This window comes from Ursus maritimus, unplaced genomic scaffold, assembly GCF_017311325.1.
Source record: "Ursus maritimus isolate PB19 unplaced genomic scaffold, ASM1731132v1 scaffold_21, whole genome shotgun sequence".
Lineage (NCBI taxonomy): Eukaryota > Metazoa > Chordata > Mammalia > Carnivora > Ursidae > Ursus > Ursus maritimus.
In genome coordinates, this window is record NW_024424564.1 from 10,364,373 (window position 1) to 10,436,461 (window position 72,089).

Below are 72,089 nucleotides of genomic sequence, written 5' to 3' on the forward strand. Positions count from 1 at the left end.
TTTCTCTTTGTTCGTTTGTTTTGTTTCTTGAGTTCCACATGTGGCTGAAATCATGTGCTATTTGTCTTTATAAACTAAGGAAGATGTGAATGGTTTTTAGCAGCTTCTCTTGGGCTGCCTCTTCTTCCTGAAGTGGACCGTTTTCTGTCAGGCAAATGATGTAAAAAGAAAATCGGGGGCACCTGGGTGGCACAGTCCTTAGGCGTCTGCCTTCGGCTCAGGGCGTGATCCCGGCGTTCTGGGATCGAGCCCCACATCAGGCTCCTCCGCTGGGAGCCTGCTTCTTCCTCTCCCACTCCCCCTGCTGTGTTCCCTCTCTCGCTGGCTGTCTATCTCTGTCAAATATATAAATTAAAAAAAAAAATCTTAAAAAAAAAAAAGAAAATCGGAGACTGGTGTAGTGGTTACATTGCTGGGCTTGAAACCACCTCTGGTGGGTAAGTGGGGAGGAAGCCCTGATTTATAGCATTGGCTGATTTCTATGGTGTAAATTCTCCCACCATGGCCAATTTCAAACTACTACTGAAGATTTAACCACCTGCTCACAACATTTCTGAGTATTTAACAATTGGCCCAGAAGCCAGCTCCCACACACTAGTGGGTGTAGAATAATGGGGGAAAACTGAACAATTTCCCAACATTATCTAGATCGTCCATCATGTGATTCAAATTCGTTATAAACCCCCCAAACATCACTCTCTCCTTGGCCTCATGCTCTGACTTCCAAAGGCACCTCACTGCCACCAGTTCTCATCTCTCGCTCAATTTCCAAGGACGTGCTCTGCTATGGGTCTGGAGCATAACGAAGCCATGGATGGGACTAGCGGATGGAAGAGAAGTGAAGGCCATCTTTGGATGATGACTCTTTCCCTCTCACCTGCCATTGAGCAGGGGTAGTACTATGGGAGAGCTGCCCTCTGCTTGAGAGAGGCTGCTGTCCTTCGTGGGCCTCACAGGGCCGGGGAGGAATTGAAATATGAAATAGGGTTATAGGAAGCTTGGGTCTCAACCTGAGAGGAAGAAGAGTGGCTGACCCGTCATGCCTCTACTCACCCTACAAGAGAGACCCACACAGTCAGATCAGAGTGCAAGTTCGACATTAGCGGATACCCTCGGTTTGCTTTCAATCCTCGAGTTAAGCTAGAGGGGCAGGCTGTCTTCTCATGTGACCAGGCCTGGCGGAACACAACCCCAACGAGTCCAAAGACAGACACTGTTCCTTTGCCTGGAGCAGCCTTTGCACAGCTGACTCATCTTGGGAAAGTGAGTGATGATGGCAGTTTGACAAAAACTGGGCCCTGAGCACGCTAACATGACTAATATCATTTCACGTAAAAGTACCAAAAACATATTCCAAAACCAAATGTAAATGATTCTAGGATCAGTTTCCATTTTAGATTATTCGTTCCTTTGGTAAACTTCCAGAAGTCAGGATAACTATCTCTTGGATGTCAACAACTACGACAAAGGTAAATAATCCATCCTTGAGCATCCTGGGTAGCCAACCACACCCATGCTCTATGTAAGTGCAAACTTGTTCTGAATATTGACTCACTTTCATTCTGGTTGAATCCATTTGTACAGTAACTCAGCACCCATATACCCTTTACCCGACTAGAAAGGTAGACACTTCAAAAGTTAAAAAAGTAACTAATAAGTAAATCAACTAGAGAGAGAAGTGATCACAGGACTCAAAATTTTAGCATAAGCTCTCTAGAATAGACAGCACAGGTAGATTTTGAGTAAGAAGGCCTAGATTTAATTCACCAGCTATGAGATCTTGGTCCGGTCATTTAATCTAACAGCATTTTCCCATCTGTGAAATGAAGATCTTTATACATAAATCTCATAGTAACATTTCCTACCATGTACTAAGCATATTTATCATGTTCTTTATCCTTAACTCTTAAAATCAGCATTTAAGAGTTCTTAATACGAGGTTCAAAATCCCAAGAGATCCAGAGGTGATACCAGAAAGCACACCCAAAGCCTACCATATATGCATATGTGTACATTTTTATCTGGGTTCTCAACCAGGGACACATGAGAATCTCAGCATCTGGAGTGAAGATGGGTGAAAGAACAGAGGCATAGGTATGTGTATTTTGGAAAAACTTTCCATTGTGATTCTGTTTGCTCCCCAGTCTAGCTTGTGAGATACCAATTTTGACAAAAAGACCAAACCACCAGTTTAAAATATTGATTTGCATGTATACTCAAAGTAGAAATTACATTAAAGATGAATAAATATTGAATTACCTATTTTCCAGAGAAATGAAAGTGTATATCCACACAAAAACTGCAAATATTAATAGCAACTTTATTCATTGCAGTCCCACACTGCAAACAATCCAAAAGTCCACTGCTGGGTAAATGGACCAAAAGGGAACATAAACACCAGAACATAATAAGGAGGACTTCCAAAAACATGCTGAGTGAAAGCGATATAAAAGATGGTTCCATTTATATAAAATTGTTACAAACAATACTGACCGCAGATTAGCAATGGCTTTGGGATTAGGGGTGGAAGGAAGGATTGAACTGCAGAGGGAAATGAAATTTAGGATGATGGATCTGTAATAACAAATCTTGTAGGGCGGTTTCACAGATGTATATGTTCTTTCCAAACTCATTGAGCTGTAATTTTTTTTTATTGCAGTTTGTTGTACATGAAATTATGCTTTAACAAAATTGATTTAAAAATTAACAATGCCAGCGCCTAAACTCCAGCAAGTATCATGGCATATTTCTCGTGTAACTGAAACTATTTACCCACAAACTCAAATGCATGTCCTCTGAGCTGCTTTCAGTACAGAATACTGATCTCTCAACACTCTTCTCTCCCCAGGGCCACTGAGTAGTGCTTTTAAGAGGCTGTCAGCAGGATACTACAAAGCTAAATTGTCACCCAGAGACTGGGGATAACCTCAACCTCGTAAGAACCATTCCCTAATCTACCGAACATCCAATAGAGCAAGTTCATGTGGTGTGACTTACTCCAACAGGTGCACCCATATTTTACAGTCTGTAGCTTAGGGTAACATAGACTGTTATACACAATTCCCTGCAAGCTAGCTATAATTCCTTTCTTTACTGTAGATCAGTGGTCATTGAAAACTCTATGGTAACCAATTAAACTAACCAGCTTTTGAGGAAGAAGATAATGATACCTCTAAGCTTCTAGGGACACAGTAAGCTCCAAATTTATCTTACAGATAATATGCCTCAGTACATGTGTATGAAAGCCAAATGATTTTGTGTTCTAAACAGCAATTATACACTAATTTCTAACTTTGATTCCCACCTTTAGTGCCTTAATAACTTTTATAAACAATTTTAATGTCAGTGAGATGTAAGCAAATATTTGTATGCCCAGTTATTTATAACCCCGTAATATAAGATCTTTAACAACCTTACTGTGAATCAATGATTTGCAAAAGCACTTTTAACCAAATTAAGCACTTTAAAACAGACTTTTCATTTGTTTTCTAACCAACAGGTATGACTATTTTGTGTATTTGTCTTCAGTGTATTCTTATAAACATCACATGTTTATGAAATTCATATTTTCAGAAAATTCGATTTATGATTTGCAAGATGAAGTAAAGAGTAAGAAAACAGAATATGTCCTATGAGTAAAGAATAGTCAAAAATTATGTGTTAAATTTTTGAAAATAAATCTGCCTTGTAAATGCTGCATTTTCCCTATATTCATACAAAATTATTGTGGACTCCAGTTTTATTGAATTTGGACAGCTGCAAAAGAAGTAGAACATTTAGTTAACCTGTTTCTAAAAGATAATTATTTATTCCATGTAGCAACTTTCTGGAGAAGCCAAAAAACATGAAACACTTCAAACAAACAGAATTGAAATACTTGATCAATTTTTATTTCAAAATATCTACAAAGTTTTAACTCTCCATTATACAAATAATTTTTCAAAATTTAGACATTATTCAAATGTAAGCCAAAGTCCTTATACAAATAGAATACACACAAAGATCAAAAATACATATTCTCTCAGGAAACTTTGTTACATAAATAAGAAAAATATATACAGCTCATATTTTCAATTTAAAGTACAATTTTCTTAACACTGCAACCACGTATAGAAGGTACTAAAATAAAAAGAAATGCTACAGCAAAAGTTACAGGAACAACAAATTCATCTTATGACATCTACAAATCATAAAGATAAACAACACCAATCTTCAAGGAATATATACTTCACGCTTGGATCTTAATTTTTACTTCACTTTGTTCCTTTTTTAGAATATTCTGTGGATAGGTAAAATTCACAATTCTACCAGCTATCCTTGATATAAAACTTACAACATGTGAAGAAATCTACATCTTTGTACTTTGGGATAGGTGTCAAAAGAATTCTTTAAGTTGAATTTTTATGAACCTGTGTTAAAATTTTCCAAGTAAACTGAATTGGCTATTGAAAAGTCAACCAATTCTTTTTAAGTAGGAAATGTTGGGGAAAAAAATCCAAACACTTGAAAAGTCTCAACATAGTAAAGCAATAAAGAAAAATTATGCCAATTGTTTCTAGATTGTTAAGCAGCTCACTAGATACACATTTAATTATGTTTTGCCCCAGAAATTCTCCTTCCTTTTCTGAGCTCGTGCCAGAGTTTGAAAAGCCCGGAGACTAGAAGCTGCAGAGCGAGCAGAAATCTCAGATAATCTGTCCTCATCTGCAATGAAAAAATTATAATCAATGTAGAAAACATCTCTAATAAAAATACTGTTTTATAACATTAACAGAAAATTAAAAGCATCAAGCTTGGTAATGTCAATATTGACTGTCAGAAAAAAATTATTAAAATATATTAACATTTTCAGGATAGTTCACCATAATTTCCCAAGTTTACCATACTTAGAAATCAAACATTTTAATGCTAAATGAGCATTCTGTTTCCTGCCTGAAATCCCACAATGTCATTTTACCTAAACACATGGCCTGTGATTTCAGTATTACTTGGAAATAATTCATCATCATACTGTCTTGTCCTACTTTAAAAAGCACAGCTGTTCTAAAAAGCAAAAAGCTTTTGTGAGCATTTTTAAAACAAATGCTATACCTTAACATAGTGCTTACATCACATTTCCAGAATAATTTCACTTAATGTAGAAATAATGTTTGACTTCAACATGCTACCCTTCTTATTACAGAAATTCCTCATTCTCAGTAAGCAAATCTATTATAAGGTTGTTTGTAAACACTGTTCTTCCATTAAGAAGAAAACACAACTGGATTCAAAGTGTCCAGATGTTTGCATTTCAAAACATAATAACTTGATTTCTAGCTCAATGAATTCTGAAAGAAGTCCCAAGTTTGCTAAGAGGAGAGAAAATCTTCAATGTATATGAACTTATAATATATAAAGTATTAATTCAAATTTACTTTCAAATCCAAAATTTATAAATTCAGTAATTTCATACATTTTAGGATGAATTAAAATAATAATTTTGATTGTTCACATCAGGAATTCAAAATTCCTCCTGCCACTATTAGAAGCAAATGAATTTGTCAGAATGACTGCTACACAAGAAAAAAGTCCATTTTCCCTAATCATATTTTTTTTTTTGAGAACTGAAAATTGGCAATATATAGACATTTGAAAAAAGTGATAGATATGCTAGACCAAACTCCTGAACCCCCAGCTAGCCAGGATGGAAAAACAGGAGTATTGACCTCAGGTGTGAGGCTAGGCATAATCTCTCTTATCATCTGTTTGCCCTAAAAAAAATTCTTCAAAATGTTAGGTCCCAGTTTACTCATTTGTAAATGGGGATAATTTTACCCCCCTCACAGGGTTTCACAGATCTAATGAAATAATATCTGTGGAAGTGCTTGGTAAACTATACAGTGCTAATCCAATGTTGAGATCATAATACTATTATGATCTACCATATATTAAAACCTCACACTTTGATCATTTGTTAATTCACTACTGAAATACCTTCATCATTAAAGACTTCATGCTGAGGCAACTGGAAATTGTTCATCTTTGCTTTTCCCACTGAAAAAAAAAAAAGGCAGAAAAATTATCCTTCAAAGCCACCTAACAGTATATCTTATTTACAGGAGAATCTTAGTGAAAGTAGACTGTCAAAAATTTTATTATTTTATATTTTAATAGAAATTATTATTAACAGACCATTCGCTAATTTATAATGTGCTTAGCAAATATGTAAACAAACAATAGAAAATTTCTAGAATTCTTTACAGTGACAATATTGATCTATTTTAACTTTAAAGAAATGCAGTAGGCTTCTGTTTAAAGATGGTAGGTAGACTACACACATTTATAAGAATGACATAAGCCCATAGCACAGAGAAAATGAAAGACAACAAAACAGCAACAAAATTTTGGAAAATGGAAAGCAAACAGAAAAGCAGTGAGTGTGTCCTTGTCATACCTGAGCTGAATCCTAAGCCAGCAGAGGAAGGAAACCAAGAAGCAGCTAATTTGTTCTCCTCTCCTGGCTCTGGTTTAGGAGTACTAAGTACCCTTGAAAGTTGGAGTGAAGGTAAGACTGAACCAGGAAACTGGTTTACAGAACAGGCTGCCAAATCCTTCTTTAAATTTGCAGTTGACTCACTGCCCTTCCTCCCAAAAAAGGCATGGAGGTTCCATCTCCAAAGATTTACCAGAGCGATTCTCATTGAAGGACACAGGTTCAACTGAGGGCAAGGGTACCATCGTCAAAACAGGGGAATTCTATATAACATTTATCTCTTCAAAGAGATAGAACATGACATCCATAAAATAAGGACAAGATGCTGTATCGGGGAGCATACAGGGTTAAAAAATTCTTAGAAATTAAAAATATAGCAAAAAAATGTTTTAAAACTCAGAAGAAGAGGTAAAAAATAAAAATGAGTAACCCTTTCAAATTAAAATAAAAAGACAGAGATGGAAAATAGGAAAGGTAAGATAAGAAAATAAGATCATGTCCAACATCAGAATAACAAGGCATGCCAGGAGAGGAGGAAACAAAAAATGGAGGGGAAGGAATTACTGATTAAATAATTCGAGAAAGTGAGGAACCAAGTTCCCTGGCTGAAAAAGCCCACTGAGCACTAGCAAAACAGAGACCTGTGGTAAAAGCTCAGAGCACTGAGTATGAAGAGAAGGTCTCCAAAGATGCCAGGGGAAAAGAAGCCACACACAATGATAAAAAAAATGAGAACACAAGACTTTTCAACAGTAAAAGTGGAAGCTAGAAAAGAGCACAGCAATGCCTAATAAAATGAAAGAAAAATAACTTATGGCCTTGAATTCGCTATCCAGGCAGCATTTAGCAATATCTGAAGACATCTGTAGATGTCACACCTGGGAAAGGGGTGCTACTGGCATCCAGGGGGTTGCCTCTCTGTGTATAGGAAAGAACTTGAAAGAAGCCTCACACTTGGGGCGCCTGGGTGGCTCAGGTGGTGAAGCTGCTGCCTTCGGCTCAGGACATGATCTCGGGGTTCTGGAACTGAGCCCCACATTGGGCTCCCTGCTCAGTACAGAGTCTGCTTCTCTCCCTCCCTCTGCCCGGTCCCCATGGCTCTTACTCTCTCTCTCTCAAATAAATAAATAAAATCTTAAAAAAAAAAAAAGAAAGAAAGCAACCTCACAATTATACAAAAGTGAACTGGGGTTATAGCACAGTTAAGTGTTCCAGAGAGGAGATGAGACTTTCCCCGTTTAAAGAAATCTGTTACCTTAACTAAAATACTACGTAACATAATTTATTAACATATAGTACTTACTTAAGCCTTTGTACCCATCATACTTTCATTTTAAAAGACAAAAAATTAAAACCAAAATAATTACCATTATGCTGAAATTCTGGATCTCTCAGAGAGCCCTGAATTCGACGAGAGGGATGCCAGTAGGAAGCAGCACAGGGCGGAGAAGGAGACTGCCCAGGTGTGTTTGTTGGATATTCTGGAATTTTTGAAACTGGAAGAGTTACCTCAGCAAATTTGGGGATATTGGTTTCAGAATCTTCCCTCAAAGGCAGGGGATCGATTGTTTTTATACCAGCAGCTGGAGAAGTCAGGAGGCATATAGCACGACTTTCTTTCTAAGTGACCCCAAAGGAAAAAAAAAAAAAAGTGTCTATATATATATAAAAAATCAAACCTTTAAACACACAAAAAATAAAACCATAAAAGCAGTAGGAGAAATTATGGGGAAAATCTATGTAAATTCTGTGTGGGGAAGATTTTATAAGCCTAACAACCAAAACTGGTAAACATATTTAGTTATATAAAAATATGTAAACATTAAAACAATTTTAAATCACAAATTTGAGGAAAATATACAACATATATTGACAATGAACTATCATTGCTACATAAATATTTCTTTTAAAGTAGTAAAATATAAATTAAAAATGGAAAAATGATATATATAAGCGACTTATATAGACAAATTACAAACAGCAGAAACATCCTATCTCACTAGTAATCAAATAATTTCAAAATAAAAGCGCCAAGATACTAATTTTTCACTTAGCAAATTAAAAGATAAAAAATTTTTTGAAAGTCACACTATAATACCCAATGCTGACAAGGATATAAAAAAATTGGCACTCTCCTAGAGTGTTGTTGGGAGCACAATCTCTCTGGGGAGCTGCTGAAACAGCAAAGCCTTAAAATGTTGTGTTCTTTTATCACACAATAACACTTGCAGAGTATTTACACAAAAAGAGATAATATGAACAAAAAAGTAGTTAAAGGATGATTCCTTTACAGCATTTCTTCAAAACAAAAAAAGTAAGAAATAACAATAGGCATCTGGTTTTAAAAAACTGCTTTCAATAATAAACAGCTGGTATAACTACAGGTTGCCTATCATGTCACTATTAAGACTTAATTGTAAGTGATATTTAATGATATGTAAATATGTTCACAATTCATTGCCAAGTGAGAAAAAAATAGATTATGAAACCTTATCTAAAGCACAATAGACAAATACACTATATATCTAAAGAACTCAAGCATTCAATAATGGCTGCCCCTGAACAGTAGGGAGGACAGCATTTATTCTGTTTAGTTGGTCAGTATTTTCTATTTTCCACAGTGATAACATATCACTATCCTAAAAGTCCTTGTATAATTTTACTTATTAGGAGAATTCAAACGAGTAAAATCAAACACAGTTCCAAACTTTCCTAATTATTCCTTGTAAATGTGGCCTTTACTCATTGACTTTGGGTTTATTGACACAATATTCAAAACACTGCTTTCTGACCTTAGATATTGTTTTCTGCAATTAGAGAACCTACTGCTTTGAAGTGGAGAAGGCCTGAGGTCTTCTCTGACAAACATTTCTCTTTAAATCAAGATCTAAAATAAAATCACAAATCTTTCTCTTGCTTCCCTTTTTATAATTATAATTAGCACTTAGGAAAACTGTTCGATTTTTTTTTTCTTTTTCTACATATATACACAGAATTTGAGATCCGTCATACTGGTTTCACTACTGCTAAAAAGGCCTGAATGAAACTCTAGAATATTTGTAACATATGGGCTTCCCAAGTTTAATTTAATGGCCTTGGTGATCTGTTTTTGAGCCTAAAGCCTTCTCATTGGCCTCACCCCATCCCCACCCCCCATACAGCCCATTCTCCACTGAATAGCCAGAGTGATTTCATTACGTAAATCAGATCATGTTTGCTGTGTAGCTTTAAACCCCCCAGGGCTTCCCAGTGCCTCAGAATGACATCCCCCCTCCTTACCCAAACCCCCCTCCAAAGCTCATTTCCTACCCTCTCCTCACCCCAGTCACACTGGTCTTCTTACTCTTTAAAACTCTCACCGCTGCCCACTAGTACTTACTGCTCTCTGCTACTCTCTGCCTGGACACACCCCTCATGAGTCAGCTCTTAGCTAAAATGTCACCTCCTCAGAGGTGCCTGTCCTGATGGCCTAATGTAAAGTAACCTCACCCCCACCTTGGAGGGCCTTTGTGATTTTATTTGTGCTGAAATTATCTTTTTAAAAAATTATCTATTTCTCAAAATGAAAAGGTGAGCTCCATGATGGCAGGGATTCTGTCGTGATTACCAGTGAATCCCCAGATCCTAGAACGGTGCCTGACACATAGTAAGAGCACATTACATATCGAATTGAGTGAATGAAAGTGAAATTCCTGATGTCCCCCTCCAAAGGTGGTTTCTGTCCAGAGCTCTCTTACTCAGTACATGGCATCCCCATCAATCCTGTTGGGCAAGACAGAAACCTAAAAATCATTCATGGTCTCTCACTGCCCCCATGATGCAACCCAGCACCAAGCCTTGATTTTGTTCCCCTTACACAATTCTTCAGTTTCATCCACTTCAGTCCAGGCCCACCCTCCTTACAACACGTCCTACTTCGAATACCCCAATGACCTTCTAAGGGTAACCACAGTCTACTCTTGCTTTCCATGGCAACCAGAAAGGTCTTTAAAATATTTCAATGGCTTCCCATTGCTCTCAAGATAATGACAAAAATTTTCCATACTGCTATCTTTTCTAGACTCATCTTGACCTACTCCCTGCCACACACTATACTTGCCTGTGTTTTTTAGAACCCTATGGGGGCCCTTGGGTGGTATACAATTTGCTAAGCATTCGACTCCTGGTTCTGACTCAGGTCATAATCTCAGGGTCATGAGATCAAGCCCCACATCAGGCTCCTCCACTCAGTGTGGAGTCTGCTTAAGACTCTCTCTCTTCCTCTTCTCTGCCCCTCCCCACAGTTGCTTGCACACTGTCTCTCTCTGAAATAAATTAATTAAAAAAAAAAAGAACCCTATGTTCTTTCTCACCCCAGGATACTGACACATGCTATGCTTCTCTCCTCCACCCTTTTTACGCCGTCAACTCTTCCTCTTCCTCAATATCTCAACCCAATTAGTACTTCTTCTAAGAAGCATCCTTGACTTCCAAGAAGCTTCCAGACTTCCAATTTTGGACCACCACCTCCTACCTTTAAAACTAATCACCATGGGTACCCCGATTTCAATAAGTCTGCCAAGACCTTCCACTGATCCTGTCACCTCTGCACTGTGCCTTACCTTCCCAAGTCCTATTTTTCTGCCCTAACTAACTCGACCTCCATGGCCAATCATCACAGTCAATTCCCGGCATATACCTTAACTCCCTGACCCCCTTTCTCATTTCCTCTTACTCCTTGACAAAACATGAACCCCAGTTAAATCCAACTCTCTACTTATCCTGCACCTCCGCAGCCAAACATGGCTGGAGAAAAACACACAACTCATCATGACTGGTCTTACCTCAAATTTGTGACCACCAGCCAAAAATGAGCCCTTTATGTTGCCCTGCATTATCTCACAGTTCCCTGGCCCACTCCCTCTCCCACTCTCTGAAAAGACCATTTCATGCCTCCTTTTCTTTACTCAAACCTCCAACCTTTTCTTCCCCAGTCTCATTCTCATCAAGGATCTTTCTTCATGTGCCACCAAGAAACAATCCAAAGAGATTTTCCCAAGGCTCCCCACCACATCTCCCTATTTAATCAGCAATGCTCACATATTCTGCCTCCTCTGTAACAAAGAAGGAACTGTCAGAGTGCCTAAAATCAACCCTTCCATTCGCTCTTCCCCCAGATCCTATGCAACATCTCGAGGGGTGTGCGGCACTCAGTGCACAGGTGCAAAGGGGCTGGCTGGGGCTGCATCAGCTCTTTCTCTCTTTAAAAGTGTTCTTGTTGGGGCGCCTGGGTGGCTCACTCAGTTAAGCGTTTGCCTTTGGCTCAGGTCATGATCTCAGGGTCTTGGGATCAAGCCCCGTGTTGGGCTCCCTGATCAGCGGGGAATCTGCTTCTCCCTCTCCCTCTGCCCCTCCCCCATGCTCACACTCTGTCACTCTCAAATAAATAAATAATCTTTAAAACAAACAAACAAACTGTTCTTGTCAACATATAAATGTGCTGTTATTTCCTTCATCTTGACCTCACTCCCAACTACCACCTGTTACTCTGCTCCCCTTCATGGGAAAGACTCTTTTTTTTTTTTTTTTTAAAGATTTTTTATTTATTTATTTGACAGAGATAGAGACAGCCAGAGAGAGAGGGAACACAAGCAGGGGGAGTGGGAGAGGAAGAAGCAGGCTCCTAGCGGAGGAGCCTGATGTGGGGCTCGATCCCAGAATGCCGGGATCACGCCCTGAGCCGAAGGCAGACGCTTAACCGCTGTGCCACCCAGGCGTCCCCATGGGAAAGACTCTTAAAACAATTGTCTGTGATGACTGCCTCTGATTCCTCTCCTCTCATTTCTCTTGAACTCACTTGCATTTAGGCTTTGTCCCTCCCCACCACCAAAACTGCCCTTTGTCAAAGTCACCATCATCAGTTCTCATACCTTACTGATCCATCAGTAGCACTGACACTCCCTCCTTTCCTTAAAAAAGATTTTATTTATTTATTTGAGAGAGAGAGACAGAGATAGCGAGAGTGAGCATGAGCAGGGAGGAGAGGGAGAAGCAGGCTCCCCACCGAGCAGGGAGCCCGACGTGGGGCTAGATCCCAGGACCCCGGGATCATGACGTGAGCCAAAGGCAGACGTCCAACCAACTGAGCCACCCAGGCACCCCTGACACTCCCTCCTCCTTGACACCTGCAAGATACTACGGTCTCCTATTTCCCACCACCTCTCTGGCTATTTCTCATCAGCCTCTTTGCTGGTTACATCTCAACTTCCCAGTATCAGAAAACTGGGGCTGACACCTATCTACACATACCCTTCTCTATCTGTACCCACTCTCCTGATGATCTTCCCCAGTCTCAAGACCTCACATACCTGTATCACCTAGACAATAAACACTCAAATCTGTATCTACAGCCCAGCCTCTCCTCCCACACTCCAAACTCGGAAAGGCAACTGCCTGTTCGACATGTCTACTTGCACATCTGATAAGCTTCTCAAACGTAATATGTCCAAAATAGAACTCTTCGCTTTCCCTGACAAACCTTTTCCTGACACGGTCTTCCCCATCTCAGTTAAGTGGCAACTCCATCCTTACTGCACAGGCCAAAAATCTTGAGTTGTCCTTGACTCGTCTTTCTCCCATGCCATATCTTAGCCATCAGCAAATCTGGTCAGCTACACCTTCAATGCATATCCAGAATCGGACTTCATCGCACAACCTCCACTCCTACCAGTATGAACCAAACGACCATCACCTCTTGCCTGGATAGTGTAATTGACTCCTCCCTAGTTTCATGCCCCTGCTCTCACATCCCTGCTGTCTGTTCCCAATACAGCAGCCAGAATAACCATGGGAAAACCTAAGTCAATTTGTATCACTCCTCTGCCCCTCCAAAGGCTTCCCATTTCATTCAGAATAAAATTCAAAGTCTTTGCTATGACCTATAAGGCTCTATACAGTTTAGTTCCCCACTACGCTTCCAAACTCATTGCCCACACTCTCCCCCTCTTGCTCTCTGGCTGGTCCCCAAGGAATCGGGTACCTGATTACCTCAGGGACTTTGCACTTGCTGTTCTTTTTCCCCGGAATGCCTTCCTACGTATGCATATGCATCAATCTCTCACCCACTTCAGATTCTGCTCAAATGCCACCCTCTCAGTGAGAACTTCCCTGGTTACTTCCTATTTACCTCCCCTGCTTTATATTTCTCCTTAGTCCTCATCACTGTCTAAAATACTGTGTATTGCACCTAGTTATCTGTTTATTGTCTCCCTTCTCTACTAGAATAGAAGTTCAATCGGGGCCAGAATTTTTGCCTGCTTCTTTCACTGTGCTCTCCCTGTCTCTCTCTCAAATAAATAAATAAAATCTTAAAAAAAAAAGTGTATCAGCAGAAATAGAATGTTACTGTCAAAAAAAAACAATTCAATGCCTTCCCTTTACTGAAAGCAGGTTAATAGCATCATCTCCACACGACACACAGAACTTTCTAAAATCTGAACCTATTATTCATGTTACGTGTGACTAAAATAATCACTTCCTAAAGAGATGTTTTTCCCCAAAAAATATAAATATTTACCTTCCTAAAATCATTCTTTGCAGTTTCTAAGCCATCCTGAGAAGACACTCTTTTCCTCTGCTCTGGGACTAGAAGCCTCACTTTAGATGGAGACACTAAAACAGCACCGCCTGGAAAAATGCAGAAGACAACAAGTTTCAAACTAAATTCTCATACAGAAAAAGCAGGTAAAATAAGAACCACAGCATCTGCCCATTACCAACAGCTGGAGTGGTGAGATCGTGATGAGTCCTTTGGATTCCACCAAGTTCTCTCAGCTTTGGAGTAGGAAGCCGGCCTCCTTTTCCAGAAGATACGGATGAAGAATCCGACCTACAAGTCCAAACAATCTACTATGAAGCATTTCCTCCAGAAAATAAGATTAAAAATATTTTGTCATTACTGTGCAATAAGAAAATACACAGTTTATTAGATAAGGCCATTTTGTTTCTGAAAAAACAAATCCCCATGCAGTTAAGAGGTTAAGAGTGACTGAATATGGGAAAAGAGGGAAGATCACTGCAAGTCACCAACAATAGAGCAGAGAATTCTTCCATTAAATCAGGGCCTAAGTTTCCTATTAGGCACAAAACTCATGACAGAATGATAAGGAATTTGGATTATGAACAAAAGGCATCATTATCAGTGGTAGAGAACCACTGCCCAAAGCAATTAAGATATAAACCAACAAGAATTAGCTATTTGCAGAAATCACTTATTTTAATATTACAATACATTATCTTTCTTTTTTAGTAAAACATTTGATATTAAAGAATATCAGCTATTTTCCTCAAATCACAAAGAAAGCCATTCTTCCAGACACATTTACAAATCTGATAAATCATAATTAGCAGGACATACATGAAAATAACCCTAACGACTTCCTCCCCCCAGTGTTCAAGTGCTCAACTACCAATTATTGGTGACTCAAATACCTGAGTCAATCAAATTACAAATCATATAAAAATGCCTGCTTTGTGACATTAAAGGAACATCTGTTCTTTATTAGTCATAAAACCAAGAGTGTAAGCCACTGTACTTAGAGACAAAACAAAAAATATTAACCGTGTGCATAATGCTTCCGTATACTGATAAATTTAAAACTCTTACCCTTCTTTTATCTTGTCTGCCTTAGATTTTTCATGTAATTCCAACTTCTCCAGCTCTCCCGTATGAACCTGCTTGTCCTTTTCTGCTTTCTCCTCCTCTTCCTCGCCCTCCTCCTCCTCTCTCGGCTGTTTCTGCAAGCCTTCATCCGGGTTCTCTGCGTCCCATGCCAGGCGCCTTCTAACAGGTGTGGTGGGAGCATCTGACACACCCAATTTCTCTGTGGTATTTTTCTGGGGCTGCTCTTCCAAGACAGGCCTTTTTTCTTCCAGTGTTGTAGGAGGACATTTCTGCAAAGTCTTATGGCTTGTAGGATCTCTGCATGACAGAAATAGTTTCAAACTTGAGTTTGAGGTTTCTAGTTTATACTCAATTTAATGAGTCTGTCATTCCCTTCCAGTGTTCACAACTGTTTCCCACAGATATTACTTTGCCCAGATACTGAAGAAAGAATTCTAATTAAGAGTTCATTTGACAGTATAATACACTAAAGTTACAATTAGGATTTTCTATTAAAATACTCTAAAATAAAATACATGTATCACCTCTTACTCCTACCTTCACACATGCATGCCTGTACCACTGTTGACAACACTCATGAGTGTCTCCTAGACTGGCATTTACACACATAAATGAGGACTCCACAGGGTCTAACTTGTTCACTTACTCAATTAGGGTTTATGCACAAACTCAAGTGTACTTGTGGATCAAGCAAACTGATTCAAATTGTACACTTTAGATAGATTAAACTTTTCCAGTTATTCCTAAAGAATGGATTTTGTGATGAATTTTCAAAATCAGATGTCATAATTAGAACTTAAAGTTCAATTTGGCTTATATGACTTTATTGACATATCACAACAATTAAAGACTATTTTATTTGCTACAAATCAATGTGCTGTTTCTCTTATAAAGCTATATAATGTTAAATTAAAACCTAAAGAGCAGAGAACTGTCCCACAGAATCAGGGCCTAAGTGTCATATTAACCACGGAAATCCATTAATGAGTGGTAACAGGATATACACTAGCTTATATTCTCTAAGTTGCCATGTTGTTGCTACCTTTTCTTCTTGTTACTTTTTAATGTTCTTTCCATCTATTGTATAATCATTCCTAGTTTACCCTTAAGAGATATCATAAAAATTACATATATATAGTATAAAGTCCAGTCTTCTAGATTTACACTACGTATTATTTACACACAGCCTTACTTTCACAGAGAATACACTAAAAATAATGAAATGTAATAAGTGGCTGATCGGAAGACAAATTTTGAGTGGTCATGTCAATTTCCTATATGATTCCATGATCTACCTAAGCTACAACATACATCTGTGCCATCCACAAAGAACATAGCTCACCTGGCAAGATCTAGAGCTCTGATGTTACTACTAATGGTTCCTTCTGAGCTCGTGGTGGAGGAGACATCCCAACAGCAGTTGTTGTCAGACAGAATCTGATTCAGATGGTCCCGAGAAAAATGTGTTCCTTGAACTCGTTTCCTATAAAACTCAGCCTTCTCTCGGAGTTCTTTAACCTACGCAGGAGAGTTGAGACATTGTGTGTTACTTTAAGTACTCCTTTGCAAATATCACCACGTAGCTTATCAAAGATGATACACAAATACAGCCAGAGAACAAGGAGAAAAGAAGGCAAAAAGAGCCAGACACTCATCAGACTATGTGCATTTTTAAGCAGAAATTAAAACAATCAAGCTAAAGCACAATACAGTTATTTTATTTCAGGCCAGCAGGCAGGAAGGAGAATTTGCAGCAGCTAAGAAAAATATTGACACCTACTTCGTATTTCGACTGAAATTACACAGGTACTCTATGCATTATTACAGTTTTTAAAAACTCAAAAGCAACCAACCTCCGCATACCACATGGCATTTAGAGAAGCCTAGGAGAGGAATACAGAAACATGCTTAATGACAGGTTAATGCCATAGTTGAATATTAATGGGTATCAATGAAATACCTGATTATTCTTCCTTCTAAATATATAACAAAGTTGTCAATCAATATTTGTAAATTATTTTTAGTAATATTTCATTCTCTGAGCAAGAGATCTTAATATTACCTTGAACACCAGCCACATTCTTGCATGGCTGGAGTGCTATCAACAACAGGTAACCTATTATTATTCCTACCTCCCCACCTCTGGAAGAGTAATGAGAGTAGGACATGCCAGAAACCCCTATCCTGGCTTTATTTCCTGGCTTCCACAATAGCTGCTACTACCAGAGAAGCCCCCAGTGAGAGAATCATGAGGCTTCCTTCTCCAAATTCCTCAACGTTCCCTTGGCATCAGCAAAACCTCAACTTTTAAGAAATGTATTAAATAAAAGAATAGCCCACAAAATAATAATTGTAATATATTCAGCAAAGTGACAATACAAAAAAAAAAAACGTTCTGATGAACTCTAAGGTAATTTGAATTCCCTAATATGCAAATAACATCTTTTCATATGGAGAGGCGCCTTTTATATGCTTTGAAACCCTTTCATCTTATGCCTCATACTGCCACCTGCTGGCTTCCCTCAATTCAATTCCACCACGTAAAAAAATTAAGTTGTAGCTTAAAATTCTGTTTAAAATCATCTTTATTTATTCTTCAAAAGCTCGATTTTTCCTATCATAAAGATGGAATAATAACATTAAAAGGATATGCTGATACTGTCTGCTAAGATTTTCTTTCACTTACAGGCAAAAAAGCAAATAATGAACTTGGCATTGCAAGCAACTAGAGAAACACATCCTCAGGTCCTTAAGGAGACACTCCTGAACGCAAAGGGATGAAAGTGTTACATCTGTAGGGAATTAGCCAAAGCAAAGGACAGCACCTGTGATGGTGGCATAAGAAACTATATAATCCCAGCAGGATCCTACTGTTCTAATGAACCAAACCTGAAACACTCCTGAAGGATAATTCAGGATATTTTCTTCACTGCCAAGAAAAATTGAGCCATGTTCATCTAACATTTCTGTTAATTTCTAAACCTTAATCCCTAAGAGTGGTTTTTGCATTTAACAGGTGGAACTGAGACATACAGTTTGAATCTACTGAACTACTAACCAGGGTGTTTTGCTGGTTTTGTTTTAAGTAGGTTCCACACACAATGTGGGGCTTGAACTCAGGACTCCAAGATCAAGAGTCGCATGCTCTACCAGCAGAGCCAGCCAGGCGCCCCCTCACCAGGGTGTTGTGAATGCACAAAGGCCTTGTTATAAAGGGCCTTGATATAAACCAGATTTTATTTCTATTAACTTCCCTCATGTTTCAAATGTTTCACAGCTGCTCCCTCACCTACACGGTAAAACCTTCAAGCTTTAGTACAGCTTCCTCCAGTTCTCAACGCCCTTCATGCATATCCCCATTAGTACTTATTTCATTCTACTGGAATTAATTGCTCTTGTTATTCTCTCCCATTAACCTATAAGCTCCACAATGTGAGGGAAAATGCAGCACATCCTGAGTGTGCTGAGTGTGGACTAAGTGCTAGGCCTGAGCTGGATGGCTGAGAGCCAGAGATAAGCAAGAAGGTCCCCACAGCACTCAATGTGCTCACAGTCCGATAGAGGAGGCAGACCTCCTCCTCTATGATAAATTATCATCATAATACTGGATGGTCTATGCCGTAATAAACAAAGGAGATATAAATTGAAGGAGTGGTTCAAAGGGGGTCCATCAGCCCTGTACTGTACGTAAGGTGGGGGGTGGGAAGGAGCAGCAGAGAAGGCTGTATTCCATCCAGGTGGGAGCACCTATTGTCTGATGAACGAGCGAATGGGTAAATATCCCCTCCATGTGCACAGTGATCTGGTTTTACTCGTCAACAATATTTTTTAAAAAGGAGATACTATGGAAATGCTGTAAAACTTTATTCAGTTCTATTTGTTATTTACCTTCAAAACTCAATGTTTGAAATTTAATAGCAATCTTTATTAATAATCTGAGTGCTAATGTTATAGTGGTTTACAAATACCTAATTTTAGATTTCTATGATCCTAAATTAGGATGAAAAAATAGAAAGTTGATATTTCCTAAAGCAAGTTTTTCTACTAAAAAAGAAAAAAACCTAATGGTATGAGCTCAATATCAAGAACAATCCCTACAGCCCACAAGCAGAGCCACTAAAAAGGGTAGGAACTCAATTAAACTCAATTAAAACAACACGCACATTCCTTTCCAAGTAACACCATCAGATTATAGGATATAAATGCTAAAAGTAGAATGTTTTCATTTCTAAATTTCTTTTCCCAAAATAAGAATTCAACTAAATTGTTTAAAATTTATATACAGAAAATTCAAATAAAAAAACTGAAAGATTAAAAAATAAAAATTTTTCCCCAAAGGTCATCCCCCTCAAAATGAATCATTTTACACCTAGCCATCCTTACAATGTCTGTCAAATTATAGCATGTCTCTCAAATGTGGAACTTTATCTTGAAATAAAGTCCTATTTGTGGAAGACACTTTAGGAAAAAGTATCTCAACTAATGTAGTTTGGTTGATTAGAAGATTACCTAATAAACAAGAAAAAAGAAATTTAACACAGGTTCAGTAGTTATTCTAAGGATGAGACTGAACAATTGCAACTGCTGGTTATTATTAAAAACCCTTTAAGTGAGCTTTTATAAAAAGCAATAGTGCCAGTGGTTCTATAATGGAGATAAGACATATGCAGCCACTGGACAAATAAAACAAACCACTCTAATGTTATATGAATAGGAGCTGGGTCTTAGATAAAATACCCAGGCACTAGACTATAAATAGATTCAAAAAGTGTAATATTTCAAACAACATAGGAGGAAATAAATATGACATATGGACCAGAAAACTATAACAGGACTAAAAAAGCTAATATTCTAATGATAAAGTCACTGATGTCCAAGTGCATTTGAAGAGTGTGAATAACATTCCTTCATGAAACGTTAGGAGAGGGAAAATGAGGGAGTACCTTATATTTAGATACCTCATAAGCAGCCAATAAGTAAATGTCTTCAAGTTAAAAATAAAACCTAAGATTTAACTAAAATATGGCCCATATTAAATATCTATGACCTGGTCAACTGAAACTGCTATCACCATCAGCGATAAAATTTAGCTAAAACTTCTTATTCTTTTCTAGTTCCAATTCACTTTTTGAATTATTTTGCCCACAGAGGTTAAGGCAAACAATAGCACTAATTTAAACATTAACAACCAGCATTAGCAATGAATTTTTTTTAAAGCCTAAAAAAGTCATGTTACCAAGATGTTATAATAGGAAAACTTGAAAAGACAGGTCTTAAATTAACATCAACAGAAATGTTTTCTTCCATCAGACCAGGATAAGGACCATCACCCTATCATGATTCCAGACAAAACAATCCGCTAGTCCACTAAATTTTTAGATCTGACGCCTAAATACCACCTCACCTTAATTTAAATAAGTCTCAGAGACTAAGAGATAATCTTTCCAAAACAAGGAGCCTCTCATGAGTCCAACCCAGTGACGCCCCTAAAAGTAACAGGCCAGTGGCTAACACCTATTAATTGGCCACACTAGCCCTCTGTGGCCACGCTCTGTACCCTGCCTCTGCCCCCAGCTTTTCCTCATTTCCCCTTGAGAATCCTCATAGCTCCTCACCAAGGTCTGGCATGGCCACAAACTGCTCAGGAGTTTCATGGACACAATTCCTTTGCTTCATCAGGCTTGCTCCCGATGCTCTTATTTTTTAACTTTACTTCACCAGGGTGAATATGTGAATTTCGCCTCCAACAATATTTGGGACAGCTTTAAGATTTGCCTTTTACTCGGCCTGAATTGTTGCTGAGCCATGCCCAAGTAGGGCAGTAGAGAGCACCAGGAGCAGCCACAGTGAAAGGAATCAAGGAGCCTCCTGAAACAACACGTGGAATACGGGACTCTCACCAGGACATTGGTCTGGGAGCTGCCAGTGCCAAGAGCCAGCTGCTCAAAGTGCCAGTGCCTTCCTCCAGAGGCTCACGACACGTTACTGTTAGCCATGGCGTCAAGTACAGAGCTAAATAAAAGATTCATCCCCCATCCAAATGATCTCTCTCTTCGCAGTGATGGGAGAGGGGGTATTTACTAAGTCTAAATTGTTTTGCTTTTGCTTATGCACACAGAAAAGGCAGGAAATCATCAAGATGTGGTTTAAAAGATGGTAATTGCACAACAACCAGAAACTCCACTGTTCTTGACCGTAAGAAGCTTCCCAATTCTAGGTTTACCCTTTCCTTCAAACTTTTCTTTAGGATCCTCAGAATTTCTCCCATAGGTCAGGGTATCCCAACACTAGAGCTCAAACCTCGATCAGCACAGGCCACTCCTCCCCTATGCTTACAGACTGTCATGGTCCACATTGCCAGTGGATGCCTCTGTCAGACAAACTAATCTTGAAAACCGATCTTCAGTTCAGAGACTGGAGGTCTGGATATTATTAAGAAAACTACAATGCTATAATTCTATAAACTGAGTTGTATTAACACAATGAAATATTGGATTGTAAAAAGCCTTTTTAACTTAAAAGACTTTAATAACAATCTCTAGTTGAAAAAGGAGCTATTTGATATTTAAAAAAGTAAACACACTGATCAATTATATTCTAACATATAACTTTAAGTTCCTGATACTTTCAGTGCTACTATTGTATCACACACCTTTAAACCGTAGTCTCTATTACTAAATGAAACTCATTGTGAAATTGAACTGGGATACAGGCTCAGAGAAAATGTGGGCTTGCTGAGCTTATGTATACTCACCTGATCTGGTATGTTTTCCTTCACACGGGTCCAAGCCCCGGCTTTATATAAATACTGGGCTGGGCTCAGAAATTTTGCCCTATATTCAGAATTCACCTTCCTAACAGAAACGAAATGAGAGTAAATATTTCACCATGTTGATCATCTAAATACCATGATATTTTCCTTCTAAAATACATACCCAAGCCTTTGATGTCTCCAAGGAGTAAGCTTCTTTTTAGGCTGGTTTGACTCTTTTGATTCCATCTCTGCTTCTAATTTTAAAGGATCATCTGTTTTATTACACTAAAATGGAAATTATTTAAACATTTTATGTTTAAAATATGTTATAGGTGAATGTGAAAACATAAATGTTACAAAATATAATTGGATATATTACAATTCTGTTTGTGGAAGTAAGTTTTAACTACTAAAGATAACCGAGAAGTCACAAGCGATCAACAAGCAAGCTTTGAAACCTGTATACCTGGTTGATTTTTTGAAGTATAGCTCAGGATTTGGTTCACTTTATAACAAAGAAATTTTACATCCTTAGCTAGGAAAAAAAACCTTTTAATTAACAAATAAACATCTAAATAAATATTTGATGTTACTACCTATTGAACAGTGATTTTACATTTGCCTTTGATATTCTAAATTTATATTCAATTGTGTTACAGTAATTAAGTAGGTTCCATGCCCAGTGTGGAGCCCAATGCGGGCTTGAACTCATGACCCTGAGATCAAGACCTGAGCTGAGATCAAGAGTCAGATGCTTAACCGACTGAGCCAGCCAGGGGTCCCTGGTGTTACAATAATTACATATAAAGTCCCACTGAGTAAGTTACCAACCACATTGCTTTACTGAATAACAACCCTTTTTTCTGCCTAATATCAAGATCCAAAAATATGTATATATGTGTTTGTACAGAAATAAATATATAGATGCCAATTTACTTTTAGTCATATAATTTCTATTTTTAGAACCCATAAAGCATTAGTTATAACACTCCAGAAGATTTGAAAATAGGACTTTTACTCCATTTACCTAGAATTTACAATAATTTTAACCTGACGCTAGAACTTAAATAAGCTGTAGTTTCAGAGGTAGGTATTTGTATGTGCTGTGGTATATCATATAACTTAGACTAGCTATAATTTGGCATGCTGAAGCTTTGGTTTAAAATGCATGTATATATACTTTAAATAAATAAATACATAACACAAAAAAAGGGGCACCAGGGTGGCTCAGTCAGTTAAGCATCAAACTCGATCTCGGCTCAGGTCTTGATCTCAGGGTCCTGAGTTCAGGCCCTGAGTTGGGCTCCACGTTGGGCATGGAGCCTACTTAAAAATAAATAAATAAATTAATTAATTAATTAATTTAATTAAAATTAAATTAAAATTAAAAAATACATGTATGTATGCATGTTTGTGTCTGATTTCCATTGTTTAATTTAAAGTATATATTTCTATCACTACTGTTACCTCTATAGCTCACATTACTGTAAGGCCAATCATTTGCTATTAGACATCACAGACTTACCTGCCGTATTGCCAAGCACTTGCCACAGTATTATATCTATTTGGTTACATCTGTGTCTCCCTACTACTAGCTCAAGAGCTGTGTGGGGCATAGTGTGGCTATAATTGTATTCTCAGTACCTACCCAGTGCCTGGATCCCACTAGGTGCTTAATGAATATCTAGCAAATAATGAACAAACAAATGAATTAATAAACCAGCTAAAACCAAAAATCTCAGGTAGTGTTTGGTAAAAGAAAATGTGTAGAGTCTAAAATCATAAGTTTTTTATTTTGTTTAAAATTAGATGTTGATGAATACCTTTTCAGGAGATACTGCTTCAAAATTTCCATTCTCTTTCAAATCATTTCTTAATTTTGGTTCTTTCACTGGAGATAAACCCTTGAAATTTCTTCTGTATTCAGTTTCGTGGATGATTGAATTACCTTTGAATTGTGGAACAAATTTGCTTTTATTGTGGAAAACCTTAAAACAAAAATTACTTTAGTTTAGTTTCTCTGTTGGTTAAATACACAAAACTTAGTTTTTCGAATGCTTTAAGAATGTCACATATAAAGTTGAATTATAGGATACCAAAAAAGTGAAATTATATGATTGCTTATAATTTCATTTCATATATCTAATTAACATCCAAAGGACGACAAAAGCAAAAATAGACAAAATGGACTGCATCAAACTAAAAGCTTCCATACAGCAAAGGGAACAATCAACCAAGAGGCAACCTACAGGATGGGAGAAAATATCTGCAAATACTATATCTGATAGGTTAGTATTCAAAATATATAAGGAACTCAAGCAATTTGATAGCAAGAAAACCCTGATTTTTAAAATGGGCAAGGGACAGGCACCTGGGTGACTCTCGGTTAAGTGTCTGACTCTCGGTTTCAGCTCAGGTCATGATCTCAGGGTCCTGAAATTGAGCACATGGGGCTCCACACCCAAAGGGGAGTCTGCTCAAGGATTCTCTCTCTCCTTCTCCCTCTGTCCTTCCCCCCAGCTTGCTGTCTCTCTCTGAAATGAATAAAATCTTTTTTTTTTTAAAGATTTTATTTATTTATTTGACAGAGATAGAGACAGCCAGCGAGAGAGGGAACACAAGCAGGGGGAGTGGGAGAGGAAGAAGCAGGCTCATAGCGGAGGAGCCTGATGTGGGGCTCGATCCCATAACGCCGGGATCACGCCCTGAGCTGAAGGCAGACGCTTAACCGCTGTGCCACCCAGGCGCCCCTGAAATGAATAAAATCTTAAAAAAATAATTTAAAAAATAAATTTCAAAAACGGGCAAAGGGACATAAAAACAGACACCATGTATCAATGGAATAAAATGTAAAGCCCAAAAATAATGAATGTACAGTCAATTAATTTACAACAAAGGAGCCAAAAATATACAGTTGGGAAAGTATAATCACTTCAATAAATGGTGTTGGTAAAATTGGACACACACATGCAAAAGAATGAAACTGGACACTGTCAACCGAAAATGGATCAAAGACATGAACATAAGGAGTGAAACTATAAAACCCCTAGAAGAAAACATAGGCAGTAAGCTCCCTGACATTGGGGTTGGCAATGACTTTTTGGATTTGACACCAAAAGCAGAGGCAGCAAAAGCAAAAATAAACAAATGGGACTACCTCAAACTAAAAAGCTTTTGTACAGCAAAAGAAAGCACCAGCAAAGTGAAAAGACAACCTATGGAATGGGAGAAAATATTTGCAAATCATATATCTGGTAAGGGATTAATATCCAAAATAATAAAGAATTCCTACAACTCAGTAGAAAAGCAAACAATCTGATTAAAAAATAGGCAGAGAAATTGAAAAGACATTTTTCCAAAGAAGACATCTAGATGGCCAACAGGTATATAAAAAGGTGCCCAACATCACTAATCATCAGGGAAATGTAAATTAAAACCACAATGAGATATCACCTCTTACCTGTTCGAATAGCTATTACCAAAAATACAAAAGATAACAAGTATTGGCAAGGATGTGGACAAAAGGGAATCCTTGTACACTGTTGGTAGGAATGTAAATTAGTATAGTCATTATGAAAAACAATACAGCAGTCCCTCAAAAAATTAAAAAGAGAACTACCATATAATCCAACAATTCCACTTCTGGGTACATTTCCAAAGGAAACAAAATCAGTATCTCAAAGATTCCCACCTTCATTGCAGCATCATTCACAAGAGTCAAGATGTGGAATCAACCTAAGTGTCCACCAACAGATGAATGACAAAGAAAATGATACACACACATAATCAGAGGAGCATCATTCAGCCTTAAGAAAGAAGGAAATCCTGTCATTTGCAACAAAATGGATGAAGCTGGACAACATACACTAAGCAAACTAAGCCAGGCACAGAAAGACAAATACAGCAGATCTCACTTATATGTGGAATCTAAATAAGCGGAACTCAGATGCAGAGAGTACAGTAGTGGTTACCAGGGACTAGGGGGTGGGATAAATGGGGAGATGCTGTCAAAGTGTACGAAGCTCCAGTTTGCAGAACAAGTAAGCTCTGGAGATCCAAGGTACAACACAGTGACTATAGTTAATACTATGTATTATATACTTGAAATCTGCTAAGAGAGTAGATCTTAAGACACATACACACCCCCAAAAAGGTAACTATGTGATAAATGTGTTAATTAGCTTGATTGTGGTATTTTACAATGTATATGCATATCAAAACATTACATGTATACTGTAAATATATCATTTTTATTTGTCAATTATACCTCAATAAAGCTGGGAAAAAATCCAAAGATCAACTTTCTACACTCATTACTATATTTTGAATAATAGTTACTATAATAATAAAAAAAAATGTTTAAGCCAAAAAAATAAATAAATAAACCATATCTTTTCTCCCCAAAGTTTCTCACCTTTCCCTCCCATCAGTATGGTAATGGGATAAGTAAAATAGGCATATTTTAATGATATGAACATAGACATTCACTTTATAAGGCAATTCTGTTGTCAGCTCTACAGATTTTTTTTCCTTCCTTGAAATGAATTTTTTTTCTTCCTCCAAAAACAGAAGATTCTTAACATTCTGAATGTCTGATGTGTTCATTTGTTCTGTTTTTCTCCTTTGCTCGCTTATCTTTAGTTTAATGCAAGGGGAAAAAATCAGGTAATTAGGTTTTTATTTTTATTTATTTTTATTTTTTAAGATTTTATTTATTTACTTGTTAGAGAGAGAGCGTGAGCAAGCGAGCACAAGCCGGGAGAGCAGCAGGCAGAGGGAGAAACGGGCTCCCCACTGAGCAAAAAGCCCGATGCGGGACTCGAACCCAGGACTCTGGGATCACGACCTGAGCTGAAGGCAGATGCCCAACCAACTAAGCCACTCAGGCATCTCTGTGTTTTTATTTTTAAATGTTTCTTTTTATCTTTAATATTTTATAAGATGGCTTCTATATTATGGTATATTACCACTGACTACAATGAAAGCAAAAGGAAAAGATATGGAGCACAAATAACCTATATTACTGCTTTACAATGCTGAGTAGTGCATCTTCATACAGATCAAATCCAAACAGAGTATCTTTTTCCTGAGTATAACCTCAAGGACTTTTTCGCCAAAAATTGTTCAGACTCCTTTACATATTAATACAAGACATCTTTTCAGAAAACAGGTGCTTGGTAAAATAGAACTGAATAGCTTTAGAGGTTCCCTATCAAGAAGCATTGAAAGTTTCCGTCACACGGCTCTTCAATCCACAGACCCTGAAATTGATATGCTTTGAATTAACAAAGAGCATTTGCTTCCCCCCAAAATTATTTGAAACCTTCACTGATGACAGTAATAAAACTTCGAGTAAAGGTATCGCCAGCGATTTATTTTATACTATACTTTGCAGCCTATAAAAGGAGCATTTCTACACAATGTTTCCACTGAAATATGTAAAAGCTGTCAGTGGGGCTTTGATTTCAATCAGCTTTAGCTTAAAGATGAAATGCTCTACAAAAGTGAACAATTACAATTTTCAGATAGTAAGTAATTTTGTAGGTACACTTACTATTCAAGAATACTTGTAAGCCAGCAAAGGAAGTACTGTTCCTATTTACTAGATTCACAAAGAGTACAATCATCTTATGCTATTTTATATGTTCCTAAAATGTTATAAAAATTTCAGTTTTTTAACAACTAATGAATCATCGAGCCTTACATCGAAAACCGGGGATGTACTGTATGGTGACTAACATAATATAATAAAAAATTATAAAAAAAAAAAAAATTCAGTTTTTTAGAAAACTGAATAATAAAAAAGCAAGCCCAAAACCCCCACAATTTATAGGATCACGGGTATTATTAGTGTAAGATGACTAATATTATTGTCCTGTTGAATCTACCCTCTCAGTCCTCAGGGGTACATAGTTTATAAGTGAATGTTGACATAGAAGAGAAAATGAATGTGAGGATATATGAAGGGGTATGTTTGTTTATTAAAAAAAAAATGCCAAGATCATGAGAAAGAAAAGTCTAAGCTATCATGGGCCTCTGCAGATATTCTAAATGAAGTATTTCCTTCCCTGGGCCTAGAAGTATGGTTAAGAACATTAATGAGAGTTAAGAGCCTAGGAACTGTTTAGATGATGATGGTAGTAAAACGACAGAGTATTTATTAGTCATGTTTGTCCAGTACCAAAAACTGTGTATGGGTACAATGAAATCTAGTATCACATTTAGTTATCATCGTAGCTTTTGAATTTTATAAATATAGTTAAACTGACAATTCCTATTACTGCTCATTTGATACAAAAACAAGATTATGTATCTTGTCTTACTGTTAATGTATTTTATATTTATTAAAATATTCAAAGCAGTTATGCCTTTCTTGCAAGACAAAAAACATGCAACATATTAGTCAACGAGCACAATATTTTAGATTAAAAACAATTTAATAATTTTTTATTAAATAAAGAAATCTCACAGCATGCAGAAACTTACCAGGCATCAAGTTTCATTACCCTGTCTCATATTTAGTGTATGTGATGGATCTGGCAACAATGATCATCTGTAGCCTAGGACAGTATCATATTACTACTAAAAATCAGAAGTAACAGAATGATTTTAGCAAAAATCTCATTTTCACTTTTCTAGAACCTACCTCCAGGCCTACTTAAGTACCTAATTTCTTTAGCTCTTAGCTCTGCATCTTAAATCTGCATCACTAGGTCAGATGATACTTTAAAATGTATTATATCCATTAAACTACCTGATTGGCTGCAAAAACTGGAGCAGTTTCTTTAGGGGTCTTCCAAACAAACTGCCTTTGATATTCAGAATTCCTCAAGATATTACGTGAAGGAACAACAGTCAATCCTGCTTTCTTCCGAAGAACTCTATCCAACTGTTAGGGAAAGAAAAATCCCATCCAGTCATTAAAAGTTTCTATTCGAACTTTTTCTTGTACTATGGTAAAAAAAAATAACAAAAACAAACACATATAACATGAAATTCACCCTCTTAACAAAGTTTTAAGTACACAGTATTGTTAACTACATGCACACTGTTGTACAGCAAACTTTTTTTTCAACTGATAAATAATCTCCCTTTTAAACTGTCAACCTATTTAAGATTCCTTTTTTAATACTGTCAAGGAATTTTATTTCTTAACTTCTGTGCATTCCAGAAAAAGACAGCATCTTTCAGTCCCTTCCTACCAATTATTCATAATTAGATCTATTACTAAGAAAGAGCAGAACCTCGCCTTATCCACACGTTGCTTCTGGAATGCCCTTCCCCTGCCCACCACTTACACATCACCTTCCCTGATTGCACTGTGCCCCTCGGCTGTCACAACAAGTCACGGATTCTTCACCAACACTGCTGAATGCCTCTCCATGGTTCCGGTGGATATGAAATGGGGAAAAAGCAGTGGACTGGAGAGAAACGTGGGAGGCAGTGAGGTGTCTGCACAGATCCCTGCAGCCTATGCTTATGTGCTTGCAGGGACCTTCCACAGGCCAGGTGTGATATAAGAGAGCAGAACTCCAAGATCTTTGAGATCCAGCCAGAACTGCCCTTCCTTTTGCATTTTGTCAATTGCGATTCTGTTTACACAGTAAGAAATTCAAAAGGGCCTGGGTAGAAGTCAACTCACCACCCCTGCCAGAGGTGATGGCCTACTACTCTCCTCCTTCTCTGTCTCAATTTGATCTCTCCCTTAGGACTGTGGTGCTGATATAGAATGAATAAAATCCAGAGGCAGGCTGTCCAACCAATGAAGAGATATCTTAGTATAACCAGTACAAAATGGCAACTCTTAAGAATAGAATTCCCAATAACTAAAGTCACCAGTCTCTTAACTATTCTATAAGACATTAGATAAGAAAACAACAATGGAAAATTTTTAAGCACAAAATGTAGTATTACTGAAATTACAAAGAATTCTATGCTTTCAAAAAGAAATACAGTGAAAATACCTACCCCGTTAGCTACATTTTCTGAATGCAGCTTGGTAGAATGCTCCAGGTCCTCATTTTCATTAACTGGTGGATGGTTTGCTGTTACATCCACATCATTTTCCACAATATCTGAAGCCCCTTCAGCTCTGGAGTCTGTAGAGTGAGATCTGGTTCTTTTGGGAACCCTGGAGGCTTCTAGTGCAAGAACTCTTTCTTGGTTAACATCTTCTTTTTGTTCTGCCTCTTGTGATTCTGCTATTTCTGGGGCTTCAGGTTTTGGAGATACAACCACATCGTTCTCTGAGATCGCTCCATTCCACTCAAGAGATTTTGAAATCTGTGCGTCATGATAAGGGACTCTTCTTTTTGAAATAAAACTTGGCTCTCTTGTGATTCCTACAAAATACAGTGTATAAAAATTGCAGCTACCGAAGCATAAAGTTACAAAGACAACTCTTCCTCACACTTAACGAAGAGAAGAAATGGAATTGAAAATTCAGTTGCGATACAATGTCCTTCAAGTTGCAGGATACAAAAAAAACAGGTATAGTTTGTCAACATAAAATCTTTAACTTTGCTTTTAAAAAAGTACTGAAAGTTTGACATGAAAAAAATTAAAAATTGGGGTCACAGTGTTCGAGTTATCCTAAGTCACTAGAATCGCAACGTGACAGGCCTGGCAAGCCAGGCGGACATGTTGCCTCCGTTTCTAATTACTTTCCTGTGCTACTTAACAGAACAATGGGCCCTGGTATTGTCAAAATTTGGGACTTTTCACAAAGCTTCTCTTATGCACAGTAGACCAAGAAGGGAAGGGATGAGATGTCACTATGCTGGATCTTGGTTCTACATTTGCCTTGATTTCCTGAGAATTAAAGAGAATGAACCCTTTTAACTGGAGCTAAGATACTAGTTCTCTATATTTGTCTGGCAAGCAAATGTCCAAAAAACTTAATCTTCTACCCAAGTAAGAGGAGCTCTGTGGAATGACAGCCACAGAGACACTGTCCTAGTTTGGGGCCATTCTTTAAATAGAAGGCTGTGCAGGGAAGGTGGACCGAAAATCTGGCATGATATAAAACCCACAGTTCTTTAGCCTCTGTGACAGATGTTTTAGCCATTAAACCCAGGGTCCCCACCTTTACAACACTTCCCTAGACAAGCGGACTTCAAACTGGGTGCGTACGTGTCTGGAGGCATATGGAGACATTCTGGGGGGTAAGCAGAAATGGGCCGCTTAAGGGAATCATTTTGCAGATCCCAACTCTATATGCCCTATTTCCCAACATTGGTCTGCCTGAGAGCTGGACCTGCTCTCTGCAGTCTTCATTCCCAACCCCCCTTTCCCACTTCGCAAAAGGAAGACACACCTCTCAGCCAGCCACAAGGAACAAAAAATTCTCCTAGGTGTGGAGGATAAACAAAGGGACAATTCAAGAAAGTATAACTACTGAGTATCTGACAGCAAAGCAAAGAAGGCAGAGATTACAAATAACAAAGAAACAGTGCCTTATTTCATCCAGGTCCACACCTTTCCCACCTATCTTAGAATTAAAATTCAGGAGTAAGAGGGCTGTCACATGAAACGAATAGATATTAACACATGTTAACACATTTACAGGAATTGAAAAAGAAAGACTTTTTTCTCAAAGAAAATAATTCTAATTTGCCTGATTACTTTGCCAATGAGGACTGACATTACCAATTACATGATGAACATTTACCAAAATTGAATGAGCTACACTGGCAGCTCCATAGTTTTAACAAAACATATGTGAAACATATGCACAATATTCAATATGTCAGAAATCATATCCTTTGAAACTATTTGCTACACTTATGATTAAAAACATTAAATATCAAGTTAAAAACGTGAAAGGATACAAAGACTTTCTAAACTCTCTTAAGGGATATGAAAGCAAAAAAGACTACTGCCCTGGACTTCCCTCTGCTTTAACAGAGAGAGGCTTCTGGTAGATTAGCAAAATGAAAGGGGAAGACTCTCAAGTGGTCTGCCCTTCTCTCCCAGCCTCAGCAAAATACACTAAGGGGAAAAAAATACACCACATTAACAGAATGTCCGGCCGATCCTAGGTAAAACTATTGTTATTCCTTGCTGGTGTCCCACCTCCCTTTCTGAACATCCTGGAGTTCTCACTCTGCCCTTCCCCTTTACTTAATATTCCCCATTAATATACCTCCCCTAGACCATTCCTGCCTTCGTAATGTACCATACTCCAAAGTGGCTTTGCTCCCAGTCTTGTTTCAACACACCCTCAAATGTAGCTCATCTAAGCTAAAATGTTATCAGGGCAACAATCTGGTTAACCAATTCCCCAGTGTCATAATAGGCCGTCAATGGGATAGCTACACTTTTAAGATTTACTTTGGATTAATCTAATGGAGCCTCAAATTTGGAGAATTTTGAGTCATTTGGAGGATTCTGAGCATCACCTTGCCCAAGAAGCAGGGATATCCAATGTCTGAAGTCAGGCTCTGGGCAAAGGATCTTGATGCGTAGACGAACCCAGAGCCACTCACTCTAGCCCACTCTTCCTTTTGTTCTCCAAACCTAATCCTGGAAACACTCTTCTCATTCTACTAATTTCCCAGGCTTGTGAAAATTATGCTTATTTCCCATATGCCTTTTTTTCTCCTGGTTTCAAATATCTAATATTTGGGGGACTTGAAGCACTCTCAGATATGGGGCCCCAAGCACTCACCTGTATATATGCACCTGGACCTTAATAGGCAATATCTCATTTAATCCCTCCCAGAAATCCTGTGCAATGGGTTTCCTAAACCCACTTGGTAAAACAGGCCGAATTTGCCCAAGATCACGCAGCTAATGTGCACTTGAAGTCACGTTCCTTCATTCATTCAAACACTAGTTTTAATAAGCACTAGAGTGTGTCAAGGCTGTGTGTCACCTACTAGGCAGAAAGACAGACAGAGCCCTTGCTCTTAGATACCTTATATTCTAGTGAGGGAGAATGAAACAGGAAGGTAGAGTAAAGTCAGTCTGTTTATTTTCCCCTTTACCATGCTCTGGGAAACCTTGGCCCAGGGCTCTGACTTCCCTAGGATACCAGGAGGAAAAACGTGTGATGACAAAAATATAGCCTCCGAACTCATGGGCTTTCCACAAAAAAAAAGACTTGATTTCAAATCATGGTTTTGCCACTTACTATGAACTTTGGACAAGCTACTTAATTAAAGTCTCCCTTCCTTAAGACCTTGGGAGTACACCTCCCCAGGTTTGTCTGCTCTCAGGTTTCACGTATCAGCTCAAATATCACCTCCTCAGAAAGGCCTTTCTTGACTATCTAAGCTAAAGCGTATTCCCTCCAATTCAGCCCTCCCCCAAGTTATCTATATGCTAGCCTATAACAACCTGAAATCCCCTGGTTTGTTTATTGAGTTACTTGTTTACTGTTTTTCCCTACAGTTAGAGTCTTTGTCTGGTTCAAGGCTATCTCTCTAGAACTGGGAATAGTCGTGGCCTATAGGAAGCCCTCAATAAATATTTGTTAAACAAATGAGTAAGCCAACCAGGCCAACTGAATGATGCTTCACAATTTTTAAGCATTTTGCAAATTTAACCCCAAGGTTTATTTAAGTTATAATGACTATTAGTTTGTTCAACTTACCTAACTGATCTGATCTAAGTCCAGCCCATGGGTACCTTTTCCCCACTGAGGGATTATAGGACTCTGACAAATAGGACTTTTTCCACAGAAAGTTTCTCTGGTATTCACTCAGCCCCTGTAATACAAAAGACAATTTGAATACGATGCAATTAATGGACTTTGTTTTAAAGAAGACATCAGTAAATATAATTTCTGAACTATTACAGAGAGTTGAAAGTCTTGAGATTGATAAACACAGAACTCCTTGATATCAGCTGTTTATCCAGCCCTGTGCTAAGCAGTTCACACGTATTCTATCCTTTAATCCTCACAACCACCTGAGGCAGATGCTAGCAGGAATCTAAGGCTCTGAGCAATCACCTTTTTGCTGGGTGTCTGATTCCAAAGCCTGGACTCTTGTCTGATAACAGGTGACAATCCAAATCCTCATCACTATAATTATCCTAAGTTCTCAGTAAGTACACAATATCATGTATGATGCCTTGTACCTTTCGAAATTTTGGAAAGCCAACTGAAGAGACAAATTCTCCTCCCATTCTGGATACAAGCCCTTAAGATAAAAGAACAAAACTGGGTTTGTGGAATGCTGTGGCCAACTGTTATGTTGATGGGTGCCTAACAGCTACCACCTACCTGGAACTTACACACAACTACGAACACTGTATTTCTTACAGCCTTATCTTTACATTGTCAAGGTCCCATTTCTCAATGCTTTAAAAGGCATAGGCACTTTAAAGTTTTAAAGGGTAGGTAGGGGGCGGGGGTTAAAGTATAAGCTGTGAGATGGGGCCACAGGTGTCCCAATCTGAAGCCACCTTAGATGTCATTACAAAGTGCCCTCCTTCCATCTCCACTCCCGTGTCCTCCAAAACCAGTCTTTCTCAACACCATCTAACGCTTCCACACTGCAACTTGGAAGTGTGTGTGAGCGGACAGGGAGCTAGGTGGAGGAGACAAGCATCCTCAGGATCTTGACTGGCAGGCTCAGGGGCTGACAGGCTCTGCGGGGCCCAGGAGCGCCGCGCAGAAAGCCAGCGAGGCCCCGGCGCCCCACACCCGCCCCACCACGACTCCCCCCAGCAGCCTTCAGATCCGGAGACCACGGCCTCACCTTGAACCGCACCGGCATGTCGCCTGGCGCTGGAGCCCCCGCCACTCCGACAGTTAACGGGACAAAAAGCCCCGAGGGGGCGGGGCGACAACAGTCTGTTCCCTAGCAAAATCCTCGGCCTGGCGTCCCCGACTACGCGCCGGCGCACTCCGCCCTTTCCTCCTTGAGCCCCGTCGCTCTGCCTTTCCCCGCCCATTCTGAGGCCTAAGAACCAATAGAGACTCGCAGAACGCCTTGCCGTCGTAAAGATTTGACCAATCAGTGCCGGAATGGGAGGCGCCCGCCTCCCGTGACAAATCCCGGGGACTAACAGAAATGGCGGGCGGAAGACTGGCCAATGAGGCTCCCGGAACCGGGGTGGGTGGGGCCCCGCGGGAGCTTCGTCCTGGGGAGAGCTTGGCGGCTCCTGGTATTGCGGGTCCTGTGTGACAATGGGTCTACCGGCCGGTGGGATTCGTGTGTCGCTGGCCTCGCTGGGCCGGGTTCGTGACGTCATAAAACATGAAGGTGTGTTCTTAATTCCAAATCTGTGACGAAACCGAAATGTTTCTTTTATGATGTGAAAATGTTCAGGTCTTTTCTCCTGAATACCCGTTCCTCCAACTGACAGCCATGTTACACTACTTATTGTCACATGAAAAGGGGTCGGCAAAAAATCAATATTGCTTAGGCAGGCCAAAAATTTTGATAGTGACTCTTGAAAGAGAAACTGCTTACTTCCAGTGATGTTCTTGCCTCCCACTACCCCGCCCCCCCCAAAAAAAACATGTACATTGAGCTCTTATGTTAGAAAACATAAATGATGCTTGTGAGTCTCAACTTCCAAAGCTTCAGCGTTGTCTCTCTTCTCACTCATTTTAAAAAATAAAATTCCATCTGCTTTTAATAGACTGCTGCCATCATCATCAATAAATATTTTTCCAGGTTCTACCGTTGACAGAACACTGTGCTGACTCTGAGAATGGGAAAGAAATAAATTGTCCAGACAGTTGTCTAATATACTTGCAGAGAATGAACATCTATTTATTCAATAATAGTATAATGTATCATGTACTAAATTTTCAAATGAAAGGTATAATAATAAGGGCTATAGGAGTTGGAGGAGGGAGTTGTCCTTAAGGGCAGATAGGATTGGAAGAAGCCTCAGGAAGAAATATTCAGACTCAGCCTTGAAGATTAGAAGGACTGAAATAAGTAAAGAGGAAAAGGGGACGACGATCAAAGGGCAGATGACTGAATGGAATGCTGCCAGGCTTCTTCCAGGAACAACGAAAACAATGCCTTTACTTTTGTCATTTGTTGACTGAAGAAAAGTATGCCCTCTTTTAAACTTTCAAATATTAATAGCAATCCTTGATGCTCTAAGCATTTTCTGCAAAGACTTGTCTTCCTGAATCCTAATTGATGTCTCTGTTCTTCTTCATCATCACGGAGATACTTAAAAATTCATTTGAAGGAGGCACCTGATATCTGAAACAAAGAGAATATTAAATTAGCCCCTATGTGGCCATGCATCCAGGGGGCCCTTGATAAATGTTAATTGGTGATGACAGCGTCTCTGTCGTGTAAATTAAGAATGGCACAAACAAGACACAGTGGAACATAAAACGAAGGTCCTCTGCAGGAAAACAGCCCAGATCTTACAGAGTAGGAAAAACACAGCTCTGATTGTATACAGTTTTGTTACCACATAATGCTGAGGTGAAATCAGTAAAAGCAAGCATGTAGAATGTAGCCTGTCTGCTAAACAAGGACCATGAGAAGTGCAGTAGAGTTCTGCTGAGCAGGGAATAAATGACAAGAACAGCAGATGGTAAAAATAACTGAGTCTCAACCTGGGTTTGTTGAGATGGGTTATAAGGATTTGAGGAAGAAGAGTACTTTACTTTGTTATTTTTATATGAGAGCCCACTCAAGTTAATGAGGCCAAGACGTGGAAATGAAAAAAAGGGACACCCTTAGTAAATGAGAGTTTGTAGCCTGTGTTTTACCAGCTTTTACACTCTCCACTATCGCAGGAAACAGACCCAGTACCTACAGTGTGCCACCCAACTGTTTTGGGGAGTCCCTAGGAGGTGTCTCACACGTGCTTACAGCTAGCACATATGGTATGCTGGGCAACTCTGCCTCGAATTCCAATAGCCACACATCTGTATGTGTCACTCTTGCTGCAGGCCACCACAGCCACATTTGCTAAGTACTGAGTCTCCATGGGGCACAGCATGAAGCCTCCTCCTTGGACTGCCCAACCCTGCTGGTGATCTGTGACAAGGCACCTCTCTCCCGTTTTTGTGTTACTCTCTATTAAGTGAGTATCAAAGTGTCTTAGAGGGCTTTTCCATTTGTGTTTTAGCCTTCCTTCTCTCCAAAGGGAATTCCATGGAGTCTGGGCCAGAAAGTAATCCTCAAGTGATAGGTTTCATTCTGTGTCAATCTGTGACATTCTATTCTAGATATGCTTCTCTCTTCCAACGGCCAAGGTCCTCTTACTAAGACAAAGGTATCATACCTGACTCCCTCTTGCCTTTGTTGAGTTCTCTATTTCTCATGCAAATATATTTCTCTTTATTACCTGTGAGAGATTAAATTGGTACCACCTCTATGAAGGACAATTGGGCAATTCTTTCGAGCCACTTTTATAACTACTTTTATAACTTTATCTTACAAATGTACTTGCCCATATGTGAAAAATATTTATTTAAGGTTGTTTACTGCATTGTTTAGAGTAACAAAAATAGGAAACAATTTAAATATCCATCCTAGTTAAATATATTAAGGTTCCTCCAGGACCCAGAGCAAGAACAGGCTATGCAGGAGGTCCAGGTGACAGTGCAGGCTGCTCTGCTCCTTGGGACTTCCAACCCAACAGATCCAGCTGGGTCAGACCCACTTCAGGTGTCAAATATTATATCCATCAGGGTCTGGCTGGGAAAACAGAAACTACTGGAGGCATTTCAAGAAAGAAAGCTTAATTTAAACTGTTGGTTAATGAGTTATTGGAGAACTTAGAAAAGCTAAGAGGAGAAACAGAAGATAGTAACTCCAGAAAGCAGCTCATATCCCTGAGGTTAGAAGAGCAGAGGAAAATGTTGATGTTACTGGAACACAGAGGTTTGCCTTAGAAGCCTCAGGGAGTTGCCAGACCTCTGAGAAGGGTCACTGCCCAGACGGTACTGGTGCCTCTTAGGGAACAAAGTGAGGCTGCCTCTGGGAATGACAGAAAAAAAGAAAGGGAAGGAGGGAGGGAAATAGAGAAAGAGAGAGAGAGAGAAAGAAAGAGAGGAAGAAAAAGCAAAGAAGACAAAGAAAGAAAAGGAAAAGTTGGAGATTGCAACCAGCTGCTACCATGGAGCAAAAGGTCATCATTAAGGTGCTGCTGAGAGCAAACGGTGAGCAAAAGTGAGCCTTCTGGTCTCTAGTGTCCTCTCTTAGCAGACCTAACAGGGAGTTACTTAGCAGGGTCCAAAGAGTCTGCAGAGCCCAAAAGGTAAGATCAGAAGTGAGAGACTATAACTTGTTAACTTCTACCCATCCAACCCTTAAAAAGAAAGAAGCATTTTTTTTAATGAGCTAACATGGAAGTAGTTAAAAAAAAAAAAAAAAGCAAGTTTGTAGACGTGTGTATATAGTATACCATAAGTTGGGATAAAGAAAGACGAAGGAAAGAAAGAAAAAATGATGTATATAATAGCATCATTCACGGGCACTTGTTTCCTCATTCAGGAGTCCAACTCTATTAGCAGCAGCTATGAAGATAACATTTCATTCAACTTACCTATGAATACATGGAAACTTTGAGGCATATAGTTACTATGACTATTCTGTTCACATAAAATAACTGCATTGACCCTTTCTAGATTCTCTTTGATTTGCATATATTTCAATAAGCCTGTTGCTTTACAAAAATATATCAAAATCCTTTAAAAACAACTTTTATCTGCACTTAAAATATAAATATACTACTCATTCTATTAAAAACAGGAAGTCAGTCACTTCACAAATCTAACAATCTCCCATCATTTTCTTGGCAGCAATTGAAACATTGGAGAATTTGTACTTGTATTCAAATGTGTGTTTGTGTTGAATCTGTATGTGCCTCTAACCATATTCTTATTTTACAAACAAAAATGTATTACATATAAGCAGAACACAGTCAAACAAAAGGGTTGAGGAAAGAAAATACAAATATGAGTAAGACACAGTCCCTGCCTTCAAATCTGATTACAATCGAACGAGGGAACAGACTCATACACAAAGAGCTCAGGAAACGATGGAAACAAGGATTCAAGAAGGGGCTTAAAGTGAAGACTCAGGTATTCTGAAGATGCTTTTAAATCCAGTGCCAGAAAGTTTGATCCAAGACTGGGGACTAAAGAGCAGACAGGATAAGAGAGCTACTTTTAAGTTCCATCCTGGGAAACACCTGATCTGAAGGACCTTTCACTTTCCCTTTTGTTCTACACTAGGTAGCTGAATGCAGACCAGAACTAACATTTGCTCAAGATTGGGTCCCAAAAAGGTAAGTTACTTGCTCTCTGTTGTCTTTTTTTCTCTTGTTGCTTCAGAAATCAGAGTAAAGCTGTTTTAGTAACCGCCATTCCATCAGCGCAGTGATCTGCCTTGTGTTTGCATATACGTAATTTTTTTCTCAAATACCTTGCAAGGTAACTGAAATTCCAGTTTCCACGCTTCGTGATGCTCTTAAGCTCTGGCACTTCCTCTTGGGTCATATATACGTGGGCTTTCCTTGGTAAATCTTGATCTCAGTCTCTGCCAAAAAGCAATCAGTCTGACAGTCACTTTCTTTGGCGTTTTTCCATCGGTTTTAACTGCTTTTTCCTCACATGAATGAATTTCTGATTGCACAACTGAAAAGAAAAATGACAAAATTAAATCAATGGATTCTGTCTCAGAAGCAAAATTGCTGATACTTCACATTAGTGTCAGTAAGAATCAAATAAACAGGGTATGTGATTAAGACTTACCAATGAGCCAAGGGCAATTTATCTTCCAGACTTTTCGCCATGGGATGCCTTTGTTGACAAAGAAGTGTCTGGCTTTTGAATCAATGGGGCACCTTTTGGAGGGACTCCAGGTTCTCTTGACAACATGTACTTTTTTTTTTTTTTTAGTGAGCTCGAGGGACTCCTAGCCATACAAGGCCATGACTGAATAAATAAAGTAATTCTTAGTAAGACATAAGCCGCTGCAAGCCTCACATACCATAATAACATGTTGTGCCTCTGCTGAACAAGACACAGGGAACAAAATATGAAGGCACAAAATTCTTTTCATTTTAATGCCTTCACTGTTGATGATTCTGTTATCTAAAAACTGCCTTCCCTTTTCTTCAGTGATTATTGTCTTGAATCACCATCCATATGAAAGTATCCACAGGGACACAGGTTTTTCTAGAATTGCTAACTCTGTAGATTTGGGAGCATTAATTCTCTGACCACTTAAAACCAGACGCCATGTCTTAAAGTCAGATCAGAGGACACTGTCTTCCTAAGAGCCTTCTAAATCTCTACCCCACACCAAAATAAATTTTCAAATATTCATTTATCACACAGTGTATAGGCACCTTAAGAACTTCAGGTCAAGACCGAATGCCTATTATTATTCCTTCTCATACCACTGTTGTATTAGTAATGCTATATCAAATATCAATACAGGACTAAGAATTTTTCAAAACATAAATCCATTTTCCTCTCCTTAGTGACTTGTAATTGTTGGTTCCCTTTAAAACTTATTTGTTTGGGTTTTGCTGGAACAATGAGTTCATAAAATCTTAATACTGTTTTGTTCATCCTTCAGTCTCTCAACTTCCAGTAATTGAATTAATAATGTTCAGCCCTATAGAGAGTGATATACCCAATTGTAAAATACTGCACACATGAGTTTAAAGAAACTGTTTCAATATCACTGAGCACAACTTACAGAATAAGGCTTAGGAATTATGCTCATTTAAGTTCATCATAGCTGTGGCAGACACTGCAAATCCACTCCAACCTCCTTTTCATGTACTACAGAAATTAGAAAGCTGAGAGTCGCTTTGACACTAGGCCGCTTCGCAGCTGAAGGTGAGGTATAACTTACACTTTGCCGATGAGCAGCCCTTGCATAAACTGAATTAGATGGGAGAAGGGCAAAGCACGGTACCTGTGGTGATGCTATAATCATGGCAGGAGCAGCAGGAGCGTGCTTCTGAGAGGCCAGTTTTAGCAGCAGCTCCCTCATCACCGCAGCAATGACAGAGTTCCGGAGCCAGGGTTTACAGCAGTGGTTTATTAACTTAGCCAGGAATTTCCTGGTTCAACAACTCCTGGCATTAGTGAATCTGTTCTGTGGTGTGGCTCCACTTCTTCTGCCTTCCCAAGGATTCTGTAAGCCACGTTGTGTCAGTCATCTATTACCACAATAATGCTGTATAATAAACATCCCCCAAATGCAGTGGCTTAAAACAATAACCATTTATATCGCTCATGAATCTGTGGGTCAGCTGGCCAGTGCTAGTAGTCTAAGTTGAGCTTGTCTGACCTCGCTGAGCTTGCTCAAGCATTTGTGGTCAACTGATGGGGACTTTAGAAGCTGGCTGGTCTCAGATGACCTCAGCTAGGACGACTCTCACTGCTGCCTCACCTTCCAACAGGCCAGCCTGGATTATTCTCATGCAAGAGGAAGGTACCAGAGGGAGAGCAAAGTGTGCAAGGCTTTTGAGGATTAGGTTTAGAAATAGCACACCATCACTTCTGCCACATTTCATTGGCCAGAGCAAGCCAAAAGGCCAGCCCAGATTCAGGAGGTAGGGAAACAGACTCAATCCCTTGATGGGAGGAGTTACAAAGACAAATTGTAAAGGAGGAAAGAAAATGTGGGGCCATTATTACAATAAGTCTGCCTCAACACTGAATACCCTGAAAACACCCTCTCTGCTTTAAATGGCTGAATAAATTGTGTTCTCTGCAGTTAACTCTGACCAATACAATGGTGGATTATACATATGCATGTATCTCTATTACCTCTAAAAATGCTAAAAAATGACAGTAAATGAATAAAACTGGTACAAATTGGTGAGGTCGGAGAGAATGGCAGAGGAGACAACTACAAAATAGAGATGTTGACAAATATTGGTGGTATGGAGAACAGAGTCGGTTGCAGGCTGGGCTCTGCAGGAAACAGGCCCTGAGCTGAAGCTGAATGTGCTGAATGTTTATTAGTGAGGCCGCTTAAGATCAACACCTGTGGAAGGGAGGGCTAGGGAGCAGCACAGGATAGACATCAGGCTTCCAGGCAGGCCTGACAACAACTTCAGCTAACCCCATGCGGAGTCCAGAACTGAAAGGGCCTGTCAGCCTTATCCTGTGCTGGGCCTGGGGAAGGGCACAGCCTTGGGGAAGGTGGTTCCCTGCGCAGCACAGGGCACAGACAGCACCAGCAGCAACTATCTTTCCCTGAAGTGGGACACGGACAAGTGCATCACTATAAGCATGTTCCTACTAAGTAAACAAAAAAACCAAAAATCATGCATTTGAAGCCACAGGCAAAAATATCTCTGTTCCCATGGGGAGCCAGTCTCAATGTAGCTATTAGAGTGTGAGTCCCTAAACCTTCAAGAGTGAAGGAGGGTACCTGTCAGCCCTGGTACCCTTAGTTCCAGTTCAGAACTCCCAGAGACAAAACACCGGACCTGAATCTCACGGTGCCCTTTCCCTTCCCTAGGCTGTCTCCTCTACCTTCCCATGTCACGGGTCGCTCTGCTCCAGCATCAGGCCACCCCCAGCCTTGTGCTTCTGGAGATGCTGGTGGCGTCGGTGCCATGCAGACAGGAAAGCCAGGGGCAGGGGCCAGCAGCACATCTGCTTATGCATTTCACAGGCAAAGGGTGGGAACTGGAGCTGGCAAGGAGCACAGGAACCCCTATCTTAGAGAGCGGCAAAAGAAAAAGAAACTGGACCTAAGGAACGGGCCTAGGACTTGCCTTCTTACCTATAGATAAATAAAACTCACATTCAAAAAAAATGGTCGATACTAGTGAACCAAGAGGAGAAAAAAATATTGACTCCCTAAAATTAATTCCAATTACAGTCATTTATAGCCTGGCTGCTACCATTTATACCCAATTACCATAGAGCACAATAACAAGCGTTCATGTTATAAAGTGTATGTTTAGTAAATTGATTGGAAAGCTAAACTTTCCACTATATGGAGAGCCATTAGGGTTTGCTACTTCTTCCTTGTGATCCACGGCTCACCCCGTAACACTGCGGGGGGCACACGAGTCAGAGGGCAGCTCCATTCTCTTCTGATGAAAGAACACTCTGGAACAAATCATGTTTCACATAAGTGTTTTCTTTACAATACAAACCACTTTCTTCTTTGAATTGTGATGGCCTCTTGATCATGGGCTTTTATTGTTAAGAAAGCAAGGGTCCGTTTCCAATACATGCTTCGTTCTCAGCCAAATGGAGTGAAATGTGTGCAAACACTTTGTGAATTGGAAAACATTACAGAAATGTGAGCAGTTCCTGGTATGAGGTGTTAAGAATGGTCTCGTTTTGTACCATTTTGTACCGCTCATCTTTGCTCTTCCCAAACAGTGGAACTCATGCAGTTTAACGTTACTAGTTTCCAATTTATTGTGAACAGTACATTTCTGATTATTATTACTATTCTTGTTATTGTCTAATATTTATTGAGTGCTCATTACATGCCTTAGGACTGTATATGCTGTATCAGAATGGTTTCATCAGGGAAACAGGGCCACTGTAAATGGTATAGGAATAAAGGGCTTCATATAGAAATGATGGCTTACATAGATAAGAGAGCATCTGGAGGAGTAATGGTCTAGAAGGTGGCAGCCAGACAAGTGGAGAGTCACTGATGTGTTCAGTCTGAAGTCCTAGATTCTGGATGGAGAAACTCAGCTCATGGGGCATGTCCTAGAATCCTGCAGTGGCTACAGAGTGAGAGTTTATGGAAAGGGATGTGAGCCTCTGTGTCTAGTGAAGCCCTGATGAGCCTGAACAAGTATTAGCCCAGAAACAATGGTCGCCCTTCACTTTTGCTTTCCAAGTCTTGCGCAAGTCACAAACTCAAAGTCTCACTCATAAACTCCAATCCGGAACCACGTAGGAAAGGAGATTCTGGGAAATTCCAGATATTCTAGTAGTTTCCAGTCTTAGATAGGAGTAATATTGGTGGTGCCGAGTTACCATCAGGCAATGCAGCACACAGACAACTCTAATATCTAGGAAACAAGTGTCACTGTTAACATTTTTTGGCAGTTAAAATGCTGAGATGTTTAACGACTTGCCTGAGGTCACATGCTAATAGGTGGCAAAACTAAAATTCAAACCCATGTCTGTCTGAGACCCCCGATCATAGTTTTAACAACTCTTGTTTAATGGCCCTTCAAAATCTATAAATACTGATTATCTGTCATAATATTTAATATTATTTCCTGTCTCTGTGAGGGCCAGAGGTATATGTTTTGACAATTCTAGAACACTGTAGTTAAGAGATACAGATCTTAGGACTAAAGTGATGTGTCAGGGATGCAAGTCTTCTTTGGGGCCGAGCTGAGACATTTCTGCTGCCCAAGGTATCAGGGGTTCGGTAGCTTACAGAGCTACATTATCAGGAAGTCTCATTTCGTCCTCTGGCTGGAGAAAAATTAATGCCTACACCCCTTAATTCTCCCATCCTTTCTAGATGCTGTGACCTACACAACGATACCTTGAACCTGCCTTTTGGGAGAAAGGAAAGAATATACTTTCCATTACCCCAAGCCAAGTGAAAAGAGTTTCCAGGGAACATTTGGAGAGCTTGACAAATGTTCCTTGGACTTCGTGAAACAGAAAGGCTATTATCTGATTCCTGCCTGGGGACACACAATGGTGAAAGATTATAGCTAGAATTGCTGGTTTAATGGCAGAATGACAAGAGGTGGGTGCATTAGGAGCAAACTACACTTCTGCCCACAGTAGGGCAAAAACATCTGAGTTTCCTTGTGGGTCAACTTAGACAGATGGGAGGGAGCCAACCTGGGGTCATGTTCGCTCCTACCTCAGAGTATTGCCTGGAGAGGAAATGTGACCTGCAGGTGGATTGTCAGAACTCCAGGTGCTGAGGCTGCGATCATGGTGGCTATTGATGTACAGCCCCACCCACACCAGGGGAGCTGCAGTCAGAGGTCCTCAGTGGGCACACCTCCAAAATACCCCTCAAGGGGAAAAGCCAGCAATTGTGCACCTGCCACCTCAGAGGAAATCATCAGATTACAGGCTACACAAGCCACAAAAAGTCTTTTTCATTAATCCCCTCTCCTTCTGAGCCTTGAAAGCTCAGAAGCAGCACCTACAAAACAAGGAAAAGTAAATGGACAAGGTAAAACAAGCAAGTAGGGAAGTCAAGTATGTGTCTCTCTCCAACTGGGCACAGTTGGGAGTTGGGGGTGGCAGAAGGAAAGGAAAAAGGAACTGGATCTGAGTTTTATACTATATAAGAACTTTAAAAACTACCAAGTGGTAATGACTAAAAGTAACCAAGGGATTTTTTTCCCCTATCTATGAGTAACTGAAAAAGTTTGGGTACCAAGATTGTATCCAGAAATGGGACTAGATGGGAAAAAATGAAATTGATTTCTGCATGACCCTATTCAGTCCAGCTTATAAGTAAGATGATCATACCAATATAATAGTAATAATGGGACAACATGAAAGAACTCTTAGCAACTACAAACATTATAGCAGCATCTTAAAATGCCATGTAGGAGTTAGAAAATAAAGTTGAAGCCACCTCCTGGAAGTAAGATCAGAAAGAAAAAAAAATCCATAAAAAGAAAAAAAATACAATAAAAACAGTCATTGAGGAGTTCTAAGATCTGACATTATAATAGGAGTTTGTAAAAGGGAAAACAGGAAAAAAAAATGTAGAGAAAGAAATTTTTAAAATTTTTTTCAAGAAACCTTCCCAGAATTGAAAAGATGAGTTTCTAAAGTAAAGTTCTCACCAATCATATGCATTAATTATTAAGCATATATCTGAAAACACCATTTTTGTGCTAGGCCCTATTCTATAACTACAGCAAAGACTAAAGCCAAGGATGTAAGTCCCTGCCAAGGAGCTTGCATCCTACTAGGAGAGACAGGTAATAGACAAAGAAATAATGTCATATGTCAGATGGTGATAGGTGTCATTAAGGAAAATAAACTAGGATAAAGGAATATGGAATAATGAGATGGTGGGAAGGGATTGCTCTTTTAGGCCAGTTGGTCAGGGGAGGCCTCTCTGGTCATGTGACAGTTGAGCAGAGGGAGCGAGAGATGCAGACATGCTGGAAATAGAAGCACAGCAAAAGCAAGGTTCTTTGTCCGCTGTGTTTACTAATGTATCCCAACTGCCTAGACTAGTGCTTGGCTCATAGTAGGCCCTCCAGAAACACTTGTTGAATGAATGAATCAAAGCATAGGGAAAAGCATATGCAAAGGCCGTGATACAAAAACATCCTTGGCTTGTTCAAGAATGCCAGCGTAGCTGGAGCAATGGAAGCTTGAGGGTAAATAGTAAGTGATGACCTTGTAGGCCACGGCAAGGACTTTGGATTTTACTCTAAGACAGATGAAAATACATTGCAGGGTTCTGGACATCAGAGTGTCACGATACAATTGCTATTGTTAAAGAACTACCCTGGCTTCTACGAGAAGGCAGACTGTAAGGAGGTGAGGCTGGGAGCAGGGGCACTGCACTACTCCAGGCAAACATTATGAGTGGCTTAGAGTAGGGTAGTGTGAGTGGAGATAGTGAGAAATTATCAGATGATTGATAAATCTCAAAGACAGATTACACAAGACCTGCTGATGAATTAACTAGATGTCATATGTGAAACAGAGAAGTTAAGGATGAAGCCAAGGTTTTTAGCCACAACAATTAGAAGGATGGAAGGGGAAAATCTTAGATGCAAGGTGTGATGTAAGGACCAAATGCAAGGGTGAGAAATGAGGGGTTATTTTCGACTTAATAATTTTGAGATGCCTACAAGACATACAAGTGGAGATGTCACATGTCATCTCTTTCCTAAACAAGTAACTTTAGGGGGAAAATGCATATTCAAGTTTGTCCTCCTCAACACAATTCATCTATCTCAAGGGCCAGACAAGTGGCTAGATTTTAAAGCACATTTCCAACCCTGAGAACTTACAATCCAATAGTCCTCTCCTACAGCTGATGTAAAAACCATTGATTCTCCCCTTTTATGACACCTACAGGATCTTTCCTTCCCCGCAGTTTTCCTTGCATTTTCCACATCACATTCTCCCTCTTTCCCCTAGCTTCTTGAGGAATAGGTCTCTTTTATTTTGGAAAAAGAAGCAAAGAAATGCAAACCCTTCATTTGACCATCCTGTTCTTTCTTCCTCATTTCCCTGACAAAACTTGGTCGCTTCCCCCTCAGGTCTCTGGTGAAGCTTTCTCTTCTTAACCTTGATTTCCCTCTCCAGTCCTATTCCTAACCCAGTTCTCTCAAGGCCAAGCCTACAGCCTGTTCTCTGATCTGTGCATCCTCGTTGGGGCTCTGCACCATTCCCTGTGGTTGACTTCTCATGGGGGCCTCCCCCAGGATTCATTTTTGGCCATCTGCTCTCCCATCTGCATGTTTTCTCCCTCAGAAAGCTCATCATTCCTATAACTGCAATGAGTACCCCTGTGCGGATGACTCCCACCTATTCATTTCAGTCTTCACTTCTTATCAGAGTTTGACTTCCTAAGAGAATCTAAGCAAAGTGGTGATCTGGCATAGGTGCTGGAATCAGATGGCTCAGGTTTAAGTTTAACTATGTAAACTTGGGTCATATTTAGCCTCTCATCCTTGATCAAATGGGAATAATAATAGTACCTAACTCAGTTTCCATGAGGATTACATGAGTTTTATGTGTAAAACTCATAGTCCCTAGCACATAGTAAATAATAAATGTTAGTTATCATTATTGGAGATCATACTATCACTGCAAACTCAATGTATACAACCCCAAATTCTTTCTTTGCCTCTTAAATCAGTTCTCAAGTTTTTCTGTGCTATTTCTAGTTCTCAAACCCACAGATTTAACATTTGTAATAATCTTTGATTTACCCATTGCTTCAATTTTTTAAATCCAATCAGTTGACAAATAGGTTTTGCTAACTTTCTTAGTAATTTTTTTTGAAATGTGACTTCAGTCTTTTTCTTTCTTCTTCATCCCCCTGCTATGCCCAGCTTAGTCCCCATCTCCTCACACTAACACAACCAGAGCAGCAACCTTCTCGTTAGTCTCTGTGGACTCAGCCTTGAACCCCAAACCATGGAAGTATTATCTAAGTACCCATCTAGTCTCTCCTTTGCTCAGAAACTTTGAGTTCTGCTGTTTCCATTCCTATCAGGTGAAGAATCCTCTAAGTAGATAAAACTTTCTAGAACTTCCATAATACAGCTCCATTCTATGCAATCTTATTTCCTTCTACTCACCTGCCTTGCCAGTTCTGTCTCACCACTGCCCCAAGACCATCTCACGCTCTTTCTGGCCTCTCTACTTACGTGCACATTGTTTTCATCTGGAATGCCCTCCTCACTTTTCTCCAGCAATCTCAGTCCTACCTGTTCTTCAGCCCAGCTTCATTTCAGCCTTCTCGCTGAGGTGCATGAAATGAAATTTCATTCATTCGATTACTCCAGCACCTGAAATCAGCATTTGATCCCATTTACATATTGTAGCATATTGTTCTATGAAGTGCCAAATATGTCATTTTTGTATGTATTAGATTATAAGATTCTAAAAGGTTATAATGTGTCCTAAACTTCAGTGTTCCTTCTTCACCACTTCTCTACCCATGCCTAGGAAAGCTGTAAGTGGTAAAGACCCAGGTAGCCTTGATGATAATATAAAAATAAAAATAATATACACTGTACTATATACCAAGTACTCATCTCAGGAGCTTTTTACATATATTAATTCATTTAATCTTCACAATAATTCTATAAAGTAGAAATATTATCTCTATTTTACAGCTGAGGAAACTGAAGCACAGAGAGGTTAAGTAAGCTGACCATGATTGATTACTGACCCAGAGTAATCTTCACATATGCAGATATGTGAAAGAATGCAAAATATAATCTAGGAAGACTATATTGTAAAAACTCCATTGAAGACCCAAAGAAAAGAAATCCTAAGACTCACCCTCACTTGAGTGATACAAAGTGACTACTTCTGGGTGGTAAGGGGAGAGGTTAAATAGGGATCACATTTTTTTTTTAAGATACAATTTGTCATCTCTTTATTTCTCTGATTCTAAATGAACCAGAGAAGAGACCGGAAAAAAACATCCAGTCACGTCCCCATTCCCCATTCCCAAATAAGGCCACCCAACTACAACCATCAGTCCCTCATGAAATAAGCATCCATGTACATTGGCTACTGCTCTGCCCTAGGAGGAGACACATATGACATGGTATGCTCTGAAAGTCACGTGCTTCTCTTCCTGTCACAAGGAACACTTTTGGATATGCGCAAATAAGGAAGTGCTGTATGAACTAACTTGTGACTGTTTGAAAATCAGTCAAGTATTCCCCACAAATAGGAGCTCGTCAGCACCTACCTGAATTCTAGGTGTTCACTCTTTAGAAGAGAGCGTGAGGAGGCTGGAGCCATCCCTCCATGGCTGGCCCAGCAGGCCGCACTCTAACATGGAAAGCAAATCCTCAAAAGTTGGGCTGTCCCACCAACACTCAGCACCTCCCGTGGGTGAAGGAAAGACTGTAGCTTGACTGCAGCACAAGACTAATGTGGTGAGGTGAAGAGTTGAACAAATCAGTCATTTTCCTGTTGCATAAGTAGGAATTTGTACCTCTTGGCTTTTTGTTAGAGAAGGAGGGAGAAGTGCGGCTTCTTACCTCAGAAAACTCTACCCAATAAGAGGCTGGCCCTTCAGAGGATCCGCCCTGGTTGCCACACAGAGTTTTGCAAACCTGGCTCAAAAGTTCTTGAAACAGTTATCTTTGCTTACAGTAGTGGTTAGAAAAATGAAATGGGAATTGAGAAACCTTGTAATATAATACTCTGTACCACCTCATTGGTATTCAAATATGTTTTTCTAAGCTCAGATGATTTCCATATGGGTGGAAGACTTCAGATTTAATTTTATTAAAGATAATGAACATCCCTCTGAAACAGTTTTATTCTACCTTCAGCAAAATATTTATGTGTAAGGATGTTTCTTTCACCTGCCACACATATTCTTGACTGGCATTCAAGTGGATTATTAGCTGTCTTGCCCCTAGCATCTATTCTGTCTTAATGACTTCTGTCCTCCAACACTGCTGAAAGTGACTTGAGGCAGTACAGATTCCAAAGGCAGCCTGCCAGATGAAGCAGAGAAGCTGCAGGAAGCATACATTGAAAGAAAAGTGAATGCAGTTCCCCTGAGATAGGTGTACGTTAATGTAACCATGGTTTTTAATCTCCTTATATATTCTTTGTAACTATACATGTCTTAAATAGTATGTTCAAAAGAAACATGATAATAGCTAACAGCTGGACTCTTTCTAGCACTTTCTTATCAAGTACCTTCTAGTTTGCAGCCTCCCAGAACAAAGAGTGTCTCTGTTGCTTAAGCCCAGAAGCTTGATTTATAAACTTAGTGTAATGAACCCTGTCAAAATTTTATTACCAATTGGTTTGTACCATAATATATGTGTGGAACGGCTATTGTATAACGATGACTTATTTTAATGCACTAGATTCCCTTTGTTAACTTTCTCTTAGCCCTGGGAATTGTAATGTCTCCTTTGTTGGTATTTAGATAGCTGCCATTTAGCCTGCTGCCATAAGATAGCCATCTCCATCTGATTTCTTTGGAGCTACAATTCACATATTAAAGTGGAATCCATATCTTTTATCCCCCTTGGGTAATGAACAGAAAAGATCCTGTCCACAACTGATCTAACACCTGTGTGTTCTCTCTCACGAGAGCCAGTACCCAAGTCAAATCTCGAACTACAAGTACTTATTACAGTCTTTCTGGAACCCACGAATGCCAAGGCACTTGCTCCACAAGACAGCTTGGAACCAAGGTGTAATCAAGCCTCTCACTGGTCCCACTGGACTGGGCTATGAATCATCTCCTTTTCTTACCCAACTGGCACAGATAAATAGCAACTGAACAGCATTTTGTCTCCTGAAGAGTATAATTTCCTTAAATTAACATAAGGTACTAGCTGTTCTATTCACTTGCAGCTTTTATAAGGCCAGACGTATCTCAGGAAGGCCTCACTAATCTCAGGAAGCAACCCACACATGGAAAAAGCCTATTACAGAGGTGAAATCCTCTTAAGGAGATGGAGTAGGCAGAATCGTCCTCATGATCACCTGTCTGGGAAATTTGAGCTGATGGGACCTGAACAGCACTGCAGCTCCAAGCAATAACACCACCTTTTGTGCTCAGGTTCATTTTATTGCTGAAATCATTCTGTCACCTGCCTCTTCCCTGGGGGCTGAGCTAATAAGAGATTGTTGGATCTATCAGCAAGTCCATCTGGTCCACTGAAATTTATCTCACAAATAGTAGCTGGTCAAAAGATGAGGAAGTGGCACAAAGTGGTCTAATTTTTGTAAGTCCCCTCCCCCCTACACACACACACACACACACACACACACACACACACACACACACACACCTTTGTGGAAAAAACACCAGCTTTTCTTTCAGTGAAGCAGCAACCTGTAAAGTAATGGGTCCTTTCAGAGCATTCAGATATGGCCTACATTGGGGCTGATATTTATTCCACTGGTTTCTGGCATTATATTCAGGTTAAACTTGCAGTGTTTCAGTCTTCAGCTGAAAGTGACTTTTTTCCCTAATCTTCATAACCTGGAGGGAGTACAAATCATTTAGGTATATACAAATGTAGTAATGCATTCAAAGTATAAACAAAAAGTAGGAAAAAATTTTTTCCCTGTGGTGTTTACCCCAAAGATACAGACGTAGTGAAGAGAAGGGCCATATGCACCCCAATGTTCATAGCAGCAATGTCCACAATAGCTAAATCGTGGAAGGAGCCGAGATGCCCTGCAACAGATGACTGGATTAAGAAGTTGTGGTCCATATATACAATGGAATATTACTCAGCAATCAGAAAGAATGAGTTCTCAACATTTGCTACAACATGGACGGCACTGGAGGAGATAATGCTTAGTGAAATAAGTCAACCGGTGATGGGTAGTAAGGAGGGCACATATTGCATGGTGCACTGGGTGTTATACACAACTAATGAATCATCGAGCCTTACATCGAAAACCGGGGATGTACTGTATGGTGACTAACATAATATAATAAAAAATCATTATTAATAAAAAAAAATAAAATAAAATAAAAAAAAAATTTTTTCCCTGTGGATTCCTGCTAAATATTTTAAGAATCAGTGAGGATTATGATATTCACTCATTTTTTTAACCATGGGTCGGATTTGCAGCACCCCGTCCACCCCCTAGTCTGTAGGTAGAATGGAGTTTCCCAGTCTTGGTGCCCTAGTGGTCAAGAACACATGCTCTGCAGCCCCCCAGGTTTGAATCCTCACTCTACTATAGAGCTAATAGTGGCCTGGACATAATAATAGTACCTCCATCATGAGATGGTGGTGAGAAGTCATTTGGTTAATATAGGTGAAATATTTAATAGTGACTAGCTAATCATAAGTGCTACATATTATCTTGATTATATTCCACAGAACACTAGTTCCAAGAGATGTTCCTGGGGAAACAAGAGTCTGTGGTCAAATAAGATTGGAAATACTTCACACTAACATATTTCATGAAATCTATAAAGCTAAGAGTTAGGTACCACTAAGAAAGAAAAAGGACACAAGGCTCTCCTGGGGATTTGGCAGTTCTGATTTCAGTTTTATTGCTTTCTTGGCACATGCTAGGTAATCCTTTTGCACCTATCTCAGTAACAAAATACACCCTCAACTATGGATATCTTCCTTTCTCAAGTTCTATCAATCACTTGGTTATTGCTTTGCAAGAAAATATGGAATTGTTAAGCCTGCAGTACTGAAGTTTTGCCACTCTAACATCATACATACACCCCACTGCTCTGGTTCCATACCTTTTGGCATATACAGTAACATTTCATTTCAGTGCCAGATCATGGTGTGACCTTTTGAAGACGTTCTAAAGAGCAATTAAACATCACATATATCCTAAGAAGATACCTAACTCGATTAATGTGATGACAGCAAGAACGGCTGTGACCAAGTTCACACGAGCCCAGCAGTGACCTCAGTTGAGCAGGTCTCAACGGCTGCCTGCCAAGAGCCACTGCAAGACGCCGCTGTCCAAGAAGTATCCTAACTTCGGAGATGACAAAATGTGGGAGGAAAGGACTGCTTAGAATTGATGAAATATTTATGTACTCCTTTAGGACATCCCCAATGCATATTAGCATATAAAAGGTGGAAGGAAACCCTGCAGTAAAGAAACCATCTTCCCTGATTTAAGCCAACATATTGGACCACACAGCCTTCTTTAGAAGTTCACACCTATCAGCATGTTGGGGTGTGCTGAGATAGAACCTTACAAATCTGAGCATTACCGAGTAATTGTAGCTCCTTTATAATCAAGCAGCAACAAAGAGAAGGAAGATTGACCCTATGGGGTTCAGAACATGCTATCCCAATATGGAACCTTGGCATATTGAATATTTTAACCTGGAAGAGTTTAAGGGCAGCAGCAGAAAAGTCAGTCACTCTTTTCCCCTGAAACAGGTCATAAAATCCTTCTGCAAGAGTGCCTTCCCTCTACCCAGTGGAAAGGAGCATCCTTATCTCCAAAGACAAAGGGATGCCCAGAAGAATCCTAACGAGCAGGTCTTGCTAGTTTCCCCTGGTTTAGTGTATTTACCTCGGACTCTTCAACCTATCACGTTTCTCCACAACTGCCCACTCTTCATCATACCCAGTAGAAAGATACATAGATCTGTTTCTTCAGGCCTTCCTTTCCTTATGAAGGCTTCCATATCACATAAAACTTCTATTCAATACATGTGTGGGCTTCTTTCCTGTTAATCTTTGTCAGTTTAATTCTCAGACTCAGCCAGGGATTCTGAGAGAGTTGAGGAAAACTTTTTCCTCCCCTACAACCCTGTTTGATATCAAACACAGAAAAGTAGCCCCCAAAGAACTCCTGGAGACTAGGTAATGACCCAGTCTCTCCATACTTTTAAGGAAAATACTTGCCTTGGTCTCAGTCCAGGGTTCTTATCATGAGGAGACTAACTCCTTAGAGCAGGTCAAATCCTAGTTTAAAAACAAATGTTATTGAGGTCTCAATATGTGACAAGCCCTGAGCTCAGCAGCAGAGCTATGAAATGATTATGAAAGTTCTCTTTCATCATCTGTAAAAAGGTAATAGTAACAACACAGTAATAGTGTTATTGTCCATAGGCAGTAAGGAATGGATGGAAATTAAGAAACCTTGTAATATCACACTGTATACCACCTTAATTACAGTGCCCACCACAGACTGTTGCAGGGTTCATTCCAATGAGGAAGATGGAAAGGAGATGTAAGAAACGCTGGAGGAGGGAGGGCCACTGTCCCTCCCCTGTCCCTTGCTCTAAAAGGGCAGATTCCTATAGAGGCCACCAAGCAAATGGCTTACTGTGCTCTGGCTTAGTTTAACTTTAAATTCAATCCATTCTAGTTCCTTTGTGCCTGCAAAAGGACAAGAACTAGATGAGGTTTCAGCCTACTTGGCATCTGGTCATCTGCCCCTTGCAAACGCTGGGGTGTGGCCGAGCAAAGCAACAACTTGTTCTGCCTTCAGCTTGGAATTTGGGGTGAGAACCAGCAGTGAGAAGATCTGTTAGCAGGGCAAAAGAGGAGGTGCATAGGAGCACAGGGAGGTAGGCTTGAGACAAAAGTCAACTCAGGGCTCTCTCACTTCCAGCCCCAGAATGGCAAGCCAAGTGAAGGGTGGTGCCTCAGATACTGCTTGACAGCCCCCCCACTGACCCTCCTCACTGGGGACCACTGAGAACTCTGTGAGATAACCAGGCCCACTTTCACTGGAGTTAGAACCAGACTCAGTACAGAGATTTTAAAGACAGGGATACGTGCGCTCAAGGGCAGCCACTTCACAGCCAGGCTTCCAGTCCTCCCTCCCTGTCAAAAGAGGCACAGCAAGCTGTTCCTACACTTTTGTAGAGCTTCTACTACTCACAACTACTCTGAGCAAGATGTCAGAGCTTAGAAGCTTAGCCTCCTGCTGGGAAAGAGAAACTAAAGTGAAAAAGAATGGTGCAAAGGGGATTATTTGGAGGATGGGAAAACTATTAAATCAGCTTACTTTCTTTTCCTGTTTTTCATCTTAAGTGACTCAAAAGGAGGGGAGGATAAAAGGGGGACACTTCATCACTGAAAAAATGACTGCTGGCAGAAAGTTGCAAGAGCATCGGTTCTGAATGTTCTCTACAAAGTGAGATACTGTTTTCTGCTACTGTAGGGTCAGGTCTCATCCTATTAGTCTGATAACTAAAAGCTACTTGGTAACATGGAAAAACTTATTTAAAATACTCACTAGGGAATGCATATGCTTCATTGCTCCAGATTAAGTGTTGTAATAAGGATAGCTTGTCTTCATGTGCCAAATTTCACTCAAAAGAATGAAGAATATCAGATTTTTAAAAATCTAACTGAACTCATTTATGAAATGTTAACTAATAGAGACAACCTGGTATAATATCCATCTGATACCCCATGGATGGGTAACTGGTGTTACTTGATTTCACTCTTCTTTAAGAATTACAGTTAGAGCTATTTATGGTGAATTCTTAAGTGTTGAAGCAAAACACAAGAGACATTGAGACTTCAGCAATTGGCAGCAGTAACAAACCTGGTAACTTTAAGTTAGATTTGGCTTCTCTTTTCCATGCAGATATTAATAGCGATAAGGAAAAACTTGTTGAATCAACAAAGATTGTCCCCACCTACAAGGAGGAAAGGAAGAGCAAGGTAGAAGAGAACAAAGCAATAGACAAATATGCTGCCTGGAATCACACCCATGAGAATGAGTGGGGGTAATACAAGAGAAGAAAGGTGGAGGTAGGGATATAGGGATGCATTCAAGGGAAAGTTTAGTAGAGAAGACATTTGCAAACTAGTGAAGGAATTTTATTTTTGTGGCAGCCTCTAAAACTGCCTGGAGGATGGGGAGAGGCCACAGAGAAAAAGATGGCATATGTCAGTGGTTTCCATGGTGATGACTAACAGTGTCACGATCAGAGTATTATGACTTCAGAATAAGAATGAGGATATAATAACTAATAATAGCATATAGTAACATTTTCCTTTTAAATCACTCCCCAAGCTCTTAGTATTTATTCACTAATTTTTACTACACCTGTGACATAGTATTATCCATTTTATTTCAGACATTCAGAAACCAAAACAGGAGCAGTTCAAATAGACACAGTCCTAAATGTAGTATTGCTGCTAATCTTTCACCACACAGTATAAACTTGAGAAACATTCTATGTGAAGGACTGTTTCATTGGTTTCATGATAAGTAATGTATTTTGAGCTAATTATTTTTGGAAAATGTACTAGCATTGTGTGGAAGAAAAACCATTTCTAACAACTATTCATACATTTCTTCTTTGCTTACAAAACAAGAAAAAGCAGAAATTTCAACCATTTCAACGGCTCAGCATTGCTTTCCAAAGTTTTTGCATCAAAGATTGCTAGTCAATCTTCCCCTTATTGCAATTAGCACTCTTGCAGCCTTTTAATAATTTTTTTCAAGGCTTTGTTTCACTTTAGTCTTCTGTTTCCCTCTCTCTCCCTCTTCATTTATCTGAACCATAACTCCTTTCAACACACTTTTAAAACCAGGGGTGAGACCCGTGACCATATCACTCTAAAGTTCTTAGTAGAACTAATTAACATAGAGAGGAAGTTTGTATAGCAGTGAAGAAGGCTTTGGAGTTGGACAGACTGGGTTCTAACTGTGCCTCTGGCACCTACCAGCAGGGTGACCTTGGACCAACCACTTCCCTAACCTTCAAATAAGATAATAGTATGTACTTAACAGAGTTGTGAGAATGAAATTGAATAATGTATATAGAACACTTAACAGTTATTATTCCTGGGGCTTTGAACACCCAGGGGTCTCCTTAGGTGGCTCTCCTTACACTTTCTCATATCCTATTTCACATTTCCTACCTTGGCTATATAGTCTTTTGACACTTACCTCCTTTTAGGTAGTTCTCTCTATAAATATCATGAGGACAAAGAGAAGAATGCTCAGAAAAACTACGTCCACACTCAGTACCCATTAGGACCTCAGGAAGTAGCTGAGGAGCTGTAGCTCCAAGACCGAAGTTTTCTTCCTGTGTTCCCTCTTACAAATTGTGTGACCTTGGGCAAGCTACTTAACGTCTCAGGCCTTCATTTTCCTCTTCTGCAAAATGTCATCAATACTTCATAGGGGGTCATAGGGATCTTGTGAAGGTTAAATGTGATTATGAATATGAAAATCGCCTTGTGCAGGAGCATAGCACACAACAGATGCTGAATAAAGTACGAACTGAATGTGACTATGAATTTAAAATATTCCCTACCTTCTCACTTTCTTCAAATTTAACAATTCTGGTATATCCTGTAATACAGTTGCTAAAATCATGTAGTGAAAGAACATTTATTGACATGAGACAATGCTTATGATATATTACTACGTGAAAAGAAGTAATTATATCATTTTTGAGTTTGTTTTTAAAAAGCCACACACACACACACACACACACACACACACACACACACACACACAAAGGGGCTGTAAGGATTTTTACCAAAATATTGACAATGATTATCTCTAAAATGGTATGCATGTGGTTTCCCTGTTTTCCAAGTGTCCCGAATTAAGCATAAGCCCTTTTCCTTTTAGGAAGAAAAAGTAAAACTAAAATTTAAAAAGGAAACTATGGCAACTTTTAAAAAGTATTATATTCTTAGGTACATAAAGCATGACCATGGAAGAAAAGCAGTAAAAGCAGCAGGGAACATGGAGAGAGGAAGAAGCAGCCAAGAGCTAGGGGGAAGGGTGAGGGAGAAAAAGAGGTCAGAGAGAGGACATGGGTCAAGTCAGGGCTAAGATGCAGAAACAGCCTTGTCTTCTTCCAAGCATTTGTTTCTGGGACCACCAAAAAGCCTGTGGGGATACAGGGCTGTGTCCCAGCCAGGCAAGCCACCACATGCCAGTTCCACCAGAGAACAGGAGTCAATGGGCTTCCGAGCCCTGGTGGTTTTGAACTGACTATCTTTTCTCTCTTGGTTCCATAGAAAGGGTGGTATCCTTGCCTGCTTACAGAAAACCTAAAGGATGACCCAGATGGCCTCTAATGTGGCTCTCAAGCCTAGGAGACTTTGATTTACTAGGGTAAATGAGCAATAAACCAAAAGCTATTGCCACTAGGTGGCATGCCCCAAATACTATTTCACTTTGAAACTGGCAGAAAAGTTGAACCAGACACCCTCTAAGTCCAAAGCATTGTTAAAGGCAACAAGGTGAAGACAATTTAAGGTTTTCGGTTTCTCCCTGGTAAAAACAAATAAGAACAATCACCACCTCCGCAACACTGCTCTGCAGGATAATAAATTCAATGTATTTCTCATGGACACCTCTGAAAGTCTCCTTGGAAGATTCTCCTTCCCCCTCCTTCTCCCACTCCCCCCCGACCAATCCCCATCAGGGTCTGTAACCAACAACCCCATCCTTGGCTAACCAAAATAAATAGGTGCCCCACAATACTCCAAAAGTAAAAATAGGTCTCTGGAATCATCATGAATAATGTCCAACCATAGATGTCAGATTAGCATTAGATGAAGGAGGGCAAAGTCCTAATGTGGGATCTGTTATTGTTGAGGAAAGACGAGAATGGTATTCATCCCAAAATGAATATACTCCCTTTAGTCTAATAAGCTTCTCTTACTAAATAGCAGTGCTACTGCCAGGACCTCTATATTTAGCTAGAGCTATCAGTCATTTACACCTTGCTGTCTTTTCTCCTAAAAGTTACATGCTATTGGATATCCTGTAAGAAGAGGCTTTTGTTCAGATGGCTTAAGAGAGGGGCCATTTTGGAGCATATGAAAAGAGCACCCAGAGAGGAGGAGACAGGGTGGGACCTTGAACTTGAGGACGCTACATATGGCTACTGAGGCTCACTGAGCTCTTGGCATTTTTGAGTGAGGAGAGGGGAGTGGAGAAATAATTGAAGGGAAGTGCTGAAAGAAAGGGATGTGGCAAGACACACTTTGCATAATTTGCAGATTTGCCTAGGACTATCTGGATCATAAAGCCCTAGTGATGAAATGTGAAGAAATATAGGCAGTTTGGTATTTTCTGATTATACAACTCTAACAGGAAACTGCCCCAATTCCCTGTTATTTAAATAAATTAACTATATGAGGTATGACAATAAATATAAGGGCAGATTTTTTGAAGCAAGCTCCCATGTATATTCACACAAATGGGTACTACCCCTTTCAAAGTGGGAACCTTAGGAAGCTGATCACTCATTTTAATGATACAAACCATTTGGGGAGTTCCTCTTTTTGAATTGGTTTTAGCAACTGATACATATCTTTTGAAAAGCCACAGTACTAACAAAACATCATTCTTTCTGAAGATGGATTTCACTTGTTGATAGAACCAAAAGTCATTTGGAGCTAAATCTGGAAAAAAAAGGAAGGATGATCAATAAGAATGTTCTGTTTTGGTCAAAAATGAGATGACTTTGAAGTATTGATTGGAAGTGTGTTTTCTGGTTTCAAGCTGGACCCCAATATCCATTCCAGTATTTCATTAGCTTTGTGAATATAAGCAAGTTATGAAACCATTCTGTGCCTCAGTTTCCTCATCTGTAAAATGCAGATGATAATATTACCTACCTGACAATGTTAATATGTGATTAAATGAGATAATGCATGTAAAATATTTCCATGATACTGGTACATACTGTTTACTCAATAAATAGTCATACTGGCAGGAGTGGTAATAGCCATAATAGAAGTGGTGGCAACCACAGTGAAATGTGGCTTATGAACTCAAAGAGGCAATTTAAAAAGTATACAGCCTCCCAATGTAGCAGCTTTTAATACGCAACCACACTGATTTGCATATGTGTCCTGAAATATTTTTTAAATCTTCTTTTTTGCTCATTAGCCAATCCTTATTTAAACTCAGGTGGTACATTATTTCCAAAGAGCTCCTCCAGTCAGTGGAGAATATTTAAACAGCAGTTTCTGCATCAGTGGTTTTAAATTATTATACCAATACATTTGAATTAATTAAGATCCCATATTTTCTAGACATGTCAAATTGTATGTCTTTTGTTAATTCACAAGAAAGATGTACAAGGCTAATGCAGATCATTTTAAAAACTACTAACATAGATCTAATCAATCAACAAATAATTATTGAGCATGAATTTTGAACTAAATAGGCTAGCCACTGTGCTAGCCACTACAAATTTAGGGCTGAACCAAATAGACATAGCAGACCAGCAGGAAGTTTTTGGATTCTTAAAACTACTTTTAGTTAAAAACAAAAACAAAAAACTACTTCTAGCTAAGTCCCCCCACATACACACAAATGCATATACAAACACACACACACACACACACACACACACACACACGGCATCACCTCTAGAAGAACACCCAAGACAATAGTGATTGCCTCTGGAGAGCAACCATTTTATACCGTCTTGTACAGAGTTATCATGTGCGTGCATTATCTTTTCAAAAAGTAAAGAGAAGCTAAAAATTAAAACTTTTTAAAAAAGAGAGAGAGAGAGCATGAGCCAGGGGAGGGGCAGAAGGAGAGAATCTTTACGCAGACTCCCCGCTGAGTGTGGAGCCTGGCATGGGGCTTGATCCCATGACCCATGAGATCACAACAGGGGCTAAAACCAAGAGTCCAGTGCTTAACCGACTGAGCCACCCAGGTGCTCCTAAAATTTTAAACTTTTATATAAACCAAGAAATTTAGTAGTTTATAATTCTGATACTTCTATTTTAATTATCTTTGTACATCCCTCTTAACTCAGAAAATCAAATCATTCACTGTGATATAGTACTGCTATTGATCCCCAGCCCATTAATTACTTCTAATTTCCCTTGTAAGCACACAATAACAGCTGTGCAATCTATCAATCCATGTGCCCCAGTGACAGCCTGTTGAAATGCTTTATTAAATGAATTTGGTTGTGGCAAGGTTATCAGGATCTCACTGTCTGGCTGGGTAACCATTATATAGCTGGCCAGCTGGGTCTGCAGCCCACGTAGCAGAGCCATCCAGCATCCTCCTCATCCATCAGCAGCATGTCTCCCAGAGGCACTAAGCAATGACCTTCTTCCATGAATACTGAGGCTCATTTTCCTTTTTGAAGCTCATGGCTCTGTGCTTGATTCCAGAGAGCAGTATGTCCTTCAGCTTTAACCTTGTCAAGAAATCCATCAATCAGTCTATCAGCAAACATTTATTAATCATCTTCTGTGTTCAAGGCACCATGATAGATGCTTTGGGGGATGTCAAGAAATACAAAATGTGGTTTCTAACCTCTAAGAGTTTATAGTCTAGTGCAAGAGATAGAATATATAACAATTCAAAAAGTAGAATCATAAAGGGTAGAATATTAAAAGTGACAAATTAAGAAGTGAAGGGGGAACGAGAACTAACATTTATCAAATGCCTATACACTGTGCTAGGTGCTTCGTATATGCTTTTCACTTAATCATCCTGCCAGCCCTGCTTTTAACTCCATTTTATAGACCTAGAGATGAAGAAAGTTGCCTAAAATCACACAGATATGTAACGGCAGCACTTGCATTAAAAGTTCAGTAAATTTGATTCCAAGGCTCTACTTTGCTGACTCTCAAGCTTTGTTCTTCCCCACATGTGTTATATTTCTCCATAGAAAATAAATGCCGTAGGAATTAATCGGAATGACTGACCACTTGAAGTGATAATATTAGATAGATACCGTGGATAGGGTGTAAAATCTGAGGAAAGCTTTCAATGGGTTAAAAAGCCAAAGATAGGTGGAATGTTGTAAAGTAAGAGGAAGTGTATTTCCATTTGAAAGAAAGACCTGTACTGTGGTGTAGAGCTGGAAAAGCCCAAGCTGTCACCTGCTCTTCAACACAGGTATACAGCATGGTTGTGAGAGCATGTAGGTGCTTTAGGAATCAGCCAGTTTATAAATAAGTGGGTTCTTCTTGGGAGGCTGTATCCCTGGGAATACACTGGGAATGGCATGGGCCCAGAGCATCTTAAAACCTTTTACGTTGGGGTGCCCAGGTGATACAGTCAGTTTAGCGACCAACTCGGTTTTGGCTCAGGCCATGATCTCAGGGTCATGAGATCAAGCCCTGTGTCAGGCTCTGCACTCAGCAGAGTCTGCTTGGAATTCTCTCTCCCTCTCCCTCTGCCCCTCCTGCCTCTGCTCTCTCTCTAAAATAAATAAATAAATCTTAAAAACAAAACAAAACAAAAAAAACCTTATATGTCTCCTTAGAGATTCTTGGTGTTTATGTCAGGGACCCACCATACACGACCAGCAATATTACTTGGTTATAAGTAATGAATATATTAAAACAAACATAGATATTTTGGAGTAGAATCCAACATTGACATTAATTTTTTTTTATATGAGGCATTAATGCAATGCCTAACTTATAATGGGAAACACCACAAGCTTTGAGCACTGGCCAGACAGCTGATAATAATAGGTTACTGTCCTCTGCCACTGGGTGTTTCTCAGGGTAAAGTTTGAGAAGTGCTAGTATGGACAAGACACATACAGGACATAGCACATGATATGTGAAAGCAAAGGGAAAGTCCAGTTCTCCATGTTCTGGTCTCCTTTGTCATCCATACTCTCATGTTGTTCTTATTTCTTGTACTAACTCATTAAAAAATCTCTCATTAGGACATTTTATGCATTGCTTTGTCCTGATAAGTCATCCATGACTTTGCTGTTTGTCTTAACCCCACTTCTAATCCATCAGCAAATCTTGTTGTCTCTACCTTGGAAATGTATCCAGAGTCCACCGTGTCACCACCTCTACTGCCAACACCCTGGCTCAAAGCTCATCTTCACTCCCCTGCGTTGTCAGGATAGCCTCCTGACTGATCCCCCATTTCGGTCAGCCCTTACCCCCAGAGTCTACTCTCAACAACAGCTGGAGGGATCATGTTACAGCCTATATCACATCATGAGAGTGCTCCCCTCGAAACCCCCAGTGACATCCTATCCCCCTCAGAGCCAAAGCCCAAGGCCTCCACATGGCTTCCAAGGCCCACGCAATCCTTTCCAGCCACCTCCTCTATTCTCCCTGCCCTCACCATTCTCCAGCCACACTTGTTCTACTGTTTCTGAGCAAGCCAGGCCTTCTTCCTCAGGGCTCTTGTATGTTCTCTTCCTCTCCCTGGGATGCCCTTCCCTGAGACATTCACATGGCATTCTCCCCACCCCCCTCCAGATCTCCACACATATGTCACTTTTTCTTTGAAGCCTGTCCTATGTTTGCAAAGCCCTTCTATGCCCTGCTAGCAACACCTGAAATATACTTGTTCATTGTCTACCTCACTAAAATGTCTATTCTAAAAGGGCAAGGATTTTTATCATTTCATTTACTCCCAGCACCTTGAACAGTGCCTGATACTTAAGTTGGTAGGCAACAAATAATAGTTGTAGGAATGAATTTGGTAGTCTTTGGCTCAAAGAAGTTTTTTTTTTTTAATAAAGCACAGATCAAACTAAACTACCTGCCAAGAGGCAAAGAGAAATTGCATTTAAATAAAATTTAAAACAAATTGTAGAATTTGTATAATATATTTAAGTTTTATTGTTGATATGTTTGGGTATATATTATTGAGCACTAACTATATGCTAGCTGTTTGATAAATATACTATACATAGGCCATGTGATATACTTCTATGTAAATGTTTGCAATTGCATGAACAAAGCTCCAGAGAAATACATACCAAACCATTGGAGAATGGGAAGGAGGTTTGAGGGAGCAAGAGAAAACTAGCTTGACTTTATACCCTTCTCCATTAGTTAAATGATTTATAACAAAAATGTATTATTTTATAATTAAAAAAGAAAAATATCTGAAAAGACTGGATATCAGTCTTTATTGAAAGCTTTCCATTTTCATTTTTAACTTCTCACAGAATGATTTCCTTTGGATTTGGGCCTGTGATATTTTGCATGATTGTAATTCTATCAGGAATTCTTTCTTGACTACTGTAGAAAATATTACAAGTGTCGGTGCCATCCAGAAAGCAGAGGATTATGATGCCCTTTTTTCCCCTTTGGGCTGCATTTTGTTTTAAGATATCTTGTTCCAATTGACATGGTTATGAAATGAGTAATATTACATCCAAGAATGCCGCAATCCACATTTTCTGCCTATCTTTATGTCCCACATCTTCTTAAGATTTTTATCAGCTCAGTATCTGCAATTTCCACATCTGTGATATAACAGCATGGTGCAATAGTCCTTTGCAATGCTGCAGACCAACAGAAAGATGCCATGCCCGCCGCAGTTTCACAACACACAGGGGCTTTCCGCCTCAGCTGGACAGATGTCCAGAAAGGTCAGGCAGAGGATTCTTAAGGTCTCCACACAGAGACCAGGCCTGTCAGAACTGCAGCGGCTCCACCCTGTCAGCAAGGGACATTGTATGTGCAGCAGTCTGCCTGTGTCCCTCTGGCTTGTGTTTGTTGTTGAGTTAAGCAATTGGGACTGTTCACGGGCAACGGAGAGTCCACTACCTATCCCATCTGAGTTTTCACTGCTGTGCTATGAGAGCTACTTCTGCCTCTCAGTACCCACGCCTTTTCCCAGGCTGGGCCCACAGGAAGTCAGGCCGGGAGGGGAGGAAGCATCGCAAGTTGTGGGAACCACACAAACTCCAGTACTGCTGACAAGATCTACTCCACCCAGCACTCAAGAAACAGGCTCAGAACCAGCTTTAGTCCTCTCCCCCTCCCCCAGCCCTCTTGTCCTGAATGGCTGACTTGGGTGATGTTTATACTCATGTTTTCATACTTAAGGAGGATTGGGTACAGGGATCAACTTGGTCACTACTCAGACTGCACACGAGAAGCCTAATGCTGAAACATGCTCAACCTCCATGGGAAAAACAAACAAACAAACAAGATAGCATTTTATATATATGTGGAGAGAGAGAAGGAGAGATTTTTTAATGGTAGCAATGGTTGCCAAATACTTGGTTTCATTTGACTGCTGCTAGAGTGCACAGCCTTGGTACTACCTTTCTGAAAGGTAATTTGACAACATGTATCAAAAGCCTTAAAAGATGTTCATATCTACCAGTAATTCCACCTTAGAAAGTTAAGGAAACACAAGATGTACATACAAGAATGTTCTTTGGCAGGTTACATCCATAGGCATGGACTACTTTAATATTTTAGAAGGTAGAAGGGTTTTTTAAGGGCACAAGAAAGTGTTCATGATAAATGAAAAAGCCCCTATATTTATGTTAAAATGTACATATTCTATGTAAAAATGTATGTATTCCATGTAAAAATATGCATGAGAGAGGGAGCACTCCTTTCTCTTGAACTACTTTCTACCCTTGGCTACCGAGCACTGCACTCTCCTAATTTTCTTCCTAGTCACTGGCCACTCCTTCAGTCTCCTATGTACGTCCATCTCCTCTTCTTTCCAATGGACACATATTGGAGGGCCTCAGGTCTCAGTCCTGAGACTTCCTGTCCATCTTTATTTAACTCCCTAGACAGGTCCTATCTCTTTTCCATTCTCTCAATGCAGATGATCCTCAGATTAGAATCCCCAGTCCCATCCTCTCCCCAGAGCTCCCACCATATATCTAACTGCCTACTTGAAATCTTCACTAGGATGTGAAATTTTCACTCAGGCTTCTCATAACCAAAACTGAAATCTTGATTTCCACCACTGCATCTCCCCTACACACACACACACACACACACACACACACACACACCTGCTTCTCTCTCATTATTCTCCACCTCTGTAAATGGATCACTTCACTGGAAATGGAATTGGATATCATCGTTTTCATGCCTGCCTTCCTTACATACAACCCATCAGCAAGTCCCATTGTTCCTATGTTCAAAATATATGCCAAATCCAGCAACCTTCACCATCCCTGCCACTCCTTTTCTGCACAGGACACCAACATCTTTCCCCTAGACTTCCAAAACAGCCTCTCAGTGGGTCTCTCTGCATCTACACTGTGTGCCTACAATTCATGTTCCACACAGCAACAAGTGATCATTTTTTAAAAATAAGTAAATCAAATCAAAAGACATGAAATCCATACCAAAATGTTAAAGTTAGCCAGGAATGATGAGATTCTGAGCTGTTTTTATTTTTTGTCTGCTTCCTGTGTTATATGTCAGATTTCCAACAATAAACACGTTTCACCTTTACTAGCAAGAAGTCAGAATTTTTTTTTGAAGAAACAAAATCATTACAGGTTTGAACGTTAGTAGTTTATCTCCCATGAATCAGTTCTGGCAGACCAGGACCAAACAAGCTACAGAGTGGTAGTGAATACTCAACCTCCAAATGCAGCACAAGGAGCAACGGAGGAACGTCCTGAACTCAGGTGACAAATACATAGCACTTGTGATGCCACTTCTCCCGCCCCTGTGCATGGCAGACATCACTAAATGATTGCTACCATTGCCAGCTGAGCTTAGAAGCAGCCTCAGAATCCTTCTCAACACAGAGGCAGCAACTATCATTCAGTTAGGATTGATACTTAAGAGACAACATATTAGTCGTCTGTAATAAGCATTCTATCTGAAGATTGAGAAGTTAAATTATGCTCTCTCTTAAGTGAGTATAACGCACTAAACATTTTCAAACCAGTTTTATATCTAAAGTCTCATATAACTTTGCAATACCCCATTAGGTGGGTAGGGAAGATATTTTTATCCCCCTTTTAATGGCAATGAGGGCCATAGTGGTGAAAGTCACACAACAGAGCTCTGGTCACATCATTGCCACACTCCTGTGTGCTTTTCCATGGTTCCCATAAGCCTCTGCAGGCTATGAGAGAGGTCAGAACTGCACACCAGACCCTGACCACAGGAGAAAGGGAGGTGGGGGCCTGGGTTAGCACCAAACCTGAACAGGGATGGCCTATTTGTAGGTAATGAGTAAGTCATTACTATTAACAACTTTGAAAATAGATAGTGGTGAAACATATGAAGTTTACAGATTTCATAACAAAAGCCATCATCCTCTTCAGGGGCAGGGCCTCTGAAAGTCAAACATATTTGTTGGTTACCATAGCAACCGTGACTGGCCAGTCTTCCATTTGACCTAAAGTACCTTTCATTCGGGGCTCCCAAGCCTGCAAAGAACAGATTGCTCAAGTGGCTTTAGCATCTTTTCACACTTTCTTGTCACCTTCTCTGCAGTCGTACGCAGGCTCAATGACCAAGAAAAATAAAGCATTCACATGACTGCCATGAAATAGAGTACAAATTCCCACTGCTGGTCCATCTGTTTGAAGTAAGCAGCTTACTCCATCAGCCACTAAGCAATTTTGATTGCCATCAGAGATAGTGTGACCCCTGTCCTTGGCAAGCCAATTAATGGAAGTTCCATGGTAGGAAATAAGTGGAGGAAACCCCTGTTCCCAGAGGAATAGGCATGACACTCTAAAATAGAAAAGACTAGCAAGAAGATAAATCTTTTGTAATGTGGTCCTGCAAGTGGTATCATTGGCAAATGGGGTTTATCTTCTCTTCAATCTCCCCTTCCACCCCCTTACCCCACACATACCTCCCATTAACTTCTCATCTTCTCCCCACCCTCCTTCAGCATTCTCCCCAGTCCCCCACAATCAGATATCCAGAGGCTAGACCCTTTATATTCTTTTCCCGCCTTTATGCCTCTTTAGTTTTAAAATGAACTGCTACAAAAATAAATAAATAAATAAATAAATAAATAAATAAATAAATAAATAAATAAATAAAATGAACTGCTACATATCTGAGCAATATACAAATGAAAGGGGCCATCCTTCAGCCAAGGAATTTCTTCTTCCTGATATCACAATAAGANNNAAGGGTGAAGTGGAGGTAGGGAACTATAGAGCGCTTACATTGTGCAGTCAGCCCCACCTCCTTTAAACCTTATTCCACACACCCCCACCCTTCCACCTTAACACTGTGGGCACTTTGCTGCAAGAATGGCCACTGCCCCTACTGCTGGCAAATGAGAGTCTAAGACTTTCAGGTGTGCTGGGTAAAAGTGATTATGCAAAATGATATTGTTGAAAGAATGGTGGGCTGAAGTTAGAACACCAGGATCAGAACACAGTATTTGGCCCCTTTCACTTGTTAATCACATGTGTGGACTCTATCTAATTTCCTCTATGGTATAATCACTGCCATAATGTATGATGTGCTCATGTGAAGTTAATTTAGTACTACCATGGAATACCATCTATGCCAATTATAGGCACTAGAGAAGTCAAGTGAGATGAGAAAAACAAAGTGTGGTTTAGCTGAATAAAAGAAATAATCAGTAAATTGCTTACAGGGTGTGCCTCAGTGCCATGCAACCCCCTTTAACAATTAGGTGTTCTGTTAAATATGTGCCAGACTAAGTCTATTGTAAATTTAACTCAATTACAATAATTGGATTTATGCAGGGCCATTTGCTCACAATCAAAAACAAGACAAAAAGGACCTCTCCATCTCCATCTCCCCTTCAGGAAGAGGGGAAACAAAATCCCTAATGTGCCCCATGTCATAGTCTCCTGAGTCTGCCAACTGTCCAATATCCAGTCGCACTTTCTGTTTTACTCTGTGCTACTTACATACCTTTCAGCTCCATCTATCCCATGGATTCCTAGGTTTGGGCAAAGGGAAATAGGTCTCTCAGTGACAGCTAACAAAGTGGCTTCCCTGAGGGGGCCTGACAGGCTGGATCAGAATGGCTGGCATTTCTTTTTCTTTTTTTTTTTTTTTTTTTATTATTATGTTATGTTAGTCACCATACAGTACTTCGTTAGTTTTTGATGTAGTGTTCCATGATCATTGTTTGCACATAACAACCCATTGCTCATTGCAGTACATGCCCTCCTTAATACCCATCACCGGGCTAATCCATCTCCCCACCCCCCTCCCCTCTGAGACCATCAGTTTGTTTCCCAGAGTCCAAAGTCTTTCATGGTTCGTCTCCCCCTCTGATTCCCCCCCTTCATTTTTCCTTCCTTTTCCTAATGTCCTCCATGCTATTCCTTATGTTCCACATAGAAGTGAAACCATATGATAACTGTCTTTCTCTGCTTGACTGCAGGGGAGTATGCTAAGTGGCTGGCATTCTTAATGGAAAGGACAAGGCAAAGGAGACCCAAGTGACAAGTACATAGGCCAGAATGAGGTTGTTTGCGGGAAGAGAGTGACAGGAAGAGGTGCCAGCTGGAATGAGCCAAAAGTTGTAGGGATTGCTGAAGGATAAACACCAAAGCTGCAGGAGTCAGAAGCCAGGAGAAAGGTACCCCTAAAAGGCAGCCACCAGATGACAGGGCTGGGAAGCAGTGGGCCTTTCCTTTAGCCCAGCTTGCTAGAGCTCTCCCTTGCTGAGGGGCCTCTCCTGCTCTTATAGGACCTGAATCCTCACAGCAAGGCTCTCATCTAGATCCCAAACAGAGCTGAGAAAAATGAACCAAGCTGGACAAGTTCAAGGGAAAGCCATAAGTCCACTTTTCACATTAAAATCATAAAATACAGGGGCACCTGGGTGGCTCAGTGGGTTAAGTGCCTTCGGCTCAGGTCATGATCTCAAAGTCCTGGGATTGAGCCCCACCCCCCCACCCCGTTCCGCCCTGCCCCCACTGGTCGGCCTCCCTGCTCAGCCAGGAACCTGCTTCTCCCTCCTCCCCTCCCCTGCTTGTGCTCTCTCGCTCTCTCTCAAAAAAATAAATAAAATTTTTAAAATATAAAAAAAATCATAAAAAACAAAAGATGGTCCCAAATCTGTGTCAGATCTATCATCCTAAAAGTGGCAGCTCTATACCCTGCTTCAGGAGTGAAGTTTCTCATCTGGGTCAAACACAAGAGTCTAGATATCAAAACATAAGGGAGCATGGTAACAAGGGGAGTATAGTTACATTTGTTGCCTTATAATTATAGGATCCTAAAACAATAGGCTTGAAAGGAATTTGATACTCCACACCCAATAGGGAGAATATGGGGTCACAGAGGACAAATCCATGCACAAGAGTTCACCATGTGAATTACCCTATTCCACCCCCCCACCCTACCCCCCCACACAAATATTATAGTTACACTTTGCCAATGCAGGGAGGCATATTCTGGTGTCACATCAAAGCTTTTAATGGTTTCCCGTTGTCCTTGGAATGAAATCCAAACAACAGCGCCTACGAGGCCTGGTATGATAGGGGCCCTACCTGCCTGGCAAACCTCATCATTTGGTGTTGCTGCCTGCCTTGCTCACTCTTATTTAGCCACTCTGGGCTGCTCTTCAGTCCTTTTCCCTGCCTCAGAGCCTCTGCACCTGCTCTTTCCTCTGCCTGGACTCTGACACCACCTCTCTTCACAAACAGCTCTTTCTCATCCTCAGACCCCAGTTCCATGCGTACCTCCAAGAAAGCCTCCCACTAATGAGGTCATCCAGCAGATACTGAGAACCTGCAGTGGGCCAGGTTAGCATAGAACTGCGAAGCCCCTGCCCTCCTGGAGCATACATTCAAGTTGGGGCCACAGACAATAAACAAATACACCAAGAAATATTATACATACTCTTATCAGATGTGGTAAGTGCTATGGAGAAAACAAAGCATGGTTCAGGGTTAAGGGGGGACGAAGGGGTAGGAGGGAAGTATGAGTCTATTTAAAACTCTTTTCCGATATTCTCTCTCTTCACCTTTGTTCTCTTTATAATGCCCATCACAATGTGTAACTTTTTAATGTATGGGTTTGTTTTTGTTTTTTAATCTAGAATGTGAACACCCACTAGAATGTAAATGCCATGGAGGTAGGAGGGAGGATTTGCTGCTTTATTTTCCATGTCTCCCAGCACTTGTGCTTGGCCTAGTAGGTGCTTGATAGATTTGTTGAAAAAATGAAAGGAGGAAGGAAAACAGATAAAGAGTAGGAACTACGGAGAAGAGCAAGAAATCAGAGAACCAGAAAAAAGACAAGCTGAGTGGGAAGGTAGTGTCAGTGGATATTACCCTCCAGTGGACTTTAACTGATTCATGAGTGTGTGTGTGTGTGTGTGTGTGTGTGTGTGTTGACAGAAAGGTGTGAAATGGGAGTAGAGGTTGGCCTGGGTTCATCTAAAGGGTTTGACATAGAATAAAAGGAACAAACTTAAAGCTACCTCACTCCCCTAAGAAGAAGAAACAGATGTTCAGAGTGATTGCTCAGCCAAGTGGGGTGAGAGTTGAGAAAGTCTGCATCTGAAAATGGAACTGAGACACTGCCCTCAGAAAGGAGTGACAAGAGGGACAAATGTTGGTCCTGTGTCCTTAGTGCTGCTGTCTTTGGGAGGTACATGTTCTTTGAAAGTTTTTAATGGATGAAAAGAAATGACTTTATTGAGGATGAATGAAATGAGCACGCACATAAATTGATAGTGGCAATAAAAATTGTTAAATAACACTATAAAGGCAATTAGGCAACATGTATTAAAAACTTCAAATACCCAGTGACCTTACAAATTTATTTTAGGTGTTTTAAGGAAATAATTCAAAATATGAAAAAGCTTTATGCCCAAAGATATCCAAAGATGTTTTTTAATTATTAACAAATTATAGCAGGCAAAATAATCTTAAATGTCCTACAACAGAAGATAACCAGAGTACATCCCACTTGATGGAATAGTATGCAGTCATTAAAAATGAAGTTTATGAAGACTAGGTAAAATTGAAAATACTTCATATAATGTTAAGGAAAAAACATAAGAATAAAATGTTATATGATACAGCCTCTAAAATAAAATTTGTGTGATTAATTATATCTATGTAGAATGGAAAACACAATATGATTAAAGCAAAGGTTAAGAGGAAATGTTTCTAAAATGCAAACAGTGATCCAATTTAAATTCACCTCCACAAACATTTATTGAGCTGTGTGACATGAAGTAGGCACTATGCTATGCACTGAGGATAAAGAGAGACCCTTACAGACAAGAGCTAAAATATTGTTCAGTGTACTGTATTGTGGAAGAAATCTATGGGGTTTTTGGAAGCAAACAGGAGGAACTCCAAACTCAAATGGTAGGGCAATGGGAAGGACAGTCAAGAATGGTGTTTTAGGGGGGAAGTAGTATCTAAATTCCAAATCAGAGAGAGAAAAAAGATAAACACAGGCAGGGAAACAAAGAAATAAAGAAT

General features: G+C 39.8%; 1 protein-coding gene and 2 long non-coding RNA genes across 10 annotated transcripts; 1 reads left to right on the top strand and 2 right to left on the bottom strand.

Annotated features, from left to right (window-relative positions):
- Positions 1-3,865: 3,865 nt before the first annotated feature.
- MDM1 (Mdm1 nuclear protein) lies at positions 3,866-34,744 on the bottom strand. 2 transcript variants are annotated; one of them, XM_040637238.1, is made up of 15 exons: positions 34,596-34,744; positions 33,485-33,599; positions 29,857-30,230; positions 28,643-28,777; positions 23,712-23,876; positions 22,070-22,173; positions 21,889-21,988; positions 16,988-17,017; positions 16,477-16,652; positions 15,117-15,431; positions 14,227-14,339; positions 14,028-14,137; positions 7,840-8,092; positions 5,974-6,033; positions 3,866-4,704 (listed from the first exon to the last, which is right to left on the bottom strand). In XM_040637238.1, the coding sequence occupies exons 1-15, from the start codon at positions 34,611-34,613 to the stop codon at positions 4,592-4,594; spliced, it is 2,181 nt and encodes a 726-aa protein (XP_040493172.1). In that variant the 5' UTR covers positions 34,614-34,744; the 3' UTR covers positions 3,866-4,591. The 2 variants fall into 2 exon arrangements, with proteins under 2 accessions (XP_040493172.1, XP_040493173.1); XM_040637239.1 differs by lacking the exon at positions 16,988-17,017.
- An 848-nt stretch (positions 34,745-35,592) lies between these two features.
- LOC103656862 lies at positions 35,593-49,641 on the bottom strand. 7 transcript variants are annotated; one of them, XR_005836676.1, is made up of 7 exons: positions 49,224-49,641; positions 48,226-48,306; positions 43,411-43,554; positions 40,758-40,979; positions 39,581-39,763; positions 39,252-39,463; positions 35,593-36,065 (listed from the first exon to the last, which is right to left on the bottom strand). It is a non-coding gene; the product is annotated as an uncharacterized LOC103656862 (long non-coding RNA). The 7 variants fall into 7 exon arrangements; XR_005836673.1 differs by having other exon boundaries at positions 48,166-48,306; XR_005836674.1 differs by lacking the exon at positions 43,411-43,554 and having other exon boundaries at positions 48,166-48,306; positions 49,224-49,634.
- LOC121104393 lies at positions 36,749-47,053 on the top strand. Its single transcript, XR_005836679.1, has 3 exons — positions 36,749-36,903; positions 39,062-39,114; positions 44,310-47,053. It is a non-coding gene; the product is annotated as an uncharacterized LOC121104393 (long non-coding RNA).
- Positions 49,642-72,089: the final 22,448 nt, after the last annotated feature.

Coding starts and splice junctions, on each gene's coding strand:
- MDM1 (XM_040637238.1), bottom strand. Junction 23,877..28,642: donor CAGTTTTTGCAGCCAATCAG/GTAGTTTAATGG, acceptor TTTTGTTTTAAG/GTTTTCCACAATAAAAGCAA. Junction 15,432..16,476: donor AGAGCTCTAGATCTTGCCAG/GTGAGCTATGTT, acceptor TCTGTCATGCAG/AGATCCTACAAGCCATAAGA.